Source organism: Ictalurus punctatus, chromosome 6, assembly GCF_001660625.3.
Source record: "Ictalurus punctatus breed USDA103 chromosome 6, Coco_2.0, whole genome shotgun sequence".
NCBI classification, from domain to species: Eukaryota; Metazoa; Chordata; class Actinopteri; order Siluriformes; family Ictaluridae; genus Ictalurus; species Ictalurus punctatus.
This window is the reverse complement of record NC_030421.2, coordinates 28,132,271-28,204,146: the sequence shown is the minus strand read 5'-3', so window position 1 is coordinate 28,204,146 and position 71,876 is coordinate 28,132,271. Positions and strand designations below refer to the sequence as shown.

Genomic DNA, 71,876 nt, shown 5'->3' with positions numbered 1-71,876 from the left:
GGGTTGAGATCTGGTGACTGTTAAGGCCATAACGTGATTTACATCTTTATAATCATCAAGTCATTCAGTGAGCCCTGATTGCTTAACAGAACCATTCAGTACGTCTGTGTGGAAGCATCTACACTCTTTATGTTTCTCCATGCATTGTTTCAGGTATTTAATTTTAATTTTTCACCAGTCTGTATGTTGCATGTTAAATAGTGAGCACCTGTAATAGCCAAAATGCATTATATTATTCTAGTCACTTGTAAATACAGTATTCAATTCAATTCAATTCAATTTATTTATCAAGCACATTTAATTACAACACATGTTGTTGAAAAGTGCTGTACAGATTCAACAAATAAAACAATTCCACTAAACAACAGTCAATGATACAATTCAGGACCATAGCCACTATTAAATGCTAAAGAACTGAAGTGTGTTTTTAGAGCTGATTTAAAACTAGACAAGGAAGGAGCAGACCTAATATGTAACGGGAGACTGTTCCACAGGCCAGGGGCCATAACTGCAAACACTTGATCTCCCTTCGATTTACATTTAGAATGAGCAACAACTAACAGAAGAATATTAGAAGATTTCAACTGTCTCGGTGGTGAGTAGGCAGACAAGAGGTCATAGATATATTTGGGAGCAAGACCACCCAAGGCCTTATAGACAAACAACAAAATCTTAAAATCTATATGAAACTTCACTGGCAGCCAGTGAAGAGAGGCAAGAACTGGTCTGATGTTCTCCGTCTTTTTGGTCCCCGTTAAAAATCTGGCAGCAACATTTTGCACCAGTTGTAACTGGCCAAAAGATGATTGTGGAAGACCGACATAAAGTACACTGCAATAGTCAAGCCTTGATGTGATAAGGGCGTGAATCAAAATTTCCAAGTCCTTCCTTGACAAGAAGGACTTCAATTTAATGATAGCCTTGAGCTGGAAAAAGCTGCCCCTAAGCACAGCACTGATTTGCTGAGTATGTATAATAAAATCAATTGAATTAAATTCCAGTAGCATGGTGGCACAATAGGCAGAGTTTGTGCTTTACAGCTCCACAGTAAAGGGTTTGATCCTGACCTCTGGAATTCTGGTTTTCTCCCACCTCTCAAATGCCAGTAGGCAGACTCTAAATTTCCCCTTGGTATAAATGAGTATGTAGTGCCCACTGCAAGGGACTAGCACACTATCCATGGTGTGTTCCCAACTTTTACATCCACTGTGACCCTGACCAGGAGAAAGAATGCAATGAATTGTATTCAATTCTGTTTCAGGGTATATAAAATAGTAGGGTGGCACAGTGGCACAGCTGATAGCATTGCCACCTCACAGCCCCAGGGTTCCTGGTTTGATCCTGAGCTCTGGTTACTGTTGGTGCAGAGTTTCACCAGTTTCTCCAGTTTCCTCCTACTTCCCAAACATGCCAGTATGTGGATGGGTGACTCTAAATTGCCCCTAGGTGTGAATGTGCAAGTTTGTGTGTGTGTGTGAGAGAGAGAGAGAGCGAGAGAGAGAAAGAGTGAGAGAGAGAGAGAGAGATGCCCTGCGATGGACTGGCATCCCATCCAGGGTGTATTCCTGTCCCGCCCAGTGTTCCCCAGATCCACCGCAACTCTGACCAGGATAAAGCGGTTACTGGAGATGAATGAATGAATAAAACTAAGACTGTGAGTTGAATAAACAGAAAGATTTCTACAGCTCAGGACTTGCAGGCCTTATTGAAAGCACACTGTCTAATGGCATTACTGGTGCATCCAAAAAATTTGTAATTTTTTTTTTTTTTTTTTTTTTTTTTTTTTTTTTTACGGTGAGGTATACAGTGTCCTGGAATTTGTTCTCCCTTTGCTCCATTCTCTTTCCAAAGGGGAAGCTTGTTGACAAATTAAGATGTGTCATTTCAGTTTAAAGTGTCTTGCATGGATTACAGCAACCATTCCTTGAGCACACAGCAACACATATACACACAGCCTCAGTGTATAATAAGTACTGTCCCGACTATGTGGTTTGCGTTTCCCCATGTGCAATCGTAGAGAAGCCACATGAAAAGCTCTCGGTATTAAAGGACAAGTCTTGGTTGGGAGGGATTTTGTCATGCAACAAGACTGTGTTTTTTTTTTTTTTTTTTTTTACTTTTTTCTCGACTTTTTGGAGAAATTCAGCCACTGCTGCATTAGTCAGTCAAACCACACTTTTCTTCCTCACCACTGGGTTTGTAGTGGCCAGTGTTTTTCATTAATGGGTAATTGGGTATATCTTTTCAGTTTTTTTTTAAAATATTAAACTGTTTATGTATTTAGCTTCATATACTGATGGGAAACTAATCATGACACATTAATGTGGTGGACATTTCACTATTAGATTAAAGCTTAAAGAGGTATTTGAATCATATCAAGAGAATCAAAATATGTAAGATGATAAATGTGTGACCCATTTCTATTTAATATAGTTCAGGGTTTTTTCTCAAAAGCACAACAGTAGTTCTATCACAGTTTTGGGATTTAAACTCACGACCTCCTACCAGCTCAGACCCTTACAACTGTGTTTCCATGTCTCTAATTACCAGAATACCAGGACATCATGCCTATTTAGCGAACACCTTATATCCATTAGACTATGCTACCTAATTCAATTTTGTTTGTGTATAACAATAGACAGTGTCACAAAGTTGCTTTAGATATAAAGGAAGAAACCTTGTGAGAAACCAGAGTCAAAAGGGAACCCTCTTCTCTGTGACACCTGAGAGTAGGATTGCAAATCATTATAGTATACAGTACACTTCTTACACAGAGTTTTATCTTGTTACTTGTCAGTTAGGTGTTATCACCTTTTTGTTGACAGATTCATGATTTCTGAGCTGCCAGTAAACCTTTTAATGCACATTTTCTTCATCTGGTGTCCTTGGAACACTAAATTCTTGATTTTTGAGTTTCTCTTTTCCTCTGTCCATCCATCCATCCATCCACCCACCCATCCATCCATCCATCCATCTGAATGTCCATCACTCCATCAATTGATCCCCACCTGCTGCCTGTTTCATCAAACAGGAGAAAGAGACAGAAGTGCATGAAGACAAGAAGAATCCATTATTACAGAGAAACCCAGAATAGACATCTTTTTATTACAAGCCGGTCCAGTGGTGGTGGTGGTGGTGAGGAAATTACAGGGAGCTCTTCTCACACATAAAACGGTTGCAATGCTGAAACCAGGAACCTCAATAAAGGCTGAATTAGAAAATCTTTAGTTTTTTACTCCTCTTATTTAAAAATAAATAAATAATTAAAAAAAAAATCTTCATTTTCCCCCCTCTCTTCAGAGTTTTGTTTTATGTTGTGCTTCAGCAGGCTGTTTTGTGGCTTCTCTCTGAAGCCTGTGGTAGGAAAATACGCTCACTTGTGGCCAGCTGGAATGCCACTCCTGAACTTAACATCTGTTGGGAGGAAGATGTTAAAAGGGGTAGGGTTATAGCATGAAAAAAAGCTGCTAATCTTATGCTCAGATTTTGCAAATTTGTGTCATGTGTTGCACTGGAGCACACAAACAGAATCCTCAAGATGACTGTGGAAAGATGAGTTGGTCTTTAGATCTTTGAGGCTCCTTTATGGCTCCATATTTATGTGAAATACAGAGTGGTTACTCCACATCCGCGCCTTGATTGAGCATTTAATTACTTCTGAAGCAACTCGTCATCGATGTGTAGTAATATGTAACAGGTGTTGTTCGTGCTTCAGTAAGCTTGACATACCACTTTATAGATATTACTCCATATTTTCTCTAATAACTTCCATGTTAGAAATGCAGAATCATGTTATTTCTACAGCTGGAGCATGTTACAGTTGGAGTCTCAAACTACACCATCTCCAGGTAAAGCTGTCCGGTTTTGTTTCAACAGCAAATTGCATCTCCCGATTTCACCACAGTGGAGAGCATAAGCACTCTGGTGGTGGCGCAGGGTATTGTGGGCCACTCCCTACATGCTGCTAATTGGTGTAATCACTGCAGTAATGAAATATGGCGGTTTCTCCAAGTGTGATTACAGGTCGTCAGTTCCCAGAGGAAATGAGGGGTTGGGGAGCAGAGGAATTCTCTGTGATATGGGTGTTGTTGCTCATTTACGGGATGTGCGAGTGAGGCGTGTGCTGTTGTTTTGACGCTGTTGCTGATGGTAGCTGCTGTCAGGCATTCTGTCAGGAAGTAAACAAACTGGGTGCAGATGGCCTTTGATATTCGCCAGCTTCCTTGTTCAAGTCTTATCTTAGAGTTTGCCACTTTCTACAGGACGTAGTGCTTTGTGAGTGTGTGCCCAGAGGAAGCTCTTTGAAATCTCAGGATATTTAACAGTGATTCTCACTTATGTTTCATTTAGATATCGACTTTATCACACATGTTTCTACTAAAATTCTTTAGGAGACATACAGTGACAAAAAATGAGACATATCAAGCCTGGTAAAAAAAAAAAAAAGTGGAATTTGAACACACAATCAATTGAATACAATGTGAAGGCATTACCACTGGATAAGCATTCGCTGACAGTTCAAAATATTCACTTGCTAGTTTCTTGAGTTATATTATAAACATTTTGTACAGTAAAATCAAATTAAACATATTTGAGCGGTAAGGGATTTTAAACCTATCGGTATAACATTACTGAATTTAAATGTGGTCAGATTTTTTAATTTAAACAATGAATAAGAAGACCACCATATAGTGGTCCATACTCATATATTTTTCACCTGTGTTACTACATCTAAAATTAAAATAATAGTTTACTTGGCAGTTAGTGTACATCTCAAGTGTACTTACAAATACTAGCAAATAAAAGTACTACCATGTCAAAATACACAATAGTACTTCTAGAGTGTATATCAAAAGTAGACAGTACTAAGTATAAAATAGATAAGTATACAATATGTATTTAAAAATGTACATTAGTACGCTTGTAGTGAACTTGGTAGTATGTTTGATTGAACATGACACAACTTGGCAGAACTCCACTGAAATTCAGATATACAGTATGTGAGATTACTGGGTTTTTTTCCCAAAGAAAGGAGATTTAGGCAGAAGTGTCCCTTTTCTTTCCATCTGATTCATTTCTATTTAGGGGAAACTACAGTGATAATAAGGAAATTCTCTTTCTCTCTCTCTCTCTCTCTCTCTCTCTCTCTCTCTCTCTCTCTCTCTCTCTCTCTAAGATACTAGCAGGAAGTGCCTAAATGCACCATGGCCGTCCTAAACTAGTTCATATTTTACAATTTACCATTTACATTTACTATTTTAACCGTTGCAACTAACACACTCCTTTTAGAACTATACAGATTCCTGCACAAATTGTTTCTACAATATGATTCAGAATATAACAATTAAATATAACCTTGTTTCACAAACACACCCAACATTTTACACAGCTACATCTAAAGCAAACTAACAGTCTAGCCTTCATGAGCTGAAATTGGTGTGTTAGGAGAGTAAACACAAATCTATAAGGTTGTGACCCTCCAAGACCTGAGTTTGACACCCCTGGTTTAGACTGTATTGGTCCACTAGGATAATTACTCCTTAAACAGTGGGTAATTGGAGGCTGGTGTCCCAATGAATTAATGTGTGACTTTCACCCGCTCTGCCATTTAAAATACCCACATTCTAGGCCGGAATCTCCAAAGTGACACTGGCATAGTGAAGGCACCCTGTGTGGTGCTTTGAAAAAGCTTTATTGCTATTGTCCTCCGATTACTAAAATATGTGCACATGTGAGAACAAGACAGTATGTGGACTGACTCCATGAATGTGGACAAACAGAGAAAGTTAGCTAATTACACAGGTTGATAGTTAATAATTCTTCAATTTATAGTTAGCTATTAGTTGTCCAGAAGATACATAAGGGCTCAGTGGTTAAGACATTGGACTTCTGAGCAGAAGGTCATGAGTTTAAATCCCAGAACCACTAAACTACTGCTGCTGGGTCATCATGCAGCAAGACAACGATGGAGACACACAAGGTGTTCTACCAAAGAATGGTTAAAGAAGATTAAAGTTAATGTTTTGGAATGGCCAAGTCAACGAGTAATGGGCTGAAATTCCTCCAAGCCGATGTGCAGGACTGATCAACAGTTACTGGAAATCTTTAGTTGCAGTTATTGGTGCATAAGGGGGTCACACCAGAAACTGAAAGCAAAGGTTCACTTACTTTTGCCACTCAGAGATATGTAATATTGGATCATTTTTCTCAGTAAATAAATGACTGATTACAACATTTTTTATGTCATTTGCTTAATTGGGTTCTTTTATCTACTTTATGGAGTATGACAATCTGATTATATTTTAGGTCATATTTATGCAGATATATAGAACATTCTATAGGGTTCACAAACTTTCAAGCGCCACTGTAGTACTACTCATTCTTTACTGCTTAGTTCCTGCATAGTTACTTATGAATAATTGAACAATATTATAGAGTGTCAACATTCATTTTGTTCATTATCAATTACCAAAATTTGACAGTATTCTAGCTACATGTCCTGGTGCTCAGTGGCCTGCTATCTTTTACATATGTATGTATCTCTCTCTCTCTCTCTCTACATATATATATATATATATATATATATATATATATATATATATATATATATATATATATATATATATATATGTTAAATCTTTCGTTAGACCATCTAAGTTGATCTTATTATCTTATTTCTTGATAAACAGGATTCTTTGCCTAAGTACACACCCATATGTACTTTTTGAATGCCCCATTCCAGATTTATTCCCCCTTTGCTGCTATAACAACCTAGATTTTGTAGTGTGGCTGTGGGGATTTGCCCATTCAGCCACAAGAGCATTAGTGAGGTCAGGCACTGATGTTGGGTGAGGAGACTTGGCGTGCAGTTGGCATTTTAATTCATCCCAAATGTGTTCAGTGGGGTTGAGGTCAGGGCTCTGTATAGGTCACTTGAGTTCTTCCACACCATCATTGGCATGCCCTGCCTTCATGGAACTGGCTTTGTGCACAGGGGCATTGTGATGCTGTAATGCGTTTTGGCCCCTTAGTTCAAGTGCCAGGAAATTGTGATGCTGGGTGTGACGGTCAGGTGTCCACAGACTTTTGGCCATATAGTGTTCTTGTTACAAGCTCTGTCTCTTGTCACCTGTTCTTGCAGACATTGATGGAAACATTGTTGTTATACAGGTTCACCACTGAGGTATCTTTAAGTAGCCTACATCTACTCTAGCCTGCTAATGTGAAATTTCAGAAAAGTAAATGTATTTAAAACTAAATTGTGGTCATTTAGATAAGCTTTAGGAGATAGTAAAGTAGAAATCCAGTTTATTCCAACAGGTCCACAAGCTTTTTTTCCCCCACTCACAATTGTATACTGTACATTTGCACAGATTTAGCCTTTTTATGTTACTTTTGTTTTATGCTCATTATTTTAGTTTTGCAGTGTTATAGTTAAGATATTGATTGTTGATCATGTTGTACAATATACATGCAGGCATTTGGTGTCCAAAAAAAAACACCTTTATTTTTGAAAATTACTAAATGAATGAATTAGTTATTTTTCTATAAGGTCCAACAAATTCTTTATAGGACGGATTTCTGTTTTCTCTTATACCATCTTCATGGCAGTGAAATAACCTTTTCTGAGAAATCAGTGACTCACAGAGTAGGCATCTATTTTAACTCCCTGTAATGTGGTGTCGCTTAGTTAGCTTATTTTTCTGAGTTCCTTTTTCCTTGGGGTTTCTCTGAATCACCTTTACTATGCGAATGATAAACTTATCCTCATTCTACAGACCTTAACACAAACACCTAGCTACATATTTAGGGCGGCCTATTGAGCTATGGTTTTGCACACAGATGATGAAATAGGACATTCACCATCAAAGTCCACTGTGAGGTATTTATGGAGAATAATTTTCCTCCATCTGAAATGCGGAAAAAAGGAGTCTTGTTTTCAGGTTGTTTGCTATGGTCGACTTGTCCTTAGGTGAAGAAGAACGAGCTAAGTCTTCTGTGTCCTGCTTCCTAACCTCAGAGTTAACCCCAGACTCCGTCTGCCCCCACGCTGCACAACTTAAATAGGGACAGTATGGGGCTTATGGCAGAACCTAGGATAGAGAGAGAGAGAGAGAGAGAGAAAGAGTGTGTGTGTGTGTGTGTGTGTGTGTGTGTGGAAGTGGCAAGGCAGTGATTAATGCTGTTTATGGTGATTTAATGTGTTTATGAGAACGGTATTCTGAACAGTTTGGCTAAACCATAATTGTCTGATTAAGCACTTATAACGTAGCACTGACTCAATGACAGTGTGCAGTAAAATGACAGTCAACAATTTAAACAGTTCCTTCCCCTTAAAAGAAGCGTTGACTGACTGTAATGGCATACTAAGAAGTATTCAAAACCACTTCACTTTGATATCTTTAGTATTTACTGTGAGTACTGCCTTCCTGAAAGTGACGTAACCTTTTTTTTTTTTTGAATCATCAATCATAGTATGCTACTTTTACATTTGCCAGAGAAATTATAGAGCTTACTTGGAATACAATTTTTAAAGGTCGCTTTAATAGGACTACTGTTCCTTAAACTTAGGTATTCTTTTTTAAAACATCAAAGTAATAATACTTTGATGTGAATATCATTTTGTGTACTTTATTCACCCGTGCAAAAAGGCGAGGTCGGTTGAAACAGTGTCACAGCAGTGTGTGACCTTGATTCTTTCCTTGCGTTATCTCCAAATATCCGGTGTTCACTGACCACTTGCGATGGAAGCATTTTTTTGGTATAAAATTTTTCATAGAACAAACATTTGACTCCTTCTAGTTTTTAACCATCCATCTAAATAGCATGTACTTATATGGAATTTATGGAACATGTACTTATATGTACTTACTTGTAAATATAATACGTATACTTTATTTTAAAGAGTTAGACAAATGATCTTATGCCATGATCATATGATAGATAGATAGATAGATAGATAGATAGATAGATAGATAGATAGATAGATAGGTAAGGAAGTAGGTGTACTTTATTAAAGGGAAAAGTCGTGAAATGATTGAGCAATATACCAAAACTTTAGTCAGTTTCTGTTTGCTTGAAATTGAATGTTTGCCATGAGTAGGAATAGATTCCCAGGAACAACTCTTGCTGTAAATATCAATATTGACCCTTGTGGTAATTATAACTCCCTCAACATGACTCACCCCAGTGGGGCATACAGCAAACAGCAAACTTTTCTGATTTGGATTACCTGATCAAGGTAGGGTGAAATTTAATTTTGCTAACTTCAATATTTATCTGTTACCACTGCACTGCTGACCTTTGCTGTGCTCCTGGTTTGCCCTAATACACTGAAATGAGTTTAATGAACTATTACTCAGCAAGCGCTGCAGTTTACATTAATGGTAATGGTAACTGCAGAATATGCAAAAAGTGTTTTTAATATCTGCCTACTTCCGTCTAAGAACCAATTTGCTTGTAGATATGACATTGTGTCATGATGAAAAAGCCTGTGTACAGGAGCAGCATGTCCTTTCGGTTCTCTCCCTTTCTGCCTTGTCAATCAATGAGGGGAAAAAAGTAGTTAAATCTCTCTGTTAGCCATACATGTAATTACAGCTTGCCAAACTGTTACTAAATATGCTCTCACTGGGTTTCTGGTTTTGTTTTTTCCTCCCCTTTCCCCTTTTGAAGGAGTTCTAATTGGTGGAGACAGTGTGTCAGGATTAGAGGCTGGGTGTCTTAAACCCCAACACCCCCCAAAACCACATGTCCCCCCCCCCAGGCTCTGCGCTGTACTGCAGTTTTTGTGTAGACTTTGCAGATCTGTGTTTACTGTGGTCTGACTTTCAGCACCTCTGCACTGTTCCCATAATGACACCTACAAACCCCTCTTCCTAAACACGGCTGCAAATATATTCCCACACACAGTATGGGTTGGGATACGGGTGGACAATCTGGCTGCACTTTATTAAACCTGACTTCTTTGTTGGCTAGCCTTTCAGCTCAGTCCGGAAGAGCAGTTCCCTTTAAGCTGTTTATCATACAGTATGCGCAAGTTATACTTTAACCAATTATGATAATTAGAACAAAAGCAAAAAAGGTGAATGTGAACAGGATTGTTCTTGTGTGCTGTACAGAAATGCAAATATAATGTAGGGAATTCAACACATTCACAGAATTTTCAATTGGCATTATGGGAGACTACAAAATGAACCATGACTGATCCAGTACATCTAACAATGTTCTGTTTAAATTCTGAAAGCCCTGTATATGACCATTACAACAAGATCTAATCATGTTTACCATAGTAAAAACCCAAAACTGACCACCTTATTTGTATGTCAGCTCCCATGGTAGCACCCTCCTGCTCTGATGCTGTATAGAACAGATCTGGAGGTGTAAGACAGGTGTATGAGTGCAATCAATCAGCTTCTATCGTCACCTCGTCTTGCCAGCGCTGTCGACTCTGCGTCCACTCCATTGACGGTGCTGTACTCCCGGTGCACCTCAGCCGTCTCCACTCCACACACTTCCTGTCTCAGCAGCACGGCTTAAGCAAACACAGCACACAAAAGCCCCACAGTGCCACAGCCTGCGAGCCAAACGTGTAACACTGTTAAAGCCCCGGTTCAAGCAACTGTCAGAGTTGCTCTGCCAAGGCCTCATGGGATGTGTTTGTGTTCAGTTTTGATTAACTTTTTATACACCTTTTTATTAACTTGAAGTCATACACAAGATGTAAACGGACATGGTGTGTTGGAGGAAAGAGAGAGCAGGATTCACATAGTACCCAAGGGCACACAATATATCATTACACTCTATTGTCCCTCAGTATACTCTATGACCAGCAGCATATCTCTAACAGACTTGTACTTGGACCACTTGTTTGGTTTCATGTTCAATGAAATCGAATTGAAATAGAAACAAATGAGCAATCAGTTGAATCTTTGGGAGTAACCTGCAGCAATTGTGCGCCCACACAATAAATATATGAATTTTTTTTAAAAAAAGCACGGCCATGTATGCCCATGCCTGCTGCCTGACAAGGCTGACCCCCTGCTGGGAGCATGGAGCCACGTTTCTGTGTAAGGGCAGACTGAATTTCCTACATCCACCTACCAGGCTGCTCAATAGTACAACCTCGGATTAATCATTTGGCCTAGGTCACAGTAGCAACACGGGACACAGAGTTCATACATGTTAAGCAGAAGTATCTTAAAGGTCAATCCTTGCTTTTAAATATATAAAATATTTGATATATTCTGCAGCCTGTGTCTTATCTACATAATGTGCCAATACAAGCTCATAGTATATGCATTTAGAGTTTTAAGGTATACAGATCTCTAATAGCTTGTTTACAGTTGCTGTAATTTTCCATAATGGCACTGCTGTACAGTATGGCTGTTACGCTAAGACAGCTTCGGTATCATATCAACTGAGTACTAATTAACCCGGCTTTGGCTGCCTGTTCAAGGGAAATGGGGGCAACGCAGCATCACACTTGAGTTATGTCGCTTTTTTGTTTGCTTTTTTCATGACTGTGTTGCAACAGAGTTCAATTGACCTGGAGCTGTGAAAGGATCCGGGAATAAAAGGCTAAAGGAGACCAATCTATTTACCTCCTTCTCTTTCTCTCGTTCTCTCACTCACTCTCCTTTCGCCTCTCGCCGCTTCCCCTTTATTCCTCAGGTAAAACATTTACAGACACTCAGTCAATAAATGTTCAAGCTGTTCTGTGATGTGAACTTGTGCAGGTAATGCAAAACCTGTCCATTCTGGAGTTGTAAGACAGCTCAGACTAAATCTTAAGATCAACTCTCTCTCTGCTTTTTTTTTTTTTTTTTTTAACGCAGGTTTGGTGATTTTTGTGGGATGAGGGATCTTTGTTTAGCCTGTCAAATAAAACCTTCAGTTTAAATAAACAAAACATTGAACTTGTCAAATAAAAACCACCAACTTGTTTGATTTTGGAACAACCATTTAGGTCCCAGAGGGTTGACCTTTCAGTGGTTTCACCCAGAATCTGTACATGAATGCTTCATGTGCAACCTTTTTTTGGCAGGAATATGTCAAATAAACATTTAGACATGAAAAAACATGAAGACATGCCAAAATAAAGTTGGACTTGGTTGGTCAGCAGTTCGTAAGCTTTGTTAATATAAATAAAATGTGTATTGTGTCTCTCGTTGTATTACAATCTAAATGACACAGGCGCTAACAAGTCAAAGAATAGATCTGAACAGTGCTACACAGTTTATTGCACCAAGAAAACACACCTTTGAGTCTGGATCACTCCAGCACAGCTGGGCATTGAGCCGATGTGAGTTCCTATCACATCTGGCCTTACAGAGCACAATGTTTTCTCCCATTCTTCATCCATCTCTCTGTCTCTCTCTCCCTCACACACACACACACACACACTCTCATGCACTGTTCTAGCAAAGTCCATTACTACTCTAAAAATATCAAGAACTGCAAATGCAAATAATTATATAAAAGCTCATGAGCGCAAATATATAAATATAAAGTACATAATGAATTTATTGATATTTGCTTTTTCAGAGCTGAGGGAGTGGCGGAGCAGTGGCGCACCAGAGCGGCCCTGGTGCTCTTTAAAGTGGTGCTCTGGGCTGTGGGAATGTACGCTTTTGGGTCGTGGCACTGAGCGATGGTGAGCAAGCCTGGCTTTCACTCACACAACATCCCTGATCGCTCCGCTTGGCTGTTCAGGCTATACCTTTCATTTTAAGAGCTTTCCATAACATGCCAGCCACCATATTAAGTGTCAGGATATTTCTGCCTTTCCTCTCTCTGGCTCTCTTTCCATCTCTCTTTCTCTCTCTCTCGCTCGCTCTCTCATTTATTTTGTCCCTTTTTCTCTCTTCCTGTACTTCTTATTCTTTTTCTCTTCATTTAAAGAAGTCTAATTTATGTCCAGGAAAGGCTGTTATGAAGAGATAGTGTATATGTTGATTAAAGCTTAGGAGACAATGGCATTAGTCATTATTATTTCCACTGATTAGGAAGTCAATCCGATGAATTCTGCTCTTCTGAAGTAGTGTGATTGAGTGCCAGCTGTTGACATGTCGACTCCAAGATCAGAGGGCAGTGTTTTGGTTTTGGTGCATCTGGACGCTGGTCTCTGATTGCACTTGTCTGCTTTAAATCACTATTGATGACAAATTTGAGCTGAGGTGGGGTCTTTAGCACACGCTAGCTTGGTCCAGCAGCAGCTCCCGGTTTTCGGCGGCTGTGTGGGAGTTGCCATTATTACTTCCTTCAGATTTTAATCTTTTGTTAACATGAAGTTTGTTCAATGAGTCCACTTCAATTTCCTTCCTAGTCTGGATTTCAACTTTCAATTGTGAGTACACACTGGAACCCTCCACCCATGTCTATATGTGGAAATAAAGCTCAAATTTTAAAAAAAAGTAGATATCTTTAGATGTACGGGAACTTAGTAAATTGTCTGTCACGTGACCCTATCGCTTATGAGCTGATTATTTAGGTATTACATGCTCAAGATTTAAACTGGTGACTGTCATGTGTTTCAAGTAGTTTGCAAAGTGAATGAGTGATAATGTGCTTTTCATTAAACCTAACTCACTGACTATAACTCTGCTCGGATTGAAATCTATAAACCAAAGCAGTAGAGTAAATATAACCTTACTGTAAACATCCTGTTCGGTATAATCGCCATGGCGCAGCTCCTTGACCTGTAGCTGCGCTCAACCAGGCCTTCTTTTCTCACCTCTGCAGTCTACACAAACTGAAAGAGCTTTGGACTAATTTAAACACAACACATATCTGTAAGTTAAGGTACAAATACAGTACACACACAAATCGTGATGACAGAAAAGCTATCAGCAATAAATCAGACTGTGGCTTCTGAATGATATAACTAACTCCAGTCAGTGTGCTGCTTTTAAGAACTTTTTCTTCAAGCATTCCCCTTGATGATATGTGAGCCTGCATTCATTGCAGTGCGGTATTTTTGTCCATTATGGTGCTAGGTGAGCACGTTTGTGGTGTGGCCATGTTTACCTGTGGTCAGATCGGCTATACTGCCCTGCTGTGAGCCTTCGTCTACATATAGGTGAGAAAGGGAGTGAGGGGACCTGAAAACAGATGCGGAAAAAGTTAAAATTAGAAGAAAAGGCCCTACTATTTTTCAGTGCTACAGCCATAAACAAAATGCCAGTCGGAATGACCAGGGCGTTCATTCACTAATTTAATTGGTTTTCTAAATTCTGAACCTCACATAAAGCAAGGCATGTAAATAAAAAAAAATAAAAGACATATGCATATGACTTCATCATTCAGGTACAGACTCGTCTGATAAATCGTCTGTCCCTCTCCAGGTGTCAGTCACATTAAATCATCCCATGTGCTAATTGTTTTGAACCTCTTGCAGACTGATGCGACAAAAAAGAGAGAAGCAAGAGAGAAAAGGAGAGAATGGGTCCTGCGTGTCCATGTTGTATGGGTTTGTCTCGTGATCCTCTGCGGGATGCCGCTGTCACCCCGGCTGTGGCTAGCTGCTCTGCTGCTGCTGCAGGCTTCAAAGAGTGCAAGCCTGCCCACAGCCCTAATTAGAGGGTCCCTGCCCAGAGCTGGGGACAAGCTAGCGGAAAGTGTGCGCAAGTGCACACACCACGCTTCGCTAGCAGCAAGCCGACATGGGCCGGGGATGAAGGGAGGAGTAGCAACCTCATCACATCTGTCCCATGATTCCTCTGCTTTACTCTCTTTATCCACAAACACACTTTTCTCACTTCCTGTTTTATTCTCTCATCCTCTCATTCCTGTCTCTTTCCCTGTATTTTCTGTGTAAACACTGTTCAGGGAAAAGGAAGCATTAAAGAAATGTCTTGGTTTGAGAAAGATGACCAGCAGCTAGCAGGAAATTACTTGTAGCGTTCATGTTATAGCTTCTATTCAAGTACGTGTGCGAAACAACCCAAGACAGCTGCTGTGGAGATGGATATGGAGAAACATGTGCTGCCCAAAACCCCAAACCCAAATGAAAAAACAATCACTATGCTTCAGTAATCACCATGACAACTCATCCTCATCCCTCTCTTTCCATTATCGTCTCCTTCCTTTTTCGCTCCATAAGCAGACATTGTATACTAACGCTGTTTATGTTAACGCTAGCCCATCATTGTTTATGTTACCTGAGGTTTTAACTGTTTTGACCATATTGTTACAGCCTAGTTAAAGGAAACGGGCTGTTAGCCAGCACACAGCTGGCAGGGCCAGCGGCGGTGTAGTAAAATATAAATATAATAAGAACGTTTTTGAGCTGGTGTATCCATTCTGAGCAGTGAAACATCACCACAATGACCACAGCTGTGGCATACGTGCAGGAACGAAAAAAAAGGCCAGGCCTCAGGAGCTTGAGAGAGGGAGCCAGCAGGAGCAAGGAGCAGGCAAAGATGTGCAGCATGCGCTTCTACTGCATATTTAATGCTGGAGTCAGCATATTTGTCCTAAACACTAGTAGCATCCTCTCACGTTCATCATCAACTTCACAGACATGCTCATGATTCTTCCTGTTTTGACTTTAAACGACTTATTGTTTCTGTACATTTATGTTTTCCCCTCACATTGTGAAGGGCCCTATTTCTAGTGTGGTGCAATAACAGTTTTGAAGACTAAAGCTGAAATGAAATGCTGACAGTCCAGTACCTAACTGCTCTTCCTAATAACAGTCTTATATTTAGCTGAGAGGACTTAGGCCAATGGAGATCAGGGAGGATTTTGGGTAACCAGGAAAAAGGAAAAAAAGTGAAGGTGGTTCTGAAGGTATAGCAACAGAAAGAGAAAGCGAGGGGGCAGCTTCCACAGGCTGCCATTGATGCATTGAGTTATTCAGGGCTCTGGACTTTGGGCCTCAATTACAGCTATTTGGCAGGAGCACTTACGCAGAGAGACGCGGCTGTGGCAAGTCCGGACCACGCTGCCCGACCCTTCGCTCTTCCCCTGGGCAGTGCTTTGTTTTTTTAGCAGGCCGCTAGCTCAGGCCGCTTTTAGCCTCTGCTTTTAGACATCTCTGGTATTATTTTTTCCTTGCTTGCTCCAACGATGGCCTCAGCCGTTCAGGGAGCCCAAGTGCTTGGAGAGGGAATAAAATGATCAGTCACTGACAGTGTACTTCCTGTATGCATAAATTCTATGACATATGTCTCATCTCTTCGTTTTCTTCCAAGAAAACCTCCAACCTCTGCTGATTTCATTATGGATCTGGATTAACTGATGCAGGATGACTGCTGAAAAGTTTGCGATTGAGGCGAAAATTTGCGATTGAAGAGACAAGGAAAGACAGAATGTGTGTGTGTGTGTGTGTGTGTGTGTGTGTGAGAGAGAGAGAGAGAGAGAGAGAGAGAGAGAGAGAGAGAGAGAGAGAGGACTTCTCCATAAGGCTGTTGCGGACAGCAGGAAGTGGTGAGGGGAAAAAACTGCAACTATTACCTTGAGGAGAACAAAAGGCCGACACTGAAACACCGAATCCCACCACAATCCACAAGAACGCCAGTCCTGCAGTATAAAAACAACTAAAAACAGAGTTGTTTACCATTTAATACCAGAAAAACACCAATTTGCCTATGCTCTCTCTCTCTCTCTACCTCTCTTTTTTCCTCCTTCGCTTCCCATATCCCTCTCTCCCGTATATCTTTTGAGGTTTAAGTCCTTGGGTAGCTCTAGTACTCATGTGACAGCCCTTCACTTACTTTACTGCCAGTGATTGGCTGGTATTATGTCAAAAGCACCCATCTCCCCCTAGTTTATCCCTCATGTCCTCTCATTTCACAAGAGAAAATTAATAACTCCGCTACATCAATGGTCTTGGGCTGTGATCTACACTGCTACTCTCGCTCGCCTCATGCTCAGCAGCCACTGCAGCACTCATAGCCATTCAGGTTGTGGGCTCTCCTCCTGAGGGTGGAAAGTAATTCTGAGTGGATATGAATACATCTGAAGTATCTGAAGTAATGTCAACTCTCTAGTTCAATAGGCAGGCCTTGAGTTAATGTTCTTAAATGTACTTCCTCTAAAGGGACAAGCACACAGTCCATAGGATCCGCACACTCTGTAATTGGGTCTCTGTGACCTACAGTTTTATCTGCCATACAAGTACATCCGTATGTTCCATATGTACATAAATCCAAAAATCTGCTTTCAATTCACCCAAGCCTCCCTCACACATATATTTATTACAAGTGTAGTGCTGCATCTTCTCCTACCTTTCTAAGTAATAGAAAATGGGTATTTAAACTCAAAATCAGTTCCATTCCTTGAAGGATCAATGTATTATAAGTGATCAAAAGCATGAAGGCATTGGTGAAAGAGTGAATGAGAATGAGACAGCAGTCATTTTGGTGAAAGAGTGAATGAGAACAAGATACCAGTCTTTTTTGGTGAAAGAGTGAATGAGAACGAGATAGCAGTCTTTTTTGGTGAAAGAGTCAATGAGAATGAGATAGCAGTCATTTTTAGTGAAAGAGTGAATGAGAATGAGATACCAGTCTTTTTTTGTGGAAGAGTGAATGAGAATGAGATAGCAGTCATTTTGGTGGAAGAGTGAATGAGAAACCAGTCTTTTTTGTGAAAGAGTGAATGAGAATGAGATAACAGTCTTTTTTGTGAAAGAGTGAATGAGAAAGAGATAGCAGTCTTTTTTAGTGAAAGAGTGAATGAGAATGATATTGCAGTCTTTTTTGGTGAAAGAGTGAATGAGAATGAGATAGCAGTCATTTTTCATGAAAGAGTGAATAAGAATGATATGCCAGTCTTTTTTTAATGAAAGAGTGAATGAGAATGATATTGCAGTCTTTTTTGGTGGAAGAGTGAATGAGAAACCAATCTTTTTTGTGAAAGAGTGAATGAGAATGAGATAACAGTCTTTTTTTGTGAAAGAGTGAATGAGAATGAGATAGCAGTCTTTTTTAGTGAAAGAGTGAATGAGAATGATATTGCAGTCTTTTTTCATGAATGAGTGAATAAGAATGATATGCCAGTCTTTTTTGGTGAAAGAGTGAATGAGAATGAGATAACAGTCTTTTTTGGTGAAAGAGTGAACGAGAAAGAGATAGTAGTCTTTTTTGGTGAAAGAGTGAATAAGAATGATATGCCAGTCTTTTTTGGTGAAAGAGTGAAGGAGAATGAGATAGCAGTTTTTTTGGTGAAAGAGTGAATGAGAACAAGATCCAGTCTTTTTTGGTGAAAGAGGGAATGAGAATGATATTGCAGTCTTTTTTGGTGGAAGAGTGAATGAGAAACCAGTCTTTTTTTGTGAAAGAGTGAATGAGAATGAGATAGCAGTCATTTTGGTGAAAGAGTGAAGGAGAATGAGATAGCAGTCATTTTGGTGAAAGAGTGAATGAGAATGAGATAGCAGTCTTTTTGGTGAAAGAGTGAATGAGAACAAGATACCAGTCTTTTTTGGTGGAAGAGTGAATGAGAAACTAGTTTTTTGTGAAGGAGTGAATGAGAATGAGATAGCAGTCATTTTGGTGAAAGAGTGAATGAGAATGAGATATTAGTCTCTTGGTGAAAGAGTGAATGAGAATGAGATAGCAGTCATTTTTCTTGACAGAGTGAATAAGAATTATATGCCAGTCTTTTTTGGTGAAAGAGTGAAGGAGAATGAGATAGCAGTCTTTTTTGTGAAAGAGTGAATGAGAAAGAGATTGCAGTCTTTTTTTAGTGAAACCGTGAATAAGAATGATATTGCAGTCTTTTTTGGTGGAAGAGTGAATGAGAAACCAGTCTTTTTTGTGAAAGAGTGAATGAGAATGAGATAGCAGTCATTTTTCTTGACAGAGTGAATAAGACTTATATGCCAGTCTTTTTTGGCGAAAGAGTAAAGGAGAATGAGATAGCAGTCATTTTTGGTGAAAGCGTGAGTGAGAATGAGATAGCAGTCATTTTTGGTGAAAGGGTGAATGAGAATGAGATAGCAGTCTTTTGGTGAAAGAGTGAATGAGAATGAGATAGCAGTCATTTTTGGTGAAAGGGTGAATGAGATAGCAGTCTTTTGGTGAAAGAGTGAATGAGAATGAGATGGCAGTGCTTGATTTTGCTCTTTACTTCTCTGTCCCACATGAGGACAGACAGACTTAAACAGAATTAAAATATCGTATTATAAAATACTCCCCTGAACCAAAATACTTCATCCACACAAATAATAAAAAATATAAATTAACGCCAGACCGCATACGTTGGTAAAATTTGCTTTTGAAATGGGTACAAAACCACAAGCTTCTTTTTGGCAAATATTTGAGGAGCTAATTTAGAAGATGTGTGGCTGTTTTTCTTTCTCGTTTAAGAAAGCGCTAACAGAGTGCAAGTGTCACAGATCTAGCTTTTCTCAAGGCTTTCGCCACCGGCCCAACCGACAGGCAGACTCATCGACGGAGGCACACAGTCCTCCATCTGTGTAAGTGGAGCATCCTCTCTCTCTCACTCTCTCTCTCTCAGTGCGGTAAAATAAGAGCCGCGCCTGTGAAAGCTTGTTCCTAATTATACTCTGCCCTCTCCCCCTTACCTGCTCCATCTGCAATTAGAACAGTGGAGCCCTCAGGAGAGTCGTGCCACTGTCCATCACCTGAGTACAGCTTGGCACAGACTGCAGCCCTCTGACTGAAGATAAAATTAGGTTGTATTCTCAGTCTCAAAGACAGAACAATACTGTGTGCAATCACTTTGGTCATTGTGGACCAAACTGCTTAGTGTACTTTGCTACCCTGAGCTGATGGGACGTAGGTTGTTGACCTGGCAAATTAGAACCATGATACAGAGTACAAGTGTTACTTCTATGAATTGAAAATTATTTGGTGAGTAAAGCCAGATTTTCTTATTTTTTCTTTCTTTCTATCTTTCTTTCTTTCTTTTAATTAGCCTAATCTGTTCCAGTTTCAAAACTTTGAACAGATTCATACTTCATAGAGAATTGAGCATACTTGTGACGCGAGGTGGCAGACGTCACTAGGAAAATCAGCCTTATTACCCCAATTGCACCCTTGCTCTGACCTCAAACCACATCTCTGAGAGGTCTATTAATCCTGTGTATGCAGACTTCATGCAGGCTGCAGATAATGAATCAATCTGACTCCATGCTTATTTAAATCATAATAATGGATACAGTACTTTAGCTAATACAATAATGTAATTATGTGCCCATTCATTTGCACCCAAAACAATTCTTGTCTTACATATACTTGGATGGTGCATCCCTTTAGTGTGGCAGATGCACACTTGGCCACCTCAGAACCTAGAACCTAGACACACGGCTCATTTTACTAAATAAAATGAGTTAAAACATTGGATTTCATTCTCGGGATCAGTGCAATCAATGTCTGTGTGTGTGTGTGTGTGTGTGTGTGTGTGTGTGTGTGCCATTTGTATATGTACTCACGTGTGCGCACGCTCACCGGGTCAGTGTAGGAGGAGGAGGAGGAAACGAAGGCTGCTGTTAGTCTGAGGTTTGAGGTGACTCAGGGCCACAACACTGCGCGCCGATCCGCGCATGAAACCAAGTGCACTTCAGTAATCAATGTAGAGGTTGGAAAAAAACTGTGGTATAGTACACAAAGTGGGAAACAACAACAGTCCTGCTGCATCAGCGGCGTGCTTGCGTGCGTGCGTGCGTGTATGTATGTGTGTGTGTGTGTGTGTGTGTAACAGAGCGGCCGAATCGGCGGTCCGTGGCAGAGCCGGTGTGTATCGCGGGGGAGGAGGAGTGGCGCAGGCGGGCAGCATAGGGGTAGGAGTGCAGGAGCGCCAGGGCGCGGTCTTTACTGCTTTCTTTACTGATCACTCGAGCTCCAGAGACGAGTGGACGAAGTACGCCAGAAGGCAAAGACGAGCGCAGAACATGAGGATTCCTCCTCACAGTCTTCACTGCGCACCCTGTCAGTCTGTCACTGCGCGCCGCTTCCCGAATCTCTCCGCTAAGTTAAATAAACGGACTTACCAGGATTCCAGTGTATTCTCGAAATAAATGGACTCATTTTCATTTCGCTGTTTACCGTCAGTGCGTATGGAGAGGCACTGTCCTCTCGGCACCACTGGATCTTGCTTTTGTTCTGACGTTTTCCCCTTGCGACGCATGACAACCTCGCCGTAGACCGCGCGTACTTTTTACGCACAGACGATGACGAGGATAAAAGCAATAAGGAATTAAAGATCCCTCAATTTATTTACCCCGCTCCTGTGAGGGAATAAGGAGCTTAAAGGGGAGTGCGGAGGAAGGGGGACAGTTTGAGTTTCACCCTTGACCCGTGGCCCCCGTAGCACTCCGTGTTTGGGGGCTTTTTTGTTTTGAGAGGGGGTAATGCGTGTTCCCGCGGTGCTGGGGCTCCTGGTCGCCTGCGCGCTGATCTGCGCCCCGGTGAGCGAAGCGTGCGGCCCGGGCAGGGGCTACGGCAAGCGGCGGCCTCCCAAGAAACTCACGCCGCTCAACTACAAGCAATTCAGCCCGAACGTGGCCGAGAAGACTCTGGGTGCTAGCGGCAGACTCGACGGCAAGATCACGAGGAACTCGGAGCGCTTCAAGGAGCTCACGCCCAACTACAACCCCGACATCATCTTCAAGGATGAGGAGAACACGGGCGCGGACCGGCTCATGACCCAGGTAAGCGATTCGATTACGGGTCCATTAGGAGATGCGCTCGGCGCCGGGGATCCGGTTACACGGCGCATTTGGAGCAGCCGCGCACCGCTCCGTGTGTGTGTCTATCTTTCCTCGCCCTTTGCTCCGCGTTTAAGGCTTTAGAGAAGCGCTGTTATCGATCGCCGCTGCTTTCATCTGGGCCACGTTAAAGGGGGGGGATTGATCTTTCTGAACGCTTCTTCAGCACTGAGAATCCCCCTGTACTGAATTCATAGTCACCCTGTTCATTCAGCACCATAGGTTACAGTCAAGCAATTTAAACCAGAGCTGTCATTTTCAGTGGACATGAGCGGCATGTCTCTGTTTTATATTTAACTAAGTATTACAGTACTTTTTTTTTCTTTTTTTTTGGACTTCATACTTTTACACTGCAAACCTCCTTTACTGAGTAAACACCTGCAGTATTAACTCTAAAGTGTTTGCACCTGGCTGGAGCTGATTCACATTAGTTTAATTAAAAAGATTATTCATTTAATTGCTTATCTGCAAAGGTTTTACTAGAGAATCATATAAGCATAATACCCTATTTCTGTTATAAATCCTGTTTTATTCATCCCGTCTTTTCCTTTTGTGAATCACTTATGCAGTTATAACAGCCTTTGGATGTCAGTGAATTCTTTTACAGGTCTTATAGGCTATATTCACAGTTTTTTCCCACTTAATAAGAGCTTTGGATATAAACATGATTGAATTACATGGAATTGGATGGTCAACTCTTGATCTAACACATGTAAAAGGAGGTTTTCTACACCAAAATAGTTGAGTATCATATATCTGGTACAGTTGATTAAACAACACATCTTGCCCTAGGTTCCTAAATGCATCCATGTTGATTACTTTAAAATGATTTCATTTAAAAATATAGGTTGGTCACCCGCAAGGAGGTAAATGCTTTACCATGACGAGTATATTGATATAACAACAACAACAACACAAAACCCTGTATTAACTATGCCAGCACACAAACTGAGCAAAACACCATCATTTGGTAACACATGACATTCTAGAGCATCTTATATGCCTTATTTAGAGACCATAAACCATCTGACAGTTACGTCAAGAATAAAAAAAAAAAGAAAGTCGTTGTGGTTTTTTGCTTTCAGAACAAATATTGCTGAAAATAGCAGACTGTCGTGTTTATGTTCTGTGTGTTGGCAGTGTCTGCTTGTTTCTATAATAAAAATTAAAATATGACTAATATACCAGGCATATAAAAACTTGAAAATGTCAAAGTATGTCAAAAGCAAAAAACGTTTTGTTCGTATTTTTAAAAGGTTTTCTAGGTTTCCTTTTTTTAAATGACGCATGAATAAAAGTACGACACCGTTAAACAGGTCTTTGGGAAAAACAAACCTGCTGTTATACCTTGATGATACCATCTTGCCACTGTTATTTGCTCAGGTGTTTGAGGAAGAAAAAATATGTAACTGCTTGGCATTTGGCACAAAGTATTAACCCAGAAAAGAAGCACAATTCTCTGAACAATAGGATAAGGTATGAAGATGTGTACTTACTGAATTCAAGAGAATTTCATATGCAATATATTTCACACTTCTATTATAGGTTAGACATTTAGAGAGCATGAATAAAGGGGTGCAGATGTTTATATTATCTTTGCATATTATGTTTCCATGTGAAATTTCCTTGAATCTGCAATAAATCCTACTTAAGCACTTTTATGTGTTGCTATGATCATAAACTTTGGCCATCTCTGACAGTGACCTTTGTGCTTTACTTATCACTTGTTGATTGCGTGTCAACATATTGTGCTCTAATACTGTGAGCTGAATTTTCTTTGTGTTACAGTCCCACTTACTATTCCCTTGTTTTGTCCCCTTTCCAATTCCCTCACTCGCAGCATTTGGCACAAATATTGTTGATCTTATATAATTATGTAAAGCCAAATATGTAGCTACTAGTGGATACTTCTTACTTTAAACACTGGCTTTTGCATTTAGAATTTGCTTATGCACTACTACTACACTTTTTTTCTGGACAGAATTAGGCCAATGCTTAGTCTTAGTAATGATGAAACAGACCTGCAGTGCTCTAGTTTCCAGAGATCTGCATTTTCCATCTTACATGTATAATCCTGACGCAAGTATGTCTGATTTTGCAGCGTTGTAAGGACAAGCTGAACTCGCTGGCCATCTCCGTCATGAACATGTGGCCAGGTGTGAAGCTGAGGGTCACTGAGGGCTGGGATGAAGATGGCAATCACTTTGAGGAATCGCTGCACTATGAAGGCAGAGCAGTGGATATCACCACCTCTGACCGTGACCGTAATAAATATGGCATGTTGGCGCGGCTAGCGGTGGAGGCCGGCTTCGACTGGGTTTACTACGAGTCCAAAGCACACGTCCACTGCAGCGTGAAGTCAGGTATGAACAAGACTTCGCACTTTAAGGCTATCAGTATGTCAAGGGCATAAGAATATCACATTTTACTCATGTACAGTTCTTAGATTAGAAAAGGCTGCAGTATTGATTTATGATAAATAATCAGTAATATTTCAGAAGCGGGAAGTTGACAATCTTAATGTTACAGCAACCAGATTGCTTGGGTGAGAGATAAAGTAAAGGACATCCTGTCTTGAGAAAGTTTTTTAAAAACTCAAACACGTTGAGTGACATTATATACAGCATCATCATAATAAAATGCTGCTCCTTAACTGTATCCTTAGAATAAATGACCATTAAATACTGTTTGTACTTGTTTGTTAAAAGAGTTCAAATTGCACTCATTGCCTATTTACCTGCCAGCTGATTAGTTAATTGTGCCTCACCCTGTAGTGTGCAATGCACAAATAGCTGGAAAGTGCTGACTGTTAATTGAAAAGTGTACCTTTCAGCCTATGATACATTTACATCCATGCTCAGTTAGTCACGTTAATATTACACATTCTAGACTAGGCACACACCAGATTCGATGACAAGAGTCGACAGAAACACAAATGCTTGGCGTGATAGACTCCTGGGTGTGCCCGGTTTGGCAGTAGTGCTCAGGTGTGTCCGGTTGTGTATTGTGGTCTATTCTCATTAGTAGGTGAGGTAAGTGGGAGACTTGGGCTGTAGGTGATGACCAGGTAACAGACCACATCATTAGGCCATAAACACGTCTACATACTCATGTCATCTGGGAATAAATTACCAACCAGGAAGGAAAGACTGGATTTTTTTCTAGTTATAACTCTCTCATTGTCTCCGTTATCGAAATCATCTTTTGTACACTGTGAGTAATGTTTGACTGAATCAGAGCTAATTCCTTACTTTGTATGAAGCAGATCAGATTAAGACACACTGTGCCTCCTAAATTCCCCATCTACAGTACTTGTATATTCTTGTTCCATACTTCTATTATTTGTATATTTTTTGTGACACTGGAATGGGTGATTTGTCCGTTTCAGTCAGAAACAATGTTGCATATCAATATATTTTGACCTCTTTTTGCCCTCTTTTTATACATACACAAAAGACATTGAGAAATGTCAGTTTTGGGCCCCTGTTGAGGAATGGGACTTCTGTGTGTGGACGTTTATGAAGCACTTTTGTTATCACTCTGATAGGGAGTGCAAACACAGGCAATCCCTGCTGTCTGCGCCTGCCTTATCAAAGTCCTTTATAGGTGTGTTCTGCCATGCAAGGAGCAGTACTGCTGCATGTTTGTGCAATTGACTAAATGGCATTTGATTAGGTAAAAATGGAATATTTATGATATTGGATTGTCGATCTGAACTTGTTAGCTACAAAATAATCAGCACATGATTTTTTGTAGGTTTTGTGCGACTTTATCATTTTATTTTTAGCCTTTAAAAGCCTTTGTTTTTATTTTGAGGTGCAACATTTTTACTAGTTCCCAAAACTTGTAGAATGTGCTGTAGAGATGAGATGTGGTGATATTCTTATGTGATATCCTCTCAACCATTCAGCAAAAGCACACTGACCTGAGTTTCATAATGTGTACCTTTGGGTCCTATAATGTAGGTGTGGAAAGGGCAGAGAGCAGACTGAAGGAGCGAGAGACTGGGTGAGACAGAATGTTAAAAGTAGAGCAAGTTACTAAAGTGCTTTTGAGATGATTAACCCGCTCCTTTGTTTTCCAGATGGTTATTCCGTTGTTCCTTTTTTAAGATCTCTTATCGCAGCCATGTCTTATCACCTGGCCTTGGTCCTCACCTTTCCCAAATATTTGTGCTCAGCTCTACGGAGACTTGACTCTCGTTGCCGGCCCTATAGCATCTTGCAAAGCCTGAGCCAATAACTTCAGCAGGAGGGAAGCAGAGTCTGTGCTAAAGGCCTGTGGTTATTAATTAGCTTATATTGTATTTTTATGCGGTGACTCAAGTTGAGTGAAAAAAGAAAACTCATTAGCTTTAAGAACGGTGTTTTAAATGTTTGCTTGCACACAAAGTTGTTTTGCCACTGTAGCTGACTTTCCATTTTATTGTTGTTTTTTTTAAAACCAATGAGTGACAGAGGATCAGAGAGACAGAGACGGAGTGAAGTGTGTGTTGTTGACGTATCACAGCATGCTTAAATTAACAAACACCGCTTAATGTAATGGACTGCGCTTTACGTTTAGAATTTAAGAAGGGTTTTTATAGCATCCCTGACCAAAAAGTGTTACTGATTTATTAGGAGTATCATACACATTTCTAAATATGTGTCTGTCTCTTTTTATAAGAACACTCTGTGGCTGCTAAGACAGGTGGCTGTTTTCCGGGAGGAGCTCTGGTCAGTCTGGAGAATGGGAGCAGGAAGGCCATGCAGGATCTGCAGCTGGGCGAACGAATCTTGGCATCACTGCATGGTGACGGCAGCGGGCAGCTCATCTTCAGCGAGGTCATCTCCTTCCTAGACCGCAAATCCTCCGCCCGCACACTGTTTTATACAATAGAGACAGAGTCTGGTGCTGCATTAAGCCTCACTGCTGCCCACCTCGTGTTTGTGGCTGAGGGGAACTGCTCAGGCCCAGCGCCCATGGGACAGCTCAGGACTGTGTTCGCCAGCGAAGTGCAGCTGGGGCAGTGTGTGGTTTCGGCTCAGGAACCGGGACAAGAAGGAAGGCTGTCCCGAGTGATTAGGGTTCAGCTACGGGAGGACATGGGCGTGTTCGCGCCTCTCACCCTACACGGCACAGTCGTGGTTAATGATATTGTGTCCTCCTGCTATGCCACCATGGATGAACACTGGCTTGCTCACATTGCTTTCGGCCCACTGAGGGCACTTCATCGTTGGGGAGGGCCGATGGGCCACCAGGCTGAGGGGGTGCACTGGTACTCCTCACTGCTGCACTGGATTGGAACACACATACTCGACCCGAAACACTTTCATCCCTGGAGTGTGGTAGCTTCTGACAGATGAGAGGGAGAGAAATGAAATGCAAGAGAGAAATCAAGATAGAATGAGAGAATTGGAAGAATGGAATAACTTTTTGTCCCACAAAAAAAAAAACATTTTTCTCTTTAAAGACTTGAAGAGTGCAGTAATTCTCTGGGTGTGTTCTCACTTGGAGGACATCCCCCAAACTATTCAAAAACCTACATGTAAAAAATATTCAATGCAAAACTATTTGAATGAAATGAATCTTTTATTGCCTACACTGGAGCATACTCACAAACACAAACACACGCACACTTCTACACATTTGTGCATATGTGATATTAATAACCATTCTTATACTGACTGAGGTAATGCAACAGAGGTAAGCCGTAGATAAATTAGCTCAGGTAAGCAGTAGCTCAGACATAGGAACGCAGTCTTAGCCTGTCTGATACTGTAGCTGTTTCAGTATAATAACATGTTATATGGAGATAACATGGGCTTGGGACACACAATCAAATGCAGTTATCATTAAAGGCAACTAAAAAAAATCTACCAGATCTGCTAGTTGTCAGGAATTTTCACTCCTGATGTTGTACCATTCTGTAAGTTATTTGTTACGTCCTTTTCCTCTCTTACAAGTCCAAACTCTGTGTCTTAGACTTTTCAACGCTGTAATGTTTCATGTTTTCCTGCTGGAAATGTTCTTTGTAACTTTATCATGTATTTAATAGTCACATTGTACACTGTATTTCTACATATAGCATACACAAGGGGTAAAACTTTAGTTATATTAATTAAGCTATACTGTGCTACTTACTATTTATTAACTTCACTCAGTACAGATGTGTCAGAGAGCCTGTACAGCATCCTATGTAAATGCTCAGTATGCTAATTCCCTATGTATGCTTTATGGAGTGATACTCACAATCTGGCGTGCTTTATTTACCTTTTTTGTGGCATTATTAACTTTTTACCAAAAAGATGTCAAAATTATATGTTCATAAAAAATATTTAAAGATCTATTTTTCAAAATTAAACTATATGGAAATATGTGGGTGCCCCTCCATTTTTTCTTTTCCTGTTACAACTTCCATGGTTATGATATGGAATATGATAGTAGACACAGCCAGATGTTGCATCATGCTTTTGATAGACAAACATTATGATAACATAAAGTGCAACATAAAAATATATTCGATGTAGTTCAGCTTTATCAGCAACACATACATGCTGTATTTCAGTCTACTGAGGTAATAAGCTCGACATCTCTGCAGACGCCACTGTGATTTTCTCCAGCTCCAAACTCCTGCAGGCACAAAAAGGAAAGTTACGGAGACCGGGCAAGTCCAGCACTTTCCTCACGGGTTGTGGCGGATCGTACACAGTCACTAGGCTTTGGCTGTTTTCTTGTGGCTTATCGGCTAATGATTGTATCTTCCTAGTGCTCTGATCTCGTTCAAGCCCCCTCTCAGACAGGGTACCTGGATCACAAAATGAGATATGTGTTAAAGGAACAGATTATTTTTATTATTATTATTATTAATGGTGGTGGTGGTGGTAGTATTATTATTATTATTAATAATAATCATCATAATAAGAGTAACAACAACAACAATAACAACAACAATAATTATTATTAAGAAAGAAAGAAAGAAAGAAAGAAAGAAAGAAAGAAAAAGGAAGAGGAAGGGGGTGATGGAGATGGACATCGAGAGAATGAAGAAAAGAAACAAAAAAGGTAAAGAAATTAGGAAAGAAAAGAAAGAAATAGAGAAATTATGGCAAAGAGAGCACAACAAAGGACAAAAAAGGAATGAGAGAGCTGGAGAATAACAATAGTGAGAGAGCATATAAGAATAGCATTAAAAAGAAAAGGAGAGAAGAGAAAATAGAAGGAGAAAGAAAATAAAGTGTAGTCAGTGAGGGAGAGAAAGGGGCCCTACAGTGTATACCTGCAATGTTTGTGTGTGTGTGAGACAGAGAGAGAGAGAGAGAGAGAGAGAGAGAGAGAGAGAGACATTCTATCCATGAATTTCAATGGGAAAGTCAAGCGATTTGATAAATTACACTGTATTTTACATTAATGTGTGTGTTTAGTACCTGAAACTGTGTGGTCTAGAAGAAAGGCCAAGAGGCTAACTAAAAACACAGGCAGCATCAGACAAGACTGCAAAAATATATCAAGACTGCGTACACCTAAATGCAGAAAGATAAGAAAACAAAATGAATGCACTCCATCCACAATGATAAAATGACCCTGTTTTCCAGTGAGAGAACATTTTAATGTCTTCATCCTACCAGTGTAGATAAATCCAGACTGCATTCTGAACCAGCGAGGAAGCACTAAAGACATGAACACTGTGAAGCCTGTGTTGAAAATGTTGCGCCCTGAGTCCACGTCTGTGTACTGGAGGTACGTTATTCCTGTCGCCGCAGCCACTGTGTAGGTCACACTGAGCACAGCACCTTGAAATGATGAGATAAATGAATACATTCAAAGGTATGAGTTTACAGTTATGAGGAAAGTGTGAGCATGAGAGGATGATCACCGTGAATAGCCAGAGGGACTGAAGTGAGCAGCTGAGTCAGTTGTAGGAACAGACCTAGAACCATCAGCATCACAGCAGCAAGCTGCACCGTGGCCCGAGAGCCACACTGAAAGAGAAAAACAGAGAGAGAAGGGGGGGGGGGGGGGGGGCAAAGAGAGACAAGAGAGCATTCATTAGTATAAAAGATAACTAAAGATCTCAATCTGTAAACTACATGCAGAAGGTTTCAAATGATCCCTTGCTTAGGACTGTGATGCACTGAGGAAGTATTGGAAGGTTTTCTATTGTACCTGGCTGAGGCTGGTCATACAAGCATTGGGCACACTGCTGCAGAGCCCCACCGGCACCCCCATCAGCCCCGCGAGCACGCTGCTCAGCCCCTCTACACTCACCCCCCTGTTACACGCCTGTGCGGGAGGGGTGGGAGCTTTCAGGAGCCGGGCTGTTAAGACATACACCGCCTGGGAGCTGATACAAGACGACAACCCTGCTGCAATTCCTGCTGCAATACTGTCACCAGACAGGAGGGGGAGCCCAAGATCTGTATGTAGAAAGGAGACATAAATCGGCCATATGAATCATACTGGGGAAAGTTTTAGTTTATTGGAATTTAGTGTTGCAAAAACATTATACAAATACGATCAGTAAAGTCTATTTTTTCAGGCAAACTAGAGCAAACCCCCCCCCCCCCCCCCCCCCCATCACAAAATCAGTGTCCTCTTTATGTATCATCATCCATGTAAGAATACCGGGTAAAGGCAGCATAAACCACGCTGCTTTTGGATCTGGAGAAAGCAGGTTAGATGAATTTGCAGTTGTCCAGTCCTGAAATGGGGTTGCATTTAAATCATCCTTGAAAAGCAGTTCGGACGCAGAATGAGGAGTGATGCGTCCGCAGTGTTGAAGAGCAGCACACACAACCCACACCAAGAGCACAGACAGCAGCACCTTCACACAAGCACACAGAGGATGTTAATATAACCCTAGGCGATATACAACGATATTTTAAAAAATATGATAAAAAATTGAACTATTTTAAGTTAAAATACTTGTTTAAATATGTTTTATTATTCCTAGTAATTCTCATAGATTTGTAATTAATTAATTAGTGATTTAAATCGCTTCTGTAATGCCTTTTATCATAAAGTCTTTGTTTTGACCTTCTAATGTTTTAGACTAGAAAATGCTTTAAAATAAATCGATCTTCTACCGCTTACTCCTTTTCAGGGTCACGGGGAAACCTGGAGCTTATCCCAGGGAGCATCAGGCACAAGGCGGGGTACATCGCAGGACACAATCACATACACACTCACACACCCATTCCTACACTACGGACACCATCAGCCTACCATGCATGTCTTTGGACTGGGGGAGGAAACCGGAGTACCCGGAGGAAACCCCCGCAGCACGGGGAGAACATGCAAACTCCGTACACACAGGGCCACGGTGGGAATCGAACCCCTGACCCTAGAGGTGTGAGGCGAACGTGCTAACTACTAAGCCACTGTGCGGTCATGTAAACTTGATGTATGTAAAGTTTTTCTCACTGAGAGCATACTGATGGCAGGGTACAGTGGGAGCTTTAGATGGGCAGAGAGAGTCCAACAACGCAGGTGCTGAGACAGACACACCAGCAACACCACAGTCCTGAAAACAAAAGTACAGTACATGTTTTATTTGTATTTGAGCTCTGCAGATACCTAACCTAATTCTTTTAATTTAACTACATGAATTCAATAAAATCATGTAATTATTTTATTATCCATTCGTAAGTAAGTATGCCCAATAAAACAGAGTAGTTATTTTGTAGAATTATAATTTATTGTTTCATAAACACGAGTTGCAAAAGCTTGCATAATAATTACCACATGCACATGCAACATCACCACCATGCCCTAAATAAACAGCCCATCTAACCCCAACATTAAGTGATGCTCACAGAAGAGCAAAGCCCCAGTGGTCTGAGCAGAGCAGAGCTGCCTCTCTGTAGATGGAGAATCCCAGCATGCAACACACAGGAGCGAGGACGAGTGGACCACATCGGGTCAGCATGGCTCCACCCACACCACACAAACCCGCTGACAACTGCACCAGGCCTGCTACTACAGCCATGCCCTGCAACTAAACACACACACACAGGGACAGAAGGATGAATCAGTAAATGCTCCAGAAAAGAAGCCACTAAACTAGGATTTTAAAGTACAAACACTTCACTCTCATTAAAAAAAAAAAGAGTAACTGTATCATTCCTTGACACCGAGGTGCATGTTGAAATGTTTATGTAGTGCAACTGTAAAGCTTTACTCTAAGGGATAATTATAAACATAGAATGATATCACTTTTTCTTTTCCAATACTGTTAATGAAACCTTCATCAATACTCATCTGATTTTTTCTCTCTAAAAACTACAAAACTTTCAAATGTTTTTAAGCCCTTACACTGCAAACACAATAAAGCATAAATATAATTTAAAAAAAAAAACATGTCTCATATGTAAACAATATACCTTATATATAAACTTTTCCAAATCCAATTTAAACAGCATTGAATACAATTCATTCTTTTTTTCTATTATATCTGATCCACCATTTGTTTTGCTGACATCAGCCCGATACTGATTCCAGGTCTCAGATGGGTACCATCTCCAGTAATTATGCAACTTAAAACAAAAACAAAAACTCTGCCCCAACTTTTTAATGCCATGCTTCCAGGAGAATGTTACATATTAAACAAGGAAAGCGTGAGAGTCTTGTTCCTGGGGATTGTAAACTAAAGTGTATGTCTTTGATATATGTATCAATTATAGAGTATCTTATAAAGCAGAAATGTCTGAATATCATTTTTAAGTGAATTTTTATTTATTTATTTTACAGGTTTGTACAGCAATAAACTGTATGTTTACAGCTCTTCTATGAACTAAATAGGTTTCATAGGCTCTGAGGTAAAGTAGGTTTAAGATTATCACACAATCAGTACGTGGAGCTGATGCTATGAGATAATAGGAAGAGGGGTGGTCTGAGGGTTCAGGACCACGGACAGCAGTGCAGCACCTCTCTCAGTTGGTGTGCCGGAACCTCAAACTGCTCTGATTGATCACACTGCCCCCTGCAGGCTGCATGACTCCCTACAGAAACAGAACCTAATTAACATACATGAAGAACGACTTACAATTATGATTCAGATTGCTGAGAGACTGAAATGCACCATAAATCCTGATTCAATTGGTTTAAAAAAAAATATGGTACTGGGGACCGACCTGCCCGTGCACAAAGCAAGACAAGAGCTGGAACCAGGAAGTCTAGCGATGGAGCCTGGATCAATGGCAAACTGTGAATAAGATAGACAGCATATGCAAATTTACACACTGACCATAGAAGGAGTAGGAGAGGAAAGTCGAAAGAAAGTGTTTACCATGATCCAAAACATGTCTGAAGGAGCGTAGAAACACCAGAGTAAAAGAACACAGAGGCAGCTGTCTTTTCCTTCTCAGCCTGAGGCACTAATGCCCCAACCACCAATGCACACAGAGATGCATGGACCATAACATGCTGCACAGAGAGAGAGAGAGAGAGAGAGAGAGAGAGAGAGAGAGAGAGAGAGAGAGAGAGAGAGAGAGAGAGAGATTGTTAAAACCTTATTTAAAATCAACAATACATTATTTTATATTTTGTAAGTACAGGAGTTACATGAGTTAAATTTGGAAAGAGAACAGAAGAGATCTGGTCCTTTGGTTTACATAAAATAATGTTAAACTTTGGTATTATTATTGGATGGAAGTGTAAATCACAGAATGGCATAATGTTAAGGTAGCTGTTAACTGTTGTGTGTATATAGTACATTTAATCATTAACACAAAATGTGATATTGTTAGTTTGAAGGTTTTAGTGTATCAATGATTTGCAAAGGAAAAAAAAATAGATGATATCATTTAGATCCCAAATCTGACAAACACTGAACATTTAAGGTCAGGTCACTTAAATACATAGTTAAATTAAGCTTTTACGCTTTTGCACACACACACACACACACACACACACACGCACGCACGCACGCACGCACGCACGCACGCACACACACACACACACACACACACAAAACAAACTCATTGGATGAACACAATTGAATTGAGGGCAGGATTTCCAGCCAATAAATATGTATAGCCCTAACTCATAAAAAAAAAAAAAAAACTGATTCATGCAATGAAATACAATTGAGTTGGTTCAACTTAATTTGATAAAATACAGTTTAAATGCATGTATAAAGTCATTTTTTTATGCTTGTCAAACTCAAACTAAAACATTTCAATGGAAAATAAATTATTAGATAGAAATCCTTCTAATTTTATTCCCCCTATATGGAGACAAGAGAGAACATGGTTCAGATGTTTTTATTTAAAACACATAAAACAAGTATACAACAGGTATACAGTTGGCAATACAGTTAATTAATGGCAAACAACCATACCGTTAGTAATTGTGACAGTCAAAGCACACATTTATAAACCTTTTTTTTGGTCTGGAAATTTGCATTTCTCTGCATGAACAACACATGAACAGGTCAGTGGAAAGCCAAAGTTAAAATAAACTTGACTATCAATAATAATGCAGAGACAATTCTTGACCATCAAGAATAAAAGTAACAAATACAGTGGTGCTTGAAAGTTTGAACTCTTTAGAATTTTATATATTTCCACATAAATGTGACCTCAGATTTTCACACAAGTCCTAAAAGTAGATAAACAGAACCCGATTAAACAAATAAGACAAAAATATTATGCTTGGTCAGTTATTTATTGAGGAAAATGATCCAAGATTACATATCTGTAAGTGGCAAAAGTATGTGAACCTCTAGGATTAGCAGTTAATTTGAAGATGAAATTAGAGTCAGGTGATTTAAATCAATGCAATGACAATAAGGTGTGAGTGAGCACCCTGTTTTATCTAAAGAACATGGATCTATCAAAGACTGATAGATAGTTCATGAGTCCACCATCAGGAGAATACTGAACAACACCTGTGTGCATGGCAGGGTTGCAAGAAGAACATCACTGCTCTACAAAAATAACATTGCTACCCTTCTGCAGTTTGCTAAAGATCACATGGACAAGCCAGAAGGATATTGGAAAAAAAAACTTTGTGGATGGATGAAACCAAAATAGATTTTTTTTATTTTTTATTTAAATGAGAATCACTTTGTTTGGAGATAGGAAAACACTGCATACCAGCATAAGAACCTGGTTTGGGCCTGTTTTACCGCATCTGGGCCAGGATGAGTTGTCATCATTGATGGAACAATGAATTCTGAATTATACCAGCAAATGATGAAGGAAAACCTCAGGAGATCTGTCCGTGAACTGAATCTCAAGAGAAAGTTGGTCATGCAGCAAGACAATGACCCTAAACACACAAGTCATTCTACAAAACAAAGGTTGAAGAAGAATAAAGTTAATGTTTTGGAACGGCCAAGTCAAAGTCCGGACTTTAATCCAATAGATATGTCATGGAAAGACCTGAAGCAAGCAGTTCATGTGAGGAAACCCACCAACATCCCAGAGTTGAAGCTGTTCTGTACTGAGGAACGGGCTGAAATTCCTCCAAGCCGATGTGCAGGACTGATCAACAGTTACCGCAAACGTTTACCTGCAGTTATTGCTGCACAAGGGGGTCACACCAGATACTGAAAGCAAAGGTTCACTTACTTTTACCACTCATAGAAATGTAATATTGGATCATTTTCCTCAATAAATAAATGACCAAGTACAATATTTTGCTTCATTTGTTCAATTGGGTTCTCTTTATCTACTTTTAGTACTTGTGTGAAAATCTGATGTTGTTTTAGGTCATATTTATGTAGAAATCTAGTTGCAGTTTGGATTCCTTATACTGCCACATTCACAATCCTAAAAAGAAGAATAAAGAAGTATTGTTAGATACCATATTTAACAAATGACATAAATAAATCAGATTATTTGACCAAAAATGACTTACTATCACTAGGAGGTTGCCACATTCACTTCATGACATTCATCACACTGTGAAAGAGAAGATTTATATTAGGAGTGGGAACAATTACTTGAAAGTTCATAGACCTACTCTAAAGTACATTTGAACACTATTTTCCAACTTTATATTCACTTAATATGTCACATTTTACACTTCTCACAAATAATTAAAGTGATTTCAGACGAATTTAAACCTTTATTTTGTATCATCGTCGGATCAATATTAAACAGGGGATTGGAATACAGAGAAAACACTTAAAACATTTTTTTTTTTTTTGCCTTTTATGTGTATTTATCTGTTTTTAATATATTTTACATTCTGTTCAACTGTTTTGAATACCTTTAATATTTTTTGAGATTAACTACTTTATTGTGCTTGGGCATGTTGATGATCATTAATTTAAAAAAACTACATTTAGATGTGGTTTATCATGTTATTCTGTAGAATTTCAGCCTTCACTGAAATTTGTTCTTTGACTCAAGTGTATGCTAACTGGTGTACTATACAGTAAAAGGTATCACACTGGGCACAAACACAACTGCAGATATATTACTAACGTTGAGAACCGGTATGTTTTTGTGCATTACTATGCACGTATTTAGAGAATAGCGTAACATAATAATACATATTACATATACTCTCCATAATACATATAGAAAATAAATGAAAAATGAATTACAAAGAATTTCACAGAAGACACATATAAATCATTTTAACAGCTAGTGTGTTAAATCTTAATATGTTGGGTTTGCGAGGTTATAAAATGTCAAGGATGCCACAGAACTGGCTGAGCTAAAGTGTGCAGTACAGAGGTTGATGAACCAATGGCTATAGTTAGTAGCAATGACTGACTGTATCAAAGTGCATTTGGTTTTACATGTGTACCTCATACATTCAAAAAGTTACTGAGTCTTTATAATTTTTGTCTTTTTCATAATAAAAAAAAAAGCATCATAAAAATGTGTTTTTTATTTTAAAATTATAATCAAATAAAAATTCTTTAAAAAACTGAGATTTCAAATTCTATTTGCTGTACTTGATAGCCATAATGAGCTGTATCATAGTACATTTGGTTTTACATGTGTAACTCCTATCAGCAACAAGTTATTGGATTTTAATTATTTTTCTTTTTTAAACAATAACAACAAAAAAAACCTTGATTATTTTCAAAACAGAGTTGTCTTTGATAAGAAGAATGGAGTATAATATAGTGTGAATTGTAAAAATTGAATTTCATTTCTATTTGTTTCCAGAATTTTTTTTAGCAATAAAAACAGCATTTTGCTGTAGTTGCTAAGACTAACCATGGGTTTTGTATGGCACAATAAATTTATATCTGTAATAAAAATGTACATCGTTAACAATCATTAATAAAATATATTCTATAAAAAAATGAACAAATGCTGAATCCATACTGTATCCTAACACTGCAGTATATTAGATATCCTGTGAAGTAGATGACTATTAGTGATGTGCGGTTCATGAATGATTTGTTCATTTTGAACGAATCTTTCATATGACTCGGGAACAACGAGTTAGATCAGAGAGTGATTCGTTCATTTTGTGTTGATCGTGCATGCGCATTAGTTTAGCTCTCGAGTCTTTGGGTTTGAGTCGTTTGTTCATCACGTCAGAGCCCCACTGTATTCAGCCTATGGAGCTGTGACGTGATGAACGATTGACTCGAACCCAAAGACTCGGGAGGTGAATTAATCATTTCTGTTTCCAGGTATCAGACGTGACAAATATGCAAGAACGACTCAGATCTGGAGGTGAGGTGAACTAAATGTGCAGCGAACGTCCAATATAAAACCAACCTTACCGCGGTTGTCTAGCTAGCTAGTTCTGCAAGTTGGAAAATGGTGCTGGGAAAAAATACGAGGCATACTTCCTTATACTCGGACAAATCAATCTGTATTACTAACATTTGTTCCCTGCGCTAGCAAACTTCTGAAGTTCAATTGAGTACTCACTGACAATGCTAATTGGCACATTGTGAGTCTGAATTTAAGCGAAGGGACGCGTGGAACAATTCACCTCGCTTAACTATTTCAAAGCTGTTGCATATTTCACTCAACATTATGATATACACAATCTCTGACAGCGAGGCTAATATTTAACTACAGAAAAACAAACACTTACCAACAACGAATATCCAAAAGCAGGATTATCAGCCGCATCAGTCCTTGCAGAGCCAGCATGACAAAATGGCAGACACACACTGACACTGTGGGCGCGTTTTCTGAGCTGTCTCGCACATGCGCAAATGGTGCTCCCCAAATAAAACTAATCTGTGTTAATCAAATTGAAATAAATCTCATAGATGACACTATTTATGCATTTGATGTTGGACTGGTTAAACATACATATGAATTATTCCTAATTAGATATGTTTAAAGAAAGTGAACAAAATTGACATGCGTTATATCTTGTTTTGAAAATTGTTTTGAATCTAGGACACAAAAGTATACCTTTACCATGATAGTAATAGTGACAAACAATATGATATTCACACAAGGCACTCCAGCAAGTAATTCCAGTAGGAAATCATTCAAACTTGTGCTTTTATTGAGAATGTTAATATAGACACCCAGTGTATTGTTCATTATATGCATTTCTTTACTGAGGACCATGATCAGAGACAGCACAGCACACACCATGTACAGTATAACAAATCACAAAAAATTATTTCCCACACTTAATGTTTGACTCGAAAATATTTTTTTTCTAAAGAAACTTTTATGCAATGCTGCTACATATGTATGCAAATATGTTGAAGGTATTGAAAAAAAATAATGTGGAGTTATTTAAAAAAAAAATAAATAAATGTAAGTGGTAGAAATGGTTTTAGTCTGGTGCAGAGTTGCTAGTCTATATAATAATGTAATACCTAATTGAACAAAGTGATTCTTTGGCCAGCCTTTCTGGCAGAGGCAAAATGAAATACAACACATCCTACCTGCAGTGCCAAGGCTATATTTAGCAAGAGCGGAGGACGGCAGTCCACTTTAAGACTCTTCAGTGTGTTGGCTTCATTGAAGTCCTGTTGAGGACATCTTGCGATCCACTTATGTCTGTCTGGCTTCACCATTTCCACTTCACAATTCTGCTCCAGGTCAGCATAGAGTAATTCCTCTTTTAGTCCTGCAGCTTTTGGTTTCAGTATGAACTGAATCGCTTTAGGAGACTATATTACTGACAGGATCTCTCTGTTACTGTGTGTGGTTTAAATCATATGATGACCTTTGACTCCAGGATTGTGAAAGCTGAATTGTTTGTGATAACTAACTGGATGTTTCCACTTAATCATTATCCTCTCTCAGGATAACAAGAACACTGAACTGAAGATTTTATGGCTGTGATATTTAATTTTTTTTTTTTTTTGCTGCAAATAGTCAGTTTTACTGCTTTACAGTAACAATATCACATTTGATTTGTCATGTTAATATAATATAAACATTAAAAAACACATTTATTTATCTTGTAAAATATTAAAACCTGCTTGAATTTGGAAATGAAGTTGATAAAGTTAGATATTATTTTGTACAAATACATGTAAACTTTAATTATTGTCCCCTCCAAAACTATTGGAACAGCAAGGCCGATTCGTTTTTTTTTCTTCTCCCCACTGTAGACTGAAAACATTTAGGTTTGAGATGAAAAGATGAAAATGAGAAGAGGGTTTAGAATTACAGTTTTATTTATATTTACATTACATTTATTCATTTAGCAGACGCTTTTATCCAAAGCGACTTACAAATGAGGAAATACAAGCAAAGCGATATATCAAGCGGAGAACAATACAAGTAGTGCTACCATGCAAAATTTTACAATTGAGTTGTAGAAAAGCAAAGTGCGCAGAGTAGAGGTGTAAGTGCCAGAGTAGGTTTTTAAAAATTTTTTTAATTGATTTATTATTTTTTTAAAAAGGAGAATGTGGGGTTGGCGTTTTAGAGCATAGTTACGTGCTCATGGAAGAGGTGGGTTTTTAGCTGTTTTTTGAAGATAGTGACAGATTATATTTCCTGGTATTTATATGTAGATATGTTAAACGACATAGAACATAACACATTTTGTAGCAGACCACCCAATCTGTAGGCAATCAAAAATATTGGAACACACGACAGATAGGCATTTCTTATTACCCAGGTGTGTCCTGTTATATCGATTAAACAATAAATAGCTCTAAAAATCTACTCTTTTATCCTTTTAGGTTTTATCCTTCAGTTTCACCTCTGAAGACTGCATTTGTTGTTAAAAGGGATAAGCCAACATGAAGATCCGAGAGCAGTCTATGGGAGAAAAGCACGCCATTTTGAAGCTGAGAAAAGAGGGAAAATCAACCTGAGGCATTGCACAAACATTGTGCATAGCCAATACAACAATTTGGAATGTCCTGAAAAAGAAAGAAACCGCTGGTGTATGGAGCAGCAGACAGCGAATGGGTCGACCAAGGAAAACAACAGCAGCTGATGACAAACATTGTGAAAACTGTGAAGGAAACCCAAAAAACAACAGTCAGTGACATCACCAACGACCACACCATCATCTCGTGATGGTGGAATGAATTCAGAAGTTTCGTCTGCCTATTTAAAGAGAAATGCATCCAAATTAATTGGGAGGAACTTTATCATGCAGCAAGACAATGATCCAAAACACACTGCCAACTCAACAAAAGCCTGGAAAGGCATCACAAAAAGAAGAAATCAACAATTTGATGATGTGAATGAGTTGCAGACTTGATAAATTTATTCCAAGCAAGGTATATGCAACCAAATATTAAGTGTTATTTACTTTAGTTTACGTCAAGACTTCTGTTCCTATACTTTTGCTCACCTACAAATTGGCTGGTCTGATACAAAAGGTTCTATGTTTTATGTTGTTTAACACTTCTAGATGTACATGAAATCCTAAAAATCCACAACTGAAATCCTAAACTCTCATCTCATATCCATCTTTTGATCTCAAACCAAGATGTCTTTGGTGTATAGCACAAAAATTAATTGGCCTTGCCGTTCCAATAGTATCAAAGGGAACTGTAAATCACACTGAGTAGTCTTTGCTTTGTTTCAAGAACAGGGCAGGAAGGCCATGATACTGCATCTCTGGGGAACCCTTTTTTTTAAGGTGCTGCTTGAGAACACAGTACGATATGAGTGAGTGATATATTAGTCCTATAGTACTCAATCAACAGCTGTTCATAGTGCACCAGGGATTTAAACAAGCTCTCTATGTACAATCTACATCACTGCTACTATTTTCAGATCATCAGATATAACATTAAACCATATCCTGTGAAGAACAGTAAAGAGGAGTGTATGGTAGTAGGATTAAATCAACATTTATTAGAGCTGACTTGACAGTAAGCGACACAGATTTAGAAGAATATTCATGGCTTAGAGGCAGAAGGTGGACCTGGACAAGAAACCCACCTCAGCAAGAGAACATAAATACGTCTACACACTGCACATGGAGTTAAGCATGCTTAGATCTCATTCACACAATGGTCACATATATACTGTACATATGTGTTCTGTAGAATATTATGTGTCTTCATCAATGACGCACAACAAAATGTCACCATTTACACAGTTACAAATGCACTGGCACAAGAATAGAAGCAAATACACTCTTATAATGAAGTACATGAGGGATACGCGTGTTTGCTACTCCATAAGTGTTTTCTCTAACCAAATCAAATCAAATCCTATCAACTAGAACTCCAGCAAGTACTTCAGTAATTTGCTTATCCTCTTTCACCGAGACGTTATTTCATTTTTACTGAAGCATAACACAAAAAAAGAGAGAGAAAAAAAATCAAGATTACACATAATTGCTTGATTGAATGAAGCTCTTTCATGCTTGGTCATTAGAAGTGTCTTAATGAAGGAAGAATATTAAGACACAAAACAAAACAAAACAAAAAAACAAACACTGTCTTAGTACACCGTACATGTAGAGTGAATCAGGCTGCATTGGTTTATCTCTTCCACTGTGCAAATCATGACAAGGTTAAAGTTCATGTCAGATATACAGTGATACCACAAGGGAAGTTAGGGTCCCAGGTAAACTAATGCGCACATGATGAGCATCCATAAAGAGCTTAAACACAACAGGTCTGTGGATTATTAAGAAATCCAGCCGAGAGTCCAGTCCATGGCACATTACGCACTCACCAGGATCTCTTTTCACGGTCATTTTACTCGCAATGTAGAAAAATAAAACTACAAACGCAGAGAAATCGGGTTGAATAAGCATAATGCAGACGTCTGGTTGAACAATGCACCGTAGGATAATTAATACAAATCACAGCAGAAACTGAAATCCTACAATCACAACAAATATGAATATCTCAGAGAAAGTTGTGGCAGAAGAAGTAAGATTACTTAAGACGTTATTGCATTGTCACATGTTTGGAGGAAAGAGGTCATGGACATGTAGCGTTTTACTATAAAATAATGTTTGTTTGTTTTTAAAAACAATTTGATAAAGAAATGAGGCGAAGAAACATGTTTACATTGCCTAAGAAAATCTGAGTGCCAGACAGGGCACAGTGTTAATGCTCATTATTCTACCTTTTATCCTGAGCAGAATATCTGTTCTTTATTGTCTAAATTAGCTGCATTTGTCACTGGTTAGCTGCATATATTTAGAGCTTTCTACAGTGCGACAATAAATTTGAGTACTTTGAGGTCTGCTAGTTATAGTCTCTATTATAAATAATGCTGAAATGATCAAGTCCTCCTAATTCTCAGCTGTGATATGATTATATCTACTCAAGAAGTATCATGCAGAGTTTCTCGTCTATATTAGTAAAATAGCTATATTACTCACAGGTATTATTTACTGACTTCCTATATTCATCTAGCTGTTGTATACTGACTTATCAGACAAGAAATGACTTGAAAGGTTAGATGGATGTGTGTAAATTCTGACTGGGACGTACATGTCTTATAGCTGTGTACAATATCACAACACATTTAAGACCGCCTTCGATTAGATAAATACAGACCGAAAACTCAATACGCTGACAAATTCTGACAACCCCTCTGTATATACACGAGTCCCATGTGCCGAAGTGGACTGCCTGTGTTGCTGCAGTGATAATTCGCATACCTCCCTTCTCACTGAACATCCAGATGTATGAAATTGGAAAAAGGAATCACGGAAAGAAGAGCGAATGGCAAAAGTCATATCCTGGCTTTCACATTTTCCGTGTGAAGTTCTCAGGAAAGACTCCTTTTTTGCTGTGATCCTTCATCTGAACCCAGTCAGACTCTTTTACTCCACTCAACCAGCCATCGTCCTGCAACAACACCACACACACAAAAAAAACATTCTGCTTTAAAATGTTCCGATCTAATCTGTTAGACACAAAGCATATTTAAGTGTGGAATGATCTAGTTATGCTCCCTGGGATAGGCTCCAGGCTCCCCGTGACCCTGAAATGGAGTAAGCGGTAGAAGATGGATGGATGGATGCATGGATGATCTAGTTATTCAAGTGGATCTTAGAAAAATGCACACCACTGCTGGAATGTATTATGCATAAAATGCAAATAAAAATGGATGGAGTGCTGACCTGTTCATCTGGGTTATCATACATCATAACAAGCACCACATCTCCTGCCTTCATCTCCAGCTCATCTGAATCGTTGGCAGTATAATCATGCATTGCTTGGACCTGAAATAAATAAATGGAAGGATTTTTTTCTTAATCAAACAGTTTGAGGATGTTTTCCATCCTCCACATAACAACAGCAACTCTAAACAGGTTTGTAAGCATGTAAGATCAGTAAATTAGACTTACTTTGTACAGAAAGTTTGGCGGCATTTCTACCTCTGTGCTCTCGTTAGTCGTTTTTGCTGTCTAGAGATACACAGAAAATGTACAAGTATAAAAAATTAATTCTGCTTCCTCTAAAAAGTGTTAGCATTTTTATTTCAGAAAATGTTTTTACTGCCTCTAACATGGCTCCTACTAGTAGTACAACATACTACATCTTTTGTATCATTGGTGTGTATCTGTCAATTATTACCTTTAAATTAGAGCTTATATGTTAATACTATGCACCTGTAATAATTTTAAAGTTAAATTACATTCACATTAAAATGTAATAGATACAGATTAAAGGTATAAAAAGTGTACCCTTGAGGGTACCGGGTGGTCGCTATTCACACATGAATTCAGAAGACTCACATTGTAATTGTCAGTTCTTCATTAGTTTGTGATTAGTACATGCCTTAAATCATTAATAGTTCTGATAATATTATTATCAGTTATTGTAAAGTGTTACCCTAACTTGCTAACTATCAAACTGGTTAATATGTTGTAGGACAATTCTTTAGGACTATAAAATAACATATGGTTGCGCTTTATTATATGTACAGTTTAAATGACTTTAATGTGTTGTGACACTGCAAGAATACTATAATAAAATAGTCAAGTCTAATGACTGCACAATTGTTTTGTTGTACAGTATATGCACAATGTACATTCTGATCAAAGTAGTCATATCTACAAGGACTTTTTCATAAACTAAAACCTGAGTATACTCCCAGGTTTAATGACTATATTATAGGCCTTTGCTGCAAATTTCAACATTCCCGATGAACATACAATTCTACCGTTAATTGCAGTCTCGTCTTAATCATTCAGTCGGGCGTAGTCATTACGTAGCGATGTTTAATACTAATAAAAGTCATTTTAGTTTGTCTGATTACTATGATAAGACTCATTTCTGCTAGGGGTTTACCAAGCTATGTTATGTTACTGTAAAGTTAACATCAGTGTACCTCACACTGGCTTTATCCATAAGGTAGTTTGATTTAATAGAGACATACGAGTCCATATAGGACATATTCTTTATTTGCATGTTATTTGAAAAGTGTTCAGCTCAATCAGTTGGTGTTTGTCACGATTTCCCCTTTAAGCAGCGCGCTGTGGAGCATGTGAGCGCACGAGCACCTGCTTTTCCCTTGTTGACAATCATGACATTTTGACACGTGCATTTGTTTATGTTTCTGTTATGTCTCCTCCCCGTTCTGTCATTGGTTGTTGTTTCATGTGTGTCTGAATTGCCCTCAGCCGTCAGCTATTATGTTTGTATATATACCGCGTGCCTCCCAGCACACGGCGCGGAATATTAGATAAGAAACTTAGATAGATATAGTATAGTACATTAGAACCTTAGTATTGATTCTTTACCACAGTTAGTCATAGTTTTAGTCACTGTCACAATCACAGTCATAGTTCTTGTCCATGTCATGTTTCATGTTTAGATTCTTCTGTTTAGTTCACGCTGGTTTCTCCACTCCCAGTTCATAGTCATAGCTTATGTTTCATGTTTTGTATCTCGACCCTGTTTTCCGTGACCACGACATAGTTTCCTGCCTTGCCCCGTTTATGCCTGTTTGCCGATCGCCTGACCTCTTGCATGTTTTGGATTACGTTTTTGGATCACGATTTGGATTTACCTGCCTGTGTCTCTCTTATTTAATAAAACTGTCAAACTGCATTTGCATCCGTCCTATCTTCTTTACGTCACGAGACGTGACAGTGCTGTTAGCATATCTTATAGCTGCATTTCTCCCAGCATAATGTAGGATAGGCTACAAACTGTTCATAGTTTCCCTGCCAGCTTGTAGCCATATTACTATATGGTTTTACCGGATTGAAGATTAAATGGTAGATATAATCTTAGAATCTGTGTTTTTGCTTTAAAATCTGAATTATTATTGAAACAAGTAAACTAGGTGGAAAAACAATCCCAAATGCTAAGTTATCAGACCCCCACTGCATAACACAATTAGGTAAAAATCTGAAAAAATAATTCTCATTTTAAAAAGGAAATTTACAAAAAAGCAACAAAAAAGATCACACTGTCATTTAATGCAGAAAATATGGCTTGTGTATGTGGACACTCACTGATGGCTGTTCTGTGGTAGCTGTGCCTTCTGCTACCTACAAAACACAGCAAAAGAAAAGAGGACAAATGGACGAAGAGACAGACACAAAGAGAAGGACAAACACAGACAGAACAACAAAACAATAGCAAAGTAAATCTCTGTACTCAAACATATAATACCCATTTCATCTTACGAATACTAACACTATGACTGCTACTGCTATTACCACCATGCCCTCAATTGCCATGCCAAGTGACGTCAAGCCTAACTGATGGTGCCCGCAGCAGCATGCCTTCAGTCTGGCTCATCAGCCAGTGAAGGCATGGGCATAGCCTCATCTAGAACAATACCTGAGGCCCATCACTGTGCCAACCCTCAGCCTTCATCGGCTGGGACCCATCATCATCCCAAGTGGGCTCTGCAGCTGGTGCATGTATTGGTTGGTTGCCATCATCATCCCTGGTAGGATATACAGGCTGGGCAGTATGCACAGGCTGACTACCATCATCATCATCCCATGACTGGGCTGCTTCAGTGTGGCTTTCAGTATACTGCAGGGAGGGGGCGAGGGGGGAAAGGTGGAAGAGGGCAGTGGATAGGGGGCATATGGCAGCCAGGTGGAACCATGGCCAGGGATGATTCACAGGGAGCAGTGAAGAAGGAGTGTGAAAGAGGTGAGCATTGCTATAACTGCAGATTTATAAACAAAGTATTGGTCTCGGTCGATAGTATAGTGCTCTTTTGTGGAGATATATTGAAGAGAGTTGAAGATTAGATACTGAAGACAGACAAACAGAACAATAGAGACATTTACACACATATATACAGTAGTAATGTAATAAGTGTACATTATTTGAAAGAAAAAGGGAAAGGGCAACCCTCGGATATGGATAAAGAAGACTGAAAGTCGGTGCACTCACCTCCCATGAATCCCAGTTCTTCAGTAGATCATGGTAAAATAGAAGAAGTAGAAAATCAAAACATATGCTGAATTGTTTTAAAGAAATATAAATTTTCAAAATAGTCAACAAAAAAAATTGTTTGTATTGCGAAATCTTTTTTGCATCACATAGTGAAACAGACCTGTGGTGCTGAAGCAGCGGCTACCGGTGTGGTAGCTGCCTGCAGTGCATCCAGGTCCATGTCTAAAAGATTACTAGTAGCTGGAGCATCAAACTATCAGAGGAGAAAAACAAAGTATCGCATTACCTTTTCATGGTTTCCAATGTTCTAGGAGATTCTGGCAAGTATATAACAAGCATGTATGGAAACAGCATAGTTATAAAATATAATACTGACTTGTGTTGGAGATGTAACACTAATGCCAACAGCAGAAGCCTCATCAAACAGGTTAATAATGTTCTCCTGCTTCAGATCCTTGGATGGAGTGACTTTAGGTGGTGGAGGAACAGCAGGTTTCAGCTGGGTACACACAAATCACACAAACTTTAGCAGCATATGGGAAAAATTGTGTTGTGCTCTTACAAAGCAATGGACATAAGGAAATTGTACTATGTATTTTACAGTTATTTGACAAAAATAAACTGGTGGCGTATCCTGCAACAAGAATGACCCTGTCAGTCTCCCGGCCCGACTTGATAAAGGCAGTTTAAAACAGTGATAAAGTACGTTAGGAAGAGTGTGCAAGGGTGTGTGTTACGAGAGACAAAGATTGGGAATTAAAGAATAAGTAGATCATATTTAGAAAGGGAGCTGTAAATTTTTTATAACTGATATTATGAATTTCACAAGTTTTTACTTTTTTTTTTTTTTTTACTTGTGATATTGAAGAAATCTATGAAACCAATCATGCTAATGTCTTATGTTCATTATTCTCGAAAAGTATTCAAACATTCGCACTCTATTCTAAGCCCTTTCGAACAAAAGCAAAGCAAAAAAAAATCTGTAATCCATTAAGTGCAAAAATGATACATAACAATAATAATTAGTGAATGTCTGGGTTTTAACAATGTAACATTACATGTACCTTAGATGGAGATTTAGGTATAGCTGGTGCTGCTAGACTCAGAGTGTGATTGGCATCCTGATTTTCATCACTGGAAGATGAAGGACAGATATTTTAAATTTAACCATGTGACACCACTGACCATGTGGTACTTCATACACACATGCTTGTTACAGGCCAGTCCAAGCCTCACTGGTCTGCACTGCAAGCCGTATCCTCTGTAGGCAGTTAAGTGCTTAATCTGGATATCAATCTATATATATATAATCCATGCAAAGAGCCTGATATACACTTGCTTCTTCCATAAAACCATTCCTCACATGCTCGGAGCGGGCTGACAGAGTAAAACATATCTGTTAAAAAATACACTGTGGTTATAGAAGCTAACAAGTTCTCATCTCGCACGAGTGGTCAGCAAAAAGCAGCACACAAAATAAAAACACACACATACTGTACATACATAGCACACAATCACACATCCTGGAACACACACAGACACACACTGCTGGGCTGCCACTGTTACCTCCTTTGGATTGTTGAGGTCTTCTCCACTCGGCTACCTGTTTTTCTGTGAGAGTGGTGGTGGCGTTCATTGATCGTTCACTTATTAGTTCTCTGGTTTCTTTATAGAGCAGTCATAATAAGCAGATCGTGACATTGAGCTGCTATATCTGAGACTAAATGGAATGTAAATATGTCTAGTTAATCTGGACAATATTCTGACCTTTATAAACCATCAATAAATATATGACTGACCTGGACATTTCTTCATTCTCCAGTTTTACCAGTGTATCATTCATATTTTGGCTCAGCTGTGAAAAACAAAGTCAGCATACAGTAAGTCCACACAAAACAACAATAAGCTACTTTTACATAGTACAACATGCATTTTGACTTGGCTTGGCAATAGACATTACCTTTCCAATTTCTCTGTGAAACTTCTCCTCCAGACCAGCCACGCTCTGGAAGGTGTTCACATAGAAACCAACACGACTAGAGGAGAGAGAGGAAAAAAAAACCAAACAAACAAAAAAAACACCTCAGATCTGTCCAACAGTCGACACAATTCAGCATTTAATATGCAGTAAAACGCAATTATAAAATATGCTTAGACCAAAAATATTACAGCATTGGAAATTTGCAGCATATACTATATGCCCCGAAATTTGTTGACTCCTGACCATCACACCCCTATGTGGTTCCTCCCCAAACCTTTGCACAATGTTGGAGGCAAACGACTGTATAAGATGTCTTTGTATGCTGTAGCATTACAATTTCCCAAACCTGTTCCAGCATGCCCCTATGCACAAAGTGAGCTCCATGAATATATGGTTTGCCAAGTTGAAGTGGAAGAACTCAACTGGCCTGCACAGAGCCCTGACCTCAATCCCACTGAACACCTTTGGGATGAACTGGAACGCCCCAGGTCGTCTTGCATAACATTAGTGCCTTACCTTACTAATACTCTTGTGGCTGAAGGAGCACAAATCCCCACAGCCACACTATAAAAACTAGTGGAAAACCTTCTCAGGAGAGTGGAGGTTATTATAAAAGCAAAGGAGAACTAAGCTAGAACGGGATGTTCAAAAAGCACATAGGTGTGATGGTCTGGTCTGCACAAACCTTAGGCCAAATAGTGTATATAACTTTTGGCCAAAGTCTTATCTTAAATCATACCCAATAATCACAGAACAGGACATTTTGGAACTATGCACATTGCAGTTCCCATGGAAACACATTAGATAGATAGGTTTTACTTGAGGTTTTATTTAGAGGAACACAGATAGCAGCCACCCCCCTCAACAAACAGCTAAAACATAGTGACAGCTAGCTGGAATGACAGCTGGTGAAGGGGATGTTGGCACAATGGTGACATTAATGCTCCAAGCTGTTATATAGTGTTCCTCAGTGATCAGTGGCTGGAATAACAAACATGGGCTCAGCTGGCCAAACAAACAGCCATCACTGATGGCAGGTAGTAATAAGTAGCTCATTTGAATAGGGCAGTGATAAACATTGAGATTTAGTTTTTATTCTCTCCCAATAATATCAGGGCAATTCCAGCATTATGGGTGTGACATTTGCACTCACAATGGCAAATGAAATGTCTCACAGCAGAGACATTTAGCTTGGGATCAGTGAGTCAATTTGCATATGTTGCAATTTATCCTTGAGGACAATGCAGACAAATCTTTAAAACTCATTTACATGTTTCAAATAAATCGAATTTTATCAGCGTTGGGATTGTGATATTAAAAGGACAAACTTTTGTGGGAGACTACACATTTTCTACAAACTCTAAACAAATTTCATAATTATTATTATAATGTTTTAAGCTGCCGTCATGGAGGAGACATCTTTGCATAAGGATGAGCCATATCTGAACAAGTACTATATATTTAACGCATAAACAATGCAATATTCTCTATAATGTGATCTTACCAAGATTATTACAGTGAAATATGAGTAAACATTTAAAAAGTAGATTTGTTCCCTTGTGATTTTTTTCCATAATAAAATAATTTATCATTTATATCACAGTGCTGTTGAATTCTTAATTCTGATTGGTTGGAAGGTGTTGATTCATTTTCTATAACAGCAGCTAGGACAACAGGTTAACCTGTAAGGTTTATATTAATGTGCTTATTGTAATACATTATCATTTCTATACTAATAACTTACAGGGACAGCAGATACACCACATGATCAGATTAAAACATGCTTGGTTTTAGTCTTATTAACTTCATGAGGGAGAAAAACAGAGGCCAGTGATGGAATGACCATTTATACTGTAGCTGCTGTAACACAAGTGATAACAAGAAATAACTTTAAATGTAAATGTAAATTATAAATGAATATATAATAAAAGTATGACATTATTTAATAAACAAAACAAAATGAGAGGAATAAAACATTTTGGAACATGCTGTTAAAAAAATAACTTTAGGGTGGTAACAGTAACTCCACTTCACACCACCACATTGTTGATTTTTTCCCTACAAAAACATCAGTTGTATTGTAACCCTAACTTGGTGCATATAACATTATACAGAAGTAAACAAAAATAAAAACAAAAATACAGTAGACTGTAATAGACAGTTAATTAAGCACTTACCTGTTCCAAAGTGATGGCAGTTCCTCCTGAAGATCTATGTTGATATCTTCGAATACCTTCTGTGCCCTCTCTAACTCTTCTTCTGCCTATACCACACATACAGGAGTTAAATCAATATGAGGACAAAGATGATCATCATTAAAAGAAACAAAGGGTGTTTAATCACCTGCCAACTTCACAAACATTTAGTTACGCCAATATGATTTATAATGGGATATAATATCATATCAAAGCAGTGCTTAAACAATTTAATTATGCATTATGTATACTGGTAATTTACTTGGTATATTACATTGTTCAGTTGGTCAATACTGTTAGCAGGAAAACAAAATCACTGGCAACGTTATACAACTCAACAAAGTACCAAGTTGAGGAAAGATGGCCAAAATGAGTGATGCAAACAAAGTATTTTTAGATGGTATCTTTTTCCTCAATGACATGCAGTATATTTGTATTCGAAATTATGACTTACATCTCCAGCTGCAAATTGGAGACTTCTTTAAAAATACATTAAAGAAGTTAATGTATTTTCATGTAGCCTTGCTCTGTTGCATGCTTCATTATAATGCTCATGTCTCCACATGTGATGCTTGAGCATTCTAAACTACAACATGCAGATCTATGAATGGACACTCAATGGGCATAGGTCATCGCTGCCTGATCATTTCTTTGAATGTATGATGGCTTAATAGTCCAACATAACACTTTTTCCAGGACATTGTCCATTTTCTATGGCTTTCCATGATATTACCATGTTTTCAAGGATGTGTAGGAGCCTTGATAGAGCTTCGATTTTATGATTCAGTTGCAAGCGTCTTTGTAAGTACAGCACCATGCAACCGATCAACTAATAAGTGTAATTAATCTGTGTAATTACCTGACACCTGGTCAGGTTGGTCTGAGCGACATTATGAGCAGATAGAATTCCTTGTGCCCATCCCGGAGTGGCCCTCTCCAACAAAGATGCAGGCTTATTAAAACAAGACAAAAAGAAATGTAAAAATGAGAACTGGTTCTTGCAACAAACACATCCACATAGTGAATTTGTTCAAGACACCTTTGGACATGATCAACGGAACTATTGTTCTTATGAATGTCAAAAAGTTTGTCGATCCACGCTTACCTTGGAAATTTTAATCCCTCCCTCCTTCTTCTTGCCCTTGTTTACTGCAGCATAGGTGTGGCGGGCGCTGTCGTAGTCCACCAGCTTTCTGTCACGCTTCGCTATTCTGGCCTAAAAATGGAGTTATAGTACACAAGCTCATTCAGGTATGTGTTTATGCAAGAAGACTAAAGCAAATGTCTGAATGCCTGATATCTGTTACAGCATCAGTTTCACTACCTTAATATCAGGAAATTGGCCCAAATAAGTGTCCATGGAGATTAAAGCATGATCCACTAGTTTTTGGTGAAAATCTGTCCACAGGAGGTCTGAATCCTGCAATACACACAGCAGTGCAAAATGTGCTATAGATATTACATTTTTTTAAACTACATTTCTGCGATTTATACTCTAACCACTAACTAATTCTACATAATGCAAGTTCAGTAACAGAACACCACAAAGCCCACTTAAAGTAAGTGTACAGTATATCAAAAATAACTAAGATTGAGAAAAAGGTTCAAAAGACAAATGTGACACACAAACATGGCCAGTGAATTCTATTCATTGAGATGATGTTTCTGCACCAGAGAGACTGTATGCATGGATTTCTATTGATTTTACCCAAGTGGCCTCACAGCTCAAAGTATAGAATTATATATATATATATATATATATATATATATATATATATATATATATATATATATATATATATATATATATATCTTTGTATAGAATCAGGAAACAAATTTTAAAATCTAATTATTCTAGATTTTACAACCTAAAATCAAAAGCATAAAGCATAAATACAGCAAGTAGTGTTTGCGATAAAAGTTCATAGAAAAACAAATGCTGTGGGACAAAAAAATATATATATATATATATATTGTGGCCACCACAATGATAATGACAGAGTAGATAAAGCAGTAACCTCTATAACAGAGTCCATTTCGTCTTTGCCATACCACTCCGGTTCGTACATATCAGCTAGGCACTCCTGCACACGTTTGGAAGACTCGTGCATCGCTGTTGAATAACAAAAAGAAAAGCAAATCCAAAGGAAAGATATACATAATGAATAATAACCCACAATACAAAATAGGAGAGCTGAATGTAATAAAAATACCTTTCACAGCAGCCAAATAGGCTCGCAGGTCTCTCTGCAGTTTGGTGCCCTCAGCCTACAAGAGGAAATCAAGCAGACATGAATGTGAAATACAGATAGAGACGAAAGAAGAAGGACAAAGCACAATGTTGAAATAATATATAGCACAAGGAGAAAAGAAAGTTGTGAGTCCTTACTAGCTGTTTGTTAAAGTTAATCACGCCTTCTTCAAATGCAAGGTCTTTGGTCTCATCTGCCTTGCCAAGCTTCTGCAGAACCTGAAAAATAAGAGTCTAATTGCTTATAGACAATATTACAGGGGCAAAAAATACAAAACAAAAAAAACATTCTCAGTATATTTATATAAGCAGACCTCTTTATTAAGTTAATGTGTGTAACTGTCACTGATCCTGGGCAAAAGGATGGGCAAAAGGAAACTCCATAATTGTTCGCCAATAATTCACTTTAAACTACGCGACAAAACCTGGTCAGTTTTGGACAGAACAAAACCGAACTAACTTTGTAATCGTTGCGCTAAGGATATTGCATGTAATATCACCATGCTCCCTTTTAAAATGATCAAAATTGACTACATCGCTTTAAAAGACAGAAACAAAATCTAAACATCAGTCCTTGAGTCACTGTTGACATGAGACTGTTAAAATAACATTTACTGTTGACTTGTTTGTTCGATTCGTTTATTTATTCATCTTCATTATCTGTTTTATCACAACGGACCTGGATCCTATCCCAGAAAAACCATGCTCACACATACAATAGTCACACAAAGTGGCAAGGGCCTTCCTTGCTCAAGGGTCCAACAGTGGCAGCTTGGAGTGATTAAGATGTTGGACTGCTGATCAGACGTGCCAAACTGCCACTGCTGGGCCCCTGAGCAAGGCCCTTAACCCTCAACTGTTCAGTTGTATAAATGAGTAAGTCGCTCTACCAAATGCCATAAATGTAAATGTACACTCTGTGGAGCTGTGAGATAACACTACCATGTGCACCACCATGCCACTGCTTGCTTTTTAGATGATGAGGACAAGTGTCCATAAGCATTGCTTACATCACTCATGTCGGTATTAATGACCAGAGCTGCCAGTACAAATTTTGGGCCCTTTGACAGGAAAATGCATTGAATCAATGAAACATTTTTAATCCCTAGGGTCCCAATGGCCCCCTTGTCCACACAGGATCCTTGGAATTGTCCCCACATGCCACCTTTATAGTATCCCTGCAAATAATGCAAACACTGCAGTGTCACAAAGGAAGCAGATTATCATTTCAAAAGAGCTCCCTTGATGTCTGACTGATGGGAGGCTCGGTCATAATGATATAAATGGTTTTTTTTTTTTTGGTTTGTTTGTTTTTTTGTGGGGGGGTTGGGGCTCAAACTGAGAGACAGCTGGCCTGCAGGATACTAAACAGATCCCATTGCAGTGTCAGTTAAAGGGGAAACCTCAGATCTTATGTTTTGTATTATAGGCCTGCGTCCTTGGCACACAGAGCTTCCTCCGTTTAATCCTTCAGTCATCTGAATGTACTAGCATAGCCTTTTCTGACCCTTTTAAACGGGCCGGCATAAATAATGTGACATTGGTGAACGCAATTCTGTCATCACACAGGATAATTAGGACACGGTTGTCCAAAATCGAGAACCGATTATTCAGCCTTAAAATAAAAGACGATGAATTATTTCTGCAACGACATTTTAGTGATGAACACGTAATCGGGTTCCTTACCTTTTCTTGAGCCCTGGTTATTTTTTTCTGCACGTTACTGGCTATTTTTCCTGCGGAAACCCCTTTGCCCATCGACAACTCAGCCATTTTGTTTCTTTTCTATCTCTTAAACGGTAGTCTGAATAGCTAAAATGTCTAACGCATTGAGAAATCGCACGCTTGTCCACGAGAATACACGCGATTGACGTTTCGTGGGCCGTTAACGATAATAAAAATAATACCCGTTTATTATAGGGAAACCTGCACGCGCACGCAGATGAAACGTCGTCTTAAAGGCACAGCGACTCTTTTAGATTGTGGGCGGGGTTTGCCTGGTCGCATGTACCCCGGATATCCATAGCCTTAAAAATGCTAAAAAAAACCGAGTAGGTTCGCAAAAAATGCACGTTTACACATAACCACACAGTCCATACACAATTAGGACAAGACTATTTTAAGATAAAATTAGTGGTTAGTACATTTGCCTCACACCTCCAGGATTGGGGGTTCGAATCCCATCTCCGCCCCTGTATGCTCAGAGTTTGCATGTTCTCCCCATGCTTTGGTGGTTTCCTCCAGGTACTCTGGTTTCCTCCCCCAGTCCAAAGACATGCATTAGTTTGACTGGCATTTCCAAATTATCTCTACTGTGTGTGTGTGATTGTGCCCTGTGATGGGTTGGTACCCTGTCCAGGGTGTCCCTCGCCTTGTGCCAAGAGTTCCCTGCGATAGGCTCCAGGCTCCCCCGTGACCCTGTGTAGGATAAGCGGTACAATCATTTTGTGGTTACAAATAAACGATCAATAAAAGTGTTTATCTTTTCATAATCTCATTTTGTTTATGTCATAGCTCATGTTCTGAAGACGATTCCATCAGCCAATCAGCATTAAAAAAAATAAATTATTATTTAAGTCTTTAAGTTTAAATTTATTATATGAAATGGCTGCTCCAGTATCCAACCTGACAAGTAAATTCTAAGCTGAATGAAATTATTATGCACTGCGGTCCTTCAAATGCATATTTCAATAGTTTGTATACTGGATTTGCAGTGCACTTTGCCTAATAGGAAATATAGTGCACTATCCAGAAAATAAGATTGTCCACTAAAGCATGGACAAGCTAACACTACAAAATGCCCAAATAGTGTCTACTACTGAATAATGCTGGAACATTTATGTGCAGCTCTGTGAAGAGAGCACCAATCCACATTTTGAGATTTCTCTGCGTTATGTGCAGCATATATTGCCATGCTTATTGTTTGTAATTTGAACATCTGTGGCACTTTTTGCACTTGATATAGTAATTTGTACAGATCGTATTGTCTTGTATTGTCTTGCTTATTAGAAGCTTCAATTTTGCAATGATGCATCCTGAGGTGTAGAATGTTGGTTTTGGTTAGGGATCTTATTTGTTAGAGATTACAAAGGACGACCATTAGTTTAGTTGAACTGCAATTATTTCTACTGAACAGTCATTAGCCACTGTGAGGTAAATGGTACTGATCTATTTCCACCACATGATGGCGACAAAACGATCATCAAAAGGTTTGTTTCCTACAAGATAAACGAGACACCTCAATTCCTAATACGTAGGAATATTTTCTTTATCTTGTTTGTTTATTTAAACCTTATTCTAAGCTGCATTACTACATAGTAAAATATAAAGATGTATATTCTGAGAACCGAGAACTATAAACCTCACTGCAGCAAATTCTACATATTCAAATTACTGATGAACATGAATCCTAAAACTCTGCATGAAAAAAAAAGAAAATTTAAAAAAAAAATATTTGTGAAATTATATTTTAACTCCAAATGCACTACTAGGTCTATATTATGTTTTGTTCTGCTGAAAGTCATACACTCCAGTGCTGTGATGAACTAATGATCTGTAGCTATTACAGACTTCCCAAATGACCGAGTCCTAAATTAGATAAACATGAAAAAAATATATAACGTCGTGAAACATTTAGGAGATCTATCTATCTATCTATCTATCTATCTATCTATCTATCTATCTAATCTAATCTAATCTAAATGAGTCCAAAGTGTTTCTAATTTTAAAAACAGGGTTGTTTACCAGGAAAAGGATAGAAAATATACAGAATAAGAATAATGCTATAATGACAACACTCAGCATCTACCCATAACGAGCAGTTATCACCAGCCGCTCGACCCTGCTTTTGTCTCGCAAATGGTACACTCCAAACAAAGCCGTGAGCGCGTGAGCGACTGAATTGAACTCGGACCGCTGGATTGGACGGAAGCGGATTCGGTTCGGTACCGGTCCCTGATGGGAAACGAATCATGATTCAGAGCTAAAGGAAAGACATTTGGGTTCGTTTCTTCAAACGCTAGCGCGTCTGTTTTGTTGTGAAAGATAAGGTGTGGATGAAAGGAGACATTCACCTGTTATGGTTCTAATGGAAATGGCCGTTAAACTCGGCGGACGGGTTTGTTAAATGAAAGACGGGTTTACAGGATATTGAAAATGATGCTGAGGGTTTAAACTCGAATAGACGTCTTAGCACAAAGGAGGAAATTACAACTCCTGGATGAACGGAGGACGTGGAGGAGGAGGTGGTAAGTTGTTATTGTTTTTTTCCCCCCCTTCTTCTTCTCTCCTCTCGTTTCCAAGCATCATAACGTTTAAGACGGATGAATGAGAAGCTTTGTTGGACTTTACTGGTTTCCACTGTGCCTCTTAAAAAACGGTACTGGTGAGTTTTGAGCTGGGATGGGTTACTGACATGAGATCTGTTTAACATCAGGCATTATTGGGCATTTAAAAAGACAATAACCAAGGGTCTTTATGGCCAAGACTGATTTGTAGTGCATGTATCCAACATGCAGGGTTACACATGAATTATATTGACATTTAGAGCTGGTAAAAAAGGACCCATGAGCACCTGAAGGCGTTGTTACTATTGTTCTCTCAGCAGTGATATGTCTCCTTTTTGTTTCATCGCTCCATCATCTGTTGTGTTTGGTGTCTGCAGCCAGGATCCGGTCTGATGTAAGGTACTCAGGACTACAATCACTTTGTCTGTTTCTTACTTTGATTCTATTTGATCATGCTTGTAAATAAGCACCAGTAATGTCATTTTAATGCTGCTTTGTTTGAAGTGGAATTGAACTTGGGTTGGAATAACAGCCTGTGAGGAAGTCATGTGTCCAGGCTGATGGAAAAACTGACACAACATTAGGGTTTTTTTTTTCACCCCCGTGTATCCATCCATCCATCCATCCATCCATCCATTCATTTTCCATACCGCTTATCCTACACAGTTGCAGCAAGCCTGGAGCCTATCCCTAGGAACTCGGGGCACAAGGCGGGGGACACCCTGGACGGGGTACCAACCCATTGCAAAGCACAGTCACACACACATTCACACACTACGGACAATTTACAAATATGAAAATGCCATTCAGCCTGCAATGCAATATCTGTGGACTGGTGGAGGAAACCCGAGTGGCCAGAGGAAACCCCCGAAGCACAAGGAGAACATGCAAACTCGGAGCGGAGGCGGGATTCGAACCCCCAACCCCAGAGGTGTGTGGCAAATATGCTAGCCACTAAGTCACCATGCTTCCTTCTCCCCCACTAATTCTGTTTATTCAAATTCATTTCAAAGAGTAGGCTGTGATGGTGATGTGAGATACCACCACATATGATGTGATTCTGGATATTGAAGACTCTACCGACTATCTTTTCCTGATCAGTTTAAGAATAATGAGCTATGTAATCACTCAGGATAAATTCTTCTACAAAATATTAGATTTTGTCTTTCCTTATTGCTGGGGTGGTACCATCAAGTGTACTATATCTGTAGTATGTATCTTGTATCTGAGATAATGCATGTGGTGTACCTTTTAATACTTCATCTCAAAGCTAATTAAAGGTACGTCAGTGGTTCAGTTGACCCTTACATTATTTTAAATGTATACTACATCATGTTTCCAGGTTAAAGATACTTTTGATGGTACCACACCATGTAAACATGTGGTATCCAACACTTCAGCTTTTACTGGCATACGGAGATGTCGCTGTACCTTGAGTTTCTGAGGTTATTAGAAGATTTTAGTCATATTACTTTTTTTCCCCCTCCTTGGATTAATTGATATGGCTTTGGGAGCCCTGAGCATAGCTGTAATTGCTTGTGTTGCAGCGAGACCTTTGAGTGGTAGAGAAGTGGGTCCCTCCACAAAGGAGGAGTTGGCTTTACCAGCTTGGTAAAAAGGTTTTAAAACATTAGTGATGGTCTTTCATCTCTTAACACATTGCTTTGACATGAGCCTGATGATTTATTCAATTATTCAAGCTGATCGCTCATATGTCAGACCCCCCTGCACACCATCTTTCATTGGGATTGCATCTCCTTTCTTTGATGAATGGATGCAACATTTAGTGAGAGATTTCGGTTGGTCAAACATAACAAAGACACTCAAAAAGTGTATGTTGCAGTACATCAGTGAGACAGTCAACATTATGTTTCTGAATGTTATATAAATGTGAAACATTTAAGGACTTCTTTAGGTCAGAGAGATCAGATATTTTTCTTCAGTTCTTTTGGTGGTGTCCTGTGTTTGATTCTTCTGTTTCTGAAAGATGATTTTTATCTGTTCGTGAAGACATTGATGTCTGTTTATTTTATTTATTTATTTATTTATTTTTTAAAAGATATCCAGCTCTCTGAAAGGTAGATCTTGTGATAGCTGTTTCTCTGATCTTATTCACTTTTGACTGCTCACAGCAAACTGCATGAGCCATTTTGAACGTTTCGTGCCTTTATGGTGTTAAGACATTATGCAGAATTTAAGTGATTAGACACCGGGCATATTTCAATTAAATCTTCTACAGCATGACCATGGTTATTTAGACTTTTGAGCTTGCTACTAATGATAACTGCTGAATTAAATGCAGTTGCTTTAATGGGCTTTCAAACTTATTTAAATGAACATGGAATTTAGTTTTATAGATAAGCCATGAGTGAAAGTACTTAGAAAATAATTAAAAACCCAGTTTCAGTAATTAACATTAGGATGTTGCTGATGTCCCATTCTCTCTCAATCTGCAGAAAACTGAATCAGAGGTGTGACGGACAGAGTGCTGTTTTAATCACGCTTTTCCTGAGTAATTTTTCAATTCACACCTCCTTGCTAACTGCTAATTAGCATGAAGTGGGTAAAAAGGAAAAAGAAAACATCAGAGGGTGTTGGTCCTGTCATCAGGAGGCTATCAGGTGCTCATACAAACAATAAGCAAGATATTTATAGGTCATGTACAGACCATGTAAATGCCACATATGTCTCTCGTCCCTGTTTTCTCTCAGCAGATAATACAACCGTTACCATGGCATTAGATCTAATCTAGTAGCTTGTAATGGAGTCTGTGGGGAAGAAGTTCAGAGGTGCTGTCTGATTTCCACAATTGTGTCATATTTGGGAAGCATGAAACCCAGTCATCAATAATTAAATAGAATCTGCGTTGTCTGTAGTTATTTCAGGGGAAAAACATCATCAAATTAAATTACATCAGAGACACAAGTGTGCTTAACAGATTTTAAAAGGTTTTGGGCTGTGCATATTTATTGACCAGCAAATGGCCTGAGGGAACTTGGGCAGGATAATGATCTAGTGGCCCAACATAATCTCTGTGATGAAATTATAGACTCATTTCTGCTGGACTTGCATTTATAATTTCTTGGGAAATGATGGAAAGAATGGAAATTTGGAAATGGAAATTTCAGGACTTTGAGTCTTGATATTTGATACTGGGGCACTTCTCCATATCATTTTGGAAAAGATGCATAATAACGTTTCGAAGGAAATAATAATGACGATACATTATTATCTGTGGAGGGAAATGTGCTCAAAATTATTAATCAGTTGCTCAGATGTACATTATACTTCTGATGGGTTTTCCGGTGTACTTCAGCATCGATTCTACAAGTCTCTGGAACTGTACTGGAGGGATGAATGCTGTTTTTTCCAGAATATATTCCCTCAAGTGGTGTTTTGATGATGGTGCTGGAGAGCGCTGTCTAATAGATTGGTCCAAATTCTCTCATAAGTGCTCAGTTGCGTTGAGATCTAGTGCTTATGGAGGCCAAAGTGTCTGACTTTTATCCACATCAATCAATACATACACACACGCAGCACTCGTGCATTGCTGTAACTGTAAAGAAATGTGTTTTGATCAGTGGTTTGGCGTTCCACCAGAATTCATTCAGTGTTTCATTACCACAGCATGCTCATAAAAAAAGGTACTCTTTGATGAGATAACGAGATGCAGATGTGTGGACACCCATGCTGGCACAGTGAGAGGTGTTAACTGAGGGAAATGCGGGGGGGACGCCGAGAGAGAGAGACAGAGATAAACTGAATGAAATCCAGGCAATGTCTGGTTTATTGAAAGCAGTTATGTAATATGTGGAGAGGAAGACAGCATTCTGGGGTCCTTAGAGGGATACTTCACATTAGAGAGAGAGTGCAAATAAAGGAGAAAAAGAGAGATGGATAGATATAAGAAGATAAGACCTAAAAGAGACAAAGGAGTAGCAAAGGAGTGAAAAGAAGATGAATCCGAGGGGGACGCAAGTGAGTGAATAAGTCAATGTTAATCCCATTATCCCTTTTAGTGCACTCCTTCTCACCATCTATAGTTCGTCTGCATAGATACTCGTCTAGGAAGCCACAGGAGGAGCAGTGACTGTTATTTAAAGACATCATGTTTATTTTACTTATTATTAACTGCATTAATGCTCCATTTACTCCATATTAGTGTGCAGTATTTCACAACTAATGTTATTTATCTTATGGGTGTAGTTATTTAGGCAACACTCAGAGACTGTATCAATTTGTATTATTCAGGCTGAACATAACCACAGAGTAAAGCCTCAATCTGTCTTCCCTTGCCTCTGTGTCCTGTGGTGATACCTCCAGACTGATGCACTGATCCAACCTATAGCTAGAAATTGTGTAATTAAGGAATAAAACATGACAGGGTGTGCTGTTATAGACCGTATGATCTCTGATGGGGTGGTGTGATGTTTTCTATTATATTCCTATGACCTTATGTCCTGAAGTGTTGTGACAGCAACTTGCCAACACTACTAACTAACAATTGGTTTATTAAAGAATGACACATCATACTCTTTATCCATTTCTAGTTACATTTAATGAAACAAGTAATTTTTTTTATTTCTTATGTTACAGCAGCAACAGTCTCTTTTTTTTTTTTCTTTTTTTCTTTTTTTTCCCCCTTCTTTTTTTACAGTATCTGATTCATGCTGTTTTATAGTGTTTTGCAAAAAGTCTCTATATATAGTGGAAATTAAGACTTTTTTGAACAAAATATAATATAATTTTTTTTTTTTTTTACAGGTTTTAAAACATTAGTGCTGGCCTTTCATCTCTTAACACATTGCTTTGACATGAGCCTGATGATTATACAATTATTCAATTATTCAAGTTGATTGCTCATATGTCAGATCCCCTTGCACACCCTCTTTCATCTCCTTGCTTTGATGAATGGATGCAACATTTCGTGAGAGATTTAGGTTGGTCAAAAGTAACAGACACTCGAAGGGTGTGTTTCAGTACCACAGTGAGACAGTCAACATTATATTTCTGAATGTTATATAAATGCAAAATGTTCATCTTATCCTCCTTGAATCACATTCAAACAAACTATGATATCAGCGAGTACTCATCTATGTTTTATGTACATTCAGATTTTGGTACACGTGTGCACCAGACAAACATGACCTATAATGGGAGGTATACTCGTGTTCTCTCGGCTGTGAATATACATACATATGTGTGTGTGTGTGTGTGTGTGTGTGTGTGTGTGTGTATGTATGTATGCTGAATTATATGGATTTGCCGAATCCGTTGAAAATCTTTTTATTATGGCCTGTCCTTTTCAATGTGCAGTATCGGTGATCAATTACTCATATGGGCAAGGAATACTGATGCTGATGTTTTGGTAATTTCTGAAACCTGGCTTAATAAGTCAGTTTTAGATAATGCTATTAATATTGAATAGTATAATTTAGAAAAGTATATTTAGAACTGATCGACTAAAAAGAGGAGGTTGGTTAGCGATTTATATAAAAAAATAAATAAATACGAGGTAACTTTGTTGCTATCTAAATCATTATCTAAACAATTTGAGCTCTTGGCAGTTGATGTAATCTTTTCAAAGGCTCTGGCCTTTACTGTAGTAGGCTGTTATAGACTTCCACGAGCAACAAATGAATCCGTTTCATAATTTCCCCTCTGCACCTCCTGAACAGGCTTGGGAAAGCATGTTTTCAAACAATCCACATCAGAGAGGAATGATTTCTAGGATGTATGATTTTATTCTGCCATTAGGTAGTCAGTCGAGTTTTGCATAGGGTCCATTTGTCTAAGTCGAGACTTTCTGTAATATATCCAGAAGTAGAGGACACGTGTGACAAATTCCATGGCTCTCCCTGTCACCTTGGCCGTATGTTTTTCTTTTGCCCTGGTCTCTCTGGTTTTTGGACTGGTTTCTTTATTATTATGTCCACTATTCTCGGAGTAGATTTAAAACCTTGCCCATTGATTGCTATATTTGGGATTCCTGATGCCTCAGTTCCATTAAGCTCTGCACAAAAAGATACGATCGCTTTCACATCCCTAAATAGCAAGACGTTCCCTACGGTTGCATTGGGAGTCTGCTAAATAACCATCCGTCTCCCAGTGGCTAAAGAACGTGGTGTTACAGACACTGCCCTCTTGAATTTTTGTGCCTGTTGTTGGGTTTTATTTTTTATATATATATATATATATATATATATATATATATATATATATATATATATATATAAAAATATATTATAAATATATATATTTTATTATATTATATATATATATATATAAATATATTATATATATATATATATAAATAAATGCAAAATCAGATATATATATATATTGGTTAGCCATGATCATGATGAGCCTGGGTGGGGGGAGGGGGTTGTTTGGTTGATTGTACTCTTTGATTTTCTTTTTCTTTTTCTTTTCTACACTTTGTATGTATGTGTGTATATGTAACTATAACAACAAATGAGAATGGTTTTGTTGCTATGTGACAGGAAGTATGTTTCCTTATTCAATAAAAATATTGAAAAAAAAGAAGAAATATTGTAGAAGGACCTGAAGCAAGCAGTTCATGTGAGGAAACCCACCAACATCCCAGAGTTGAAGCTGTTCTGTACTGAGGAACGGGCTGAAATTCCTCCAAGCCGATGTGCAGGACTGATCAACAGTTACCGCAAACGTTTACCTGCGGTTACTGCTGCACAAGGGGGTCACACCAGATACTGAAAGCAAAGGTTCACATACTTTTGCCACTCATGGATATGTAAAATTTGGATCATTTTCCTCAATAAATAAATGACCAAGTATTTTTTTTTTTTTAAAAGAATCCGTTTCATGTTTGATGGATATTTTTTTACCCATGTTGAAGTTTTAAGGTAATAGTATTTTTTTTGGATTGGAGATTTTCATTGGAATTGACTGCAGCCTTTGTCTGTAGAGGTTAAATTCTTTTAATATTCAGCAACTAGTAAATACCCCTGCTAGATTAAACCTAAAAATGCCAGATAAATCATCACTTCTTGATCCTGTTTTTTTACAAATGTACCTCATGGATATTCAGCAGCATCTGTCTATGCACATATTGGTGATCATTGTGCCATTGCTATAGTTCGAAAAGCAAAATCACGTAAAAGAAAACCTTGTATTATTACCAGTATGTCTCAATTTAGTGAACAAGGTTTTGTTCATGACCTTGCTCGGTTTGATTGGGAGAAGATTTTGTTGATTCCAGATATGGAGTGTGCCTGCAAGTATTTTTATGAAGGGCTCATGACTATTATAAATAGACGTGCTCCTCTCTAAAAAATACCGTGTAAAGGGTTGTGACAACCCTTGGTTTTCACCTACGTTATCAAATTTGATTCATGAGTATGATGTTACCTGGGCTAGAGCGAGGCACTCTGATCTTCAATCCGATTGGCTTTGTTGTCGACTATATAATAGATGCACAGTGATGACTAGGAGAGCTGATTACTTTTTAAATGAAACAACTTGTAACTTAAACAAGCCCATGAAATGTAGGAAAGTTATTGACTCCATTAAAGGGGCAATAAAGGCTGCAGAGCTTCCCTTATACATAATGGATAATTCCATAAAAATCTCGGATAGAGGAGAGATGCTTAATTATTTTAATAAACACTTTGTTGCTGCTGGATCTCTATTTCAGGCACCTAAAATTATAGAAATGAACAATGATATGGATTGTAGAGGAAGACACTTATTGGACCTTAACTTCAGTTTTAAACAGTATACTGTTTGTCAGGTTCAAAAAGCTCTTAAATTATTGGATATAAAATATAATAATATAAGTCAGCTGTTCCTAATCAATTAGAACCACTATTTTTAAAATTAGCTGCAGATTTTATCGCCGCCCCTTTCACATATATTTTTAATCTATCGCTGTGTTTAAATGAAATCCAAAAATTTTGATATCTGCTTTTATTATATTAAGGTGGATGTGAAGCTGAGGAGGAGTTTATCGCTAAAAGAGGAGCAATCTCCACAATCTGGAACTGGTCTGATTACAGAAAATCAGTTTTACTTTTAGATCAATGTTTGTGTTTCTGAGGCTCTCAAGATCACAGCTATCACTTGTAGCCAAAAACAGTGGTGCATGGTAGTATATTTATATCGTCACTGATATCATCATCACAATAAATACCAGAAAATATCGTGATATCGTATTAAGTCCATATCGCCCATCCCTACTTCTGGAAAGGAGATTTTTAATCTAAATGTTTTTACCTGGTTAAATAAAGGACAATGAAAACATTTAAGGACTTCTTTAGGTCAGAGAGATCTTTATTATTATTATTATTATTATTATTATTATTATTATTATTATTATTATTATTATTAATGTATTTATTTTTAGATATTTTTTTCAGTTCTTTTGGTGGTGTCTTTTGTTTGATTCTTATGTTTCTGATGGAGGATTTTATCTGTTAGTGAAGACATTGATATATGTTTGTTTGTTTGTTTATTTATTTATTTATTTATTTATTTTAGATATCCAGCTCTCTGAAAGGCCAGTACTTTCACTTTTAGTTCTTGTGATAGCTGTTTCTCTGATCCTATTCACTTTTGACTGCTCACAGCAAACTGCATGAGCCATCTTGAACTTTTCGTGCCTTTATGGTGTTAAGACATGATGCAGAATTGAAGTGATTAGACACCAGGCATATTTCAATTAAATCAACTTCAGCATGTCCCTGGTTATTAAGAATTTTGAGCTTGCTACTAATGATAACTTCTGAATTAAATGCAGTTGCTTTAATGGGCTTTCAAACTGATTTAAATGAACATGGAATTTAGTTTTTGGGTTTTTTTTTTAAGATAAACTGTGTGTGAAATTACTTTTAAATTGATGAAGGGGTTTTGTTTTGCACTGAGCTGTAGAACTTTCCAAAAGGTTCTCCTCAGTATTAGCCTAATTAATTACTCTGTCTCAGTAATTAACATTAGGATGTTGCTCACGTCCCATTCTCACTCAAACTGCAGAAAACTGAGTCAGAGGTGTGACGGACGGAGTGCTGTTTTAATCACGCTTTTCCTGGGTTATTTTTCAATTCACACCTCCTTGCTAACTGCTAATTAGCTTGAAATGGGTAAAAAGGAAAAACAAAACATCAGAGGGTGTTGATTCTGTCATCAGGAGGCTATCAGGTGCTCATACAAAATATGTATATCCTACAATAAATAAATAATATAGAAATATTATAAAACTTATATATATTCTTTCAGACATACTGCTGATCCATCGTGCTGAAAACTTCTAGTTGTGTTTCATCGTGCCACAGAACAGGATCGCAAAACTCTGTGGCTTATTTATATAATTTTGAGCCGATGTTTCTTGTACTTTTGAGTCAGTAGTTGTGTACGTCTTGGAGTTCTGGCATGGAAACCTTCTGCGTTTTTATATATATAGTGTGTGTGTGTATGTGTGTGTGTGTGTATATATATATATATATATATATATATATATATATATATATATATATATATATATATATATATATATATATATATATAATATTTTTCCAGTCTTTAAGAATGCCTTTGACAAAAGATGAACGTATTTAAATCATTCTCATGGCTGGATCAGGAAGCTGTCCCAAAGTTGGACTTTAGCAGGAAACATGGCAAGCACATCACACATGACATTGTTCCCAAACAAATTCAAAAAGACTGGAAGTGTTGCGGACCAACCAAGAAGTGGACGTCCACGAACATCCACTGACATGGTGCTGGTGTAAATAGTCCCCTACGTATGGGGACTTTTGGAATCATCCTTCTGACCAATCGGATTCAAGAATTCAACATCATTGTGGTTTAAGAGTGAGTTATTACACTTCAGTCGACCATCCCTTTACCTGTGTTTTTATGAGTCTATACTGTGGAGTGTGTCACACTGATTGAATGGCCATGTTTTTATTGTTGGTTGCTTTTATGCTGAATTATAAAGCACCCGGAGGCCTCGAGTATTTTTTTTCTTTTTGCCCTTTAAAATGCTGAAATGTGCATTTTAGAGATTGCTGTTATATCAGTCAAAGCTAAAATATTTATTACATTGTGGTAGGAGACCAAACTTATTTTAGCTCTCAGCCTCTCCACCATACCATTTGAAATTTCAGTGGACCATTTAATCGTTTTTTCTGTTTGTGTTTCTTCTCTCATCCATGCTGCATTGCCTGGATGCTGTTATTTGAGCAACTGGAATTTAGGAGTTATTTGCAGAGCTGGCTTAAGAGAATAACGAAGCTTAGACAAACATTAACGTTATCTCCATGTATGCATATGTACTGAGCTGGGCCCCCCTTCTATTTGCCTGTACCCTCTTTTGCTGTTCTGTCCATCTTTCTTTTCTTCTGGGTCCAGGTTGCATGATGTCCTCTCTCCCTCCCAGCTTTCCTTGCACAATTCTTTCTTCTCCGGTGGATCTAAGAGGCTCTCCATATACCAAGGCCAAGAATAACTCAATAGAGACTCTGTCTCAGGCTCAAGCCTGGGGAAACCACTAAACCATTTAATTTGGACACAAAGTGTGTGTCAGAGGTCATTCTGTCTTTTGTGTATGTGTGCATGTTAAGAAAAATGTTGCACAGGCCTACAACTCAACCACAATTGCATTATTTACCATCCTTGTCTACTTAAATTTACATGAAGAAGAAAGATTAGACTCCTGGCTTACTGCTTGCAAATCTGCCCACATCTCAAATCCAGTTATGTGTGATCTGGTCGATCCTAATGAAGCAATGAAATAATAATGATCAGCGGTGTCAACAGTAATGAAGTCATTTGATAAAAAGCACAATACATTATTGTTAATTAGTGTCCCTTTAGATAATGTTAGATAACAATTGTTCTTTTTTATTTTTGTTTTGTTACAAAGGTTTTAGGACTTAAATAGATTAATGGTCTTTCCCAGTTCCCCTTCAGCTCTTTGCTGGGAGCTCAGTGAGGGGGTCAAACGCAGGCCTCTTAGTCTGAATCGATGCCAAGAGCATCATCAAACGCTCACTGTTTTCTCTCCACCAGATGCACTGCAGAACTCCGTGTGAGCCTCTGAATTCTGTAGTAAAGCTTGGGCTTGAAAATAATACAGGGATACAGAATGATTATTTGCAGTGAACAAATATTCACCAGCTTGATCATGATCGTGAGTGCTAATGGTGATTGCTCCTATCAGCCATCAGACGCCTGATGAGTCACAAACACATACAGCATCTGGTGCAGCATTCAGAGAAATCCATTAAGGATCCAGGAAGACGTACAGAGATCCTCACCTACATACAGGTGTATCTCAAAAAATTAGAATATCGTGGAAAAGTTCATTTTTTAATTCATGTAATTTAATTCAAAAAGTGGAACTTTCATATATTCTAGATTCTTTACACATAAAGTGAAATATTGCACGCCTTTTTTTATTTTAATCTTGATGATTATGGTTTACAGCTCATGGAAATCAAAAATCCAGTATCTCAAAATATTAGAAAAAAGAATTTATAATACAGGAATGTCGCCCTTCTGAAAAGTCCGTTAATTTATGCACTCAGTACTCGGTCGGTGCTTAAATCCTTTTGGATGAGTTACTGCATCAGTGCGGCGTGGCATGGAGGCAATCAGCCTGTGGCACTGCTGAGGTGTTTGTTATGGAAGCCCAGGTTGCTTTGATAGCGGCCTTCAGCCCGTCTGTATTGTTGAGTCTGTTGTCTCTCATAGATTCTCTATGGGGTTCAGGTCAGGCGAGTCGGCTGGCCAATCAAGCACAGTGATAGCATGGTCAGCAAACGGTTACTAGTAGTTTTGGCACTGTGGGCAGGTGCCAAGTCCTATTGGAAAAGGAAATCAGCATCTCCATAAAGCTTGTCAGCAGATGGAAGCATGAAGTGCTCTAAAATCTCCCGGTAGAAGCTGCATCAACTCTCGACTTGAGAAAACACAGAGGACCAACACCAGCAGATGACATGGCATATCAAATCATCACTGACTGTGGAAACTTCACACTGGACTTCAAGCAACTTGGATTCTGGGCCTCTCCACTCTTCCAAAAGAAATGCAAAATTTACTTTCATCTTCCCCATGATTGTGGTTGTGTGTACTGAACCAGACTGAGAGATTAAAGGCTCAGGAAACCTTTGCAGGTGTTTTGAGTTAATTAGCTGATAAGAGCTCTTCTCAGGATGACATTTCTGTATTATAAATTCTTTATTCTAATATTTTAAAATACTGGATTTTTGATTTCCATGAGCTGTTAGCCGTTTGTTTTAATCATTGAGATAAAAACAAACAAAAAAAAGACTTGAAATATTTCACTTTATATATAATGAATCTAGAATATGAGTTCCACTTTTTGAAAAAAAAAAAAAAAAAACTGAAAAAATTTAACTTTTCCACGATATTCAAATTTTTTGAGCTGCACCTGTATAGTAAAACGTATTCTCCATCACTAATGACTTTGGATTGTCATATATACTGTACATAATAGTAGTAATACATTTTAGTACTAATAGTGTTTTTTTTTTTAGTATTTATAGAAAATAGCGAAAAGTGAATATATTGCATTTCTATTTTTCGAGTAAAATCACAATCTATTGTTGAACAGCTTATATAGTCTGTAAACATTTCAATTGGTCATGTGTTTAGCCAGATGATGTAAAATGTGTAAAACAGTTTATAGTTAGTCAGTGACCATTTTTACATAATTTTCACCAATTCATTCCAATTTAGAATTTAGTACCATTTCCCATGCCATGATGGATTTTTTTTCATGTTGTAGCTGAACATAGTTAAAATAGACCTCTCAATGTCCTTTTCCTTATACATGAGCTCACAGATGGCCAGAATCGATTCGCTCTGATGTCTTGTTTTTCCCCCAGAGAGCAGAGCCATTTAGATTCTCTTGAACCTCCTGCCATGAAGGTCTATGGTATTATTACGGTTTGAACGTGCAATGAAATGTTGAATGTGTTTACCGTTGCACCACCAAGGAACTTAAACATTCTGTGCTCGTGCAGAGATCTGTCATCACCCCGCTGCACTGTTTGTTGTCTTTCTTCGTAAGATATACTTAATTATTTTATCTACTGTAAAACACAGATGTTCTATGGTATATTTATTTTTCATGAAATACTTCTACATCATGGAGTGGAGTAGAAGTCTGTGAATCTACCAAAAGCATTAATAATAATTGAAGAATGATTTGCTAAATAATAGATCAAGCATCGCATTAAACCTTTACTCTATAATGTAAGGGGATTTTAAACATTTTGATGCTTTTGGGAAGCTCGGCTCATTTCAGGCAGGTGGCACAAATAGGGCAGTGATATCCTTTACCAGTCCATACAGGATTTTGCTGAGTGTTTATTTATTTATTTTTTGTTTTTGTGATTGTTGCGGCCAAAAATGTTTGAATTTGCTGTGGCTTTTTTTCAAAATTTGCAGTGGTTTTTTTTTTTTGTGCTTTTTTTGTAGAAAACTACTTGACTTGGTGAAATTGCAATTGCACAAGATAGTTTTTTGTTTTTTTGTCTTTCACAGTGATGTTTGTTGATAAATGAGACCTTTTAGCTGTACTCCTGCTTGATGCATGTAAATCAAAGAGGGCTTAGGCTGAATGTGCGTTGTGGTGTTGTCACATGACGCATCTTGGCCCAAACCGGCGGGAAATCTGCGGTAATTTATAAAAAAGCTTGATTTTGTGTTAATTTCTGCGATGCAAAATCGCGACTTACTTTCTTCGCCGTTAAAATTCCTGCAACTTTCTGCCAGTTTGTTTCTTTGGGAAGTATTTTTTTCTTTATACTTCTAGCTTTAGGCAAAGATTTTAGTTAATAAACTGAATTATTCTGTTTATTTTATACATATTGTACATAATTCAGATCCGAACATAAATGCATAAATAAACACCAGACAAAAAGAAACGCACAGTTTTGGATATAGATAGATACACATATTAGAGTGCTGATCTCATTCAGGTCAGGAGAAGGGGAAAGCCTTCCAGTACTAATGGATTTTGGAGCAGAAGCTCTCAACAGGATTAACGAGGTTGAACAGAGCCATGGCCCTGTTGCTCAACCTAAAGACACACGCATGCACACACTCTGGCACAGAGTCGTACACACACTCCTTCCTGTTTCTTGTACATACACACTGACTCCTCTCAGCAACTCTGAGATTTCACCTCAGGATACCTCCATCACTTATCGGCTCTCTGGGCCATTGATGCCAGGGAAACGTGCACTGTGCTGACTGCTACAGAATAAGGAGACTCCGGTGTATAAAGCTACTCTTTTATCTTTGTCACTCGCCTGGCTGCCTGTGGTGACTGCCTGAAAAACTGGAGTGAGTCAGTGTTTTCTGCAAGTTCTGCAGTTCATTTTGTGTGTCAAACCTTACTTTGTGTCTACGTGCCTTGTTTATGAATGTGAATGAGTAGAGTTTTATTCTTCTGTTTCCATGTACGCCAAGATTTTATTGATGCAGGATACATTTCTAGATTGTCATTTCTGTGAGGATTTTGGATTGTTTTTTTTTGTTTTTTTTTCTCATTTGCACACTAGCAATTAACAGAGAATGCATTTGAACAGTGTAATTTGTGTTTGGTCTAAAGTCACAGATGCTCGATGCCTGCTCTGTGACCAGTATCATAACGACTCGGTGGTTAATGTGAAGTGCATGTAGATGTAATGTAATGTAGATTTCAGCACAGTGTACACTCATCTTGAAACAAAAATGCTGATAGCAAAAGGCATTAATGAACTTGTTCACCTTCATTTAGAAATGTAT

General features: G+C 38.5%; 5 protein-coding genes across 18 annotated transcripts in view; 2 read left to right on the top strand and 3 right to left on the bottom strand.

The window, feature by feature from the left end:
- Window positions 1-12,224: 12,224 nt before the first annotated feature.
- On the bottom strand, window positions 12,225-20,555 carry LOC108266734 (uncharacterized). Of its 12 annotated transcripts, none has more exons than XM_053681071.1 (5): window positions 16,459-20,250; window positions 15,912-16,101; window positions 14,029-14,102; window positions 13,655-13,769; window positions 12,225-13,379 (listed from the first exon to the last, which is right to left on the bottom strand). In XM_053681071.1, the coding sequence occupies exon 1, from the start codon at window positions 18,494-18,496 to the stop codon at window positions 17,309-17,311; it is 1,188 nt and encodes a 395-aa protein (XP_053537046.1). In that variant the 5' UTR covers window positions 18,497-20,250; the 3' UTR covers window positions 12,225-13,379; window positions 13,655-13,769; window positions 14,029-14,102; window positions 15,912-16,101; window positions 16,459-17,308. The 12 variants fall into 12 exon arrangements, 9 of the variants coding, with proteins under 9 accessions (XP_053537046.1, XP_053537047.1, XP_053537049.1 ...); XM_053681072.1 differs by having other exon boundaries at window positions 12,225-13,234; XM_053681074.1 differs by having other exon boundaries at window positions 13,655-13,753.
- Window positions 20,556-20,737: 182 nt separating this feature from the next.
- ihha (Indian hedgehog signaling molecule a) lies at window positions 20,738-28,035 on the top strand. Its single transcript, XM_017470404.3, has 3 exons — window positions 20,738-21,622; window positions 23,781-24,042; window positions 26,345-28,035. Exons 1-3 carry the CDS (start codon window positions 21,323-21,325, stop codon window positions 27,022-27,024), a joined length of 1,242 nt encoding a protein of 413 aa, XP_017325893.1. The 5' UTR covers window positions 20,738-21,322; the 3' UTR covers window positions 27,025-28,035.
- On the bottom strand, window positions 27,183-38,774 carry slc23a3 (solute carrier family 23 member 3). The gene is made up of 12 exons (XM_017470403.3): window positions 38,496-38,774; window positions 32,946-33,082; window positions 32,791-32,861; window positions 32,585-32,658; window positions 31,474-31,655; window positions 31,082-31,181; window positions 30,284-30,482; window positions 29,825-30,075; window positions 29,535-29,640; window positions 29,284-29,451; window positions 29,086-29,181; window positions 27,183-28,466 (listed from the first exon to the last, which is right to left on the bottom strand). The coding sequence occupies exons 1-12, from the start codon at window positions 38,625-38,627 to the stop codon at window positions 28,228-28,230; spliced, it is 1,755 nt and encodes a 584-aa protein (XP_017325892.1). The 5' UTR covers window positions 38,628-38,774; the 3' UTR covers window positions 27,183-28,227.
- A 1,425-nt stretch (window positions 38,775-40,199) lies between these two features.
- On the bottom strand, window positions 40,200-54,767 carry LOC108266112 (myc box-dependent-interacting protein 1). Of its 3 annotated transcripts, XM_047155918.2 has the most exons (20): window positions 54,481-54,767; window positions 52,933-53,013; window positions 52,757-52,811; window positions 52,562-52,656; window positions 51,868-51,963; window positions 51,649-51,759; window positions 51,403-51,495; window positions 50,526-50,611; window positions 48,328-48,403; window positions 48,167-48,222; window positions 47,934-47,978; window positions 47,432-47,501; window positions 46,744-46,866; window positions 46,528-46,620; window positions 46,365-46,382; window positions 45,795-45,995; window positions 45,464-45,499; window positions 43,346-43,405; window positions 43,118-43,219; window positions 40,200-42,842 (listed from the first exon to the last, which is right to left on the bottom strand). In XM_047155918.2, the coding sequence occupies exons 1-20, from the start codon at window positions 54,565-54,567 to the stop codon at window positions 42,741-42,743; spliced, it is 1,686 nt and encodes a 561-aa protein (XP_047011874.2). In that variant the 5' UTR covers window positions 54,568-54,767; the 3' UTR covers window positions 40,200-42,740. The 3 variants fall into 3 exon arrangements, with proteins under 3 accessions (XP_047011874.2, XP_047011876.1, XP_017324611.2); XM_047155920.2 differs by lacking the exon at window positions 45,795-45,995; XM_017469122.3 differs by lacking the exon at window positions 47,934-47,978.
- Window positions 54,768-56,610: 1,843 nt separating this feature from the next.
- The window catches only part of tmem198a (transmembrane protein 198a), a 34,668-nt gene continuing 19,402 nt past the window's right edge, over window positions 56,611-71,876 (top strand). The window contains exon 1 of the mRNA XM_017470921.3: window positions 56,611-57,041. The gene's annotated coding sequence lies outside the window, so the exon portion shown is untranslated. The remainder of the gene's footprint in view (window positions 57,042-71,876) is intronic.

Excerpts from the sequence above, each read along its gene's own strand:
- LOC108266734 (XM_053681067.1), bottom strand. The coding sequence starts at position 18,496 with ATGACTGCTATCTCATTCTCATTCACTCCTTCACAAAAAACTAGTTTC.
- ihha (XM_017470404.3), top strand. The coding sequence starts at position 21,323 with ATGCGTGTTCCCGCGGTGCTGGGGCTCCTGGTCGCCTGCGCGCTGATC. Across the intron at positions 21,623-23,780 it reads CGGACCGGCTCATGACCCAG|CGTTGTAAGGACAAGCTGAA; the intron begins GTAAGCGATTCG and ends CTGATTTTGCAG. Across the intron at positions 24,043-26,344 it reads CCACTGCAGCGTGAAGTCAG|AACACTCTGTGGCTGCTAAG; the intron begins GTATGAACAAGA and ends TCTTTTTATAAG.
- slc23a3 (XM_017470403.3), bottom strand. The coding sequence starts at position 38,627 with ATGGTGAAGCCAGACAGACATAAGTGGATCGCAAGATGTCCTCAACAG. Across the intron at positions 30,483-31,081 it reads CTGCCATCAGTATGCTCTCA|GTGCTGCTGTCTGTGCTCTT; the intron begins GTGAGAAAAACT and ends GCTTGTGTGAAG. Across the intron at positions 29,452-29,534 it reads AGTCCCTCTGGCTATTCACG|GTGCTGTGCTCAGTGTGACC; the intron begins GTGATCATCCTC and ends CATCATTTCAAG.
- LOC108266112 (XM_047155918.2), bottom strand. The coding sequence starts at position 54,567 with ATGGCTGAGTTGTCGATGGGCAAAGGGGTTTCCGCAGGAAAAATAGCC. Across the intron at positions 53,014-54,480 it reads TAACCAGGGCTCAAGAAAAG|GTTCTGCAGAAGCTTGGCAA; the intron begins GTAAGGAACCCG and ends CTTATTTTTCAG. Across the intron at positions 46,867-47,431 it reads TACCTAAATCTCCATCTAAG|CTGAAACCTGCTGTTCCTCC; the intron begins GTACATGTAATG and ends GTGTGTACCCAG.